Raw genomic sequence first — 72,089 nt, 5'->3', positions numbered from 1 at the left:
GGACCCCTGATACGTCTAGATACTACTCTGACAGGTGACACGTACATAAGCAACCTGTCTGATCAATTGCATACATTCAGGTCCATTGTGCATTCCGACTGCTTTGGAAAATTCCAGCAGGACAATGCGACACCCCACACGTCCAGAATATCTACAGAGTGGCACCAGGAACATCTTATGAGTTTAAACACTTCCACTGGCCACTAAACTCTACAGACATGAACATTATTGAACATATCTGAGATGCGTTCTAACGTGCTGTTCAGAAGAGATCTCCACCCCCGAATATATATGGACAGTCCTGCAGGATTAATGGTTTCAGTTCCTTCCAGCACTACTTCAGACATTAGTCGAGTCCATGCCACGCAGTGTTGTGGCACTTCTGCGTGCTCGCAGGGGCCCTACACGACGGTAGCAGCTGTACCAGTTTCTTTGGGTCTTCAGTGTAAAATAACGATGTCTGTAGATGTTTCATTTTACGACCATGCGTGAGCAGAGCCTATTAGACGGAGGGGATCCGACAGACGATCAGTTCCAGTCATTCCACCAGGAAGGAGGTACACGGCTCGTGTTGTCTGTAGTTCAACCATGCCTAGACGGTCAATACCGCGGTTCGATCGCTTTCGCATTGTTACTTTGTGCCAGGAAGGGCTCTCACCAAGGGAAGTGACCAGGCGTCTCGGAGTGAACCAATGTGATGTTGTTCGGACATGGAGGAGATACAGACAGGAACTGTCGTTGGCAAGCCTCGCTCAGGCCGCCCAAGGGTTACTACTGCAGTGGATGACCGCTACCTGCGGATTATGGCTCGGAGGAACCCTGAAAGCAACGCCTCCGCACTGAATAATGCTTTTCGTGCAGCCACAGGACGTCGTGTTACGACTCAAAATGTGCGCAGTAGCTTGCATGATGCGCAACTTCACTCCCGACGTGAATGGCGAGGTCCATCTTTGCAACCACGACACCATGCAGCGCAGTATGGGTACAATAACATGTGAATGGACCTCTCAGGATTGGCATCATGTTCTCTTCGCCGATGAGTGTCGCACATGCCTTCAACCGGACTGTCGTCAGAGACGTGTTAGGAGGCAATCTGGTCAGGCTGAACGCCTTAGACACACTGTCCAGCGAGTGCAGCAAGGTGGAGGTTCCCTGCTGTTTTGGGGTGGCATTACGTAGGGCCGACATACGCCACGGGTGGTCATGGAAGGCACCGTAACGGCTGTACGATATGTGAATGCCATCCTCCGGCCGATAGTGCAACTATGTCGGCAGCATGACAATTGGCGACCCCATCGTGCACACCTTGTGAGTGACTTCCTTCAGGATAACGACATCGCTCGACTAGTGTGGCCAGCATGTTCTCCAGACATGAACTGTATCGGACATGCCTGGGATAGATTGAAAAGTTCTGTTTGTGGACGACGTGACCCACTGAGGGATCTACGCCCAATCGCCGTTGAGGAGTGGGACAATCTAGACCAACAATGCCTTAAAGAACTTGTGGATAGTATGCCACGACGAATACAGGCATGCATCAGTGCAAGAGGACGTGCTTCTTGGTATTAGAGGTACTGGTGTGTACAGCAATCAGGACCATTAGCTCTGAAGGTCTCGCTGTATGGTGGTACAACATGCAATGTGTGGTTTTCACGAGCAATAAAAAGACCGGAAATGATGTTTATGTTGAACGCTATTCCACTTTTCTGGACAGGTTCCGGAACTCTCGAAACCGACGTGATGCAACACTTTTTTTGATGTGTATATAATGTCTTAATTTAACATCCTTAGAAATAACGTTTTTGTATTGTACGTGTTTTTCAATTTCATGATGGTGTTTTCATTTTTTAAGTTCTGATTTTAACTGCTTCTTTTTCACTTCTTATGTTTACATTGTTACCCAGATATTTAAGGTTGTCTGTAATTCTTGATGTTGCCATACTTAGTTTTTAAAACTCTTGGTGAGCTGTTTTCATTAATTATGTCTTTTAAAAAGATATTTGTAGGCCTGCCTTTTGAGCTGCCCCCTTCAGTAGTTCCAGTATTTTCATTGTACTCTCTAAGGTTCCATCTGTTATTACGAGATCGTCGGCAATGCCAAAATAATTGTTGCTTCTTTAGAGCACTTACGTTTATGTAGTTCTTACCTTTTCATTTTTCTTTCTTTATTTCTCACTCTCTTACAACTTATCCAGCGCGCAGTTGAATAATAGTGGTGATAAACCATCTCCTTGGCTGTATTCTGACAAAATTTGGAAGGTATTAGAAGCTGATCCAAGAAATTTAACTTGAGATACTGTGTTTGTAAGAATTTGTTTTATTTTCTGCTACTGGACTCGTATTTGGGAGGACGACGGTTCAATCCCGCGTATGGCCATCCTGATTTAGGTTTTCTGTGATTTCCCGAAATTGCTCCAGGCAAATGCCGGGATGGTTCCTTTGAAAGGGCACGGCCCACTTCCTTACCCGTTCTTCCCTAATCCGTTGAGACCGATGACATCGCTATTTCGTCTCTTCCCCCAAAAAAACCCAACCCATCCTATCTACTGCAAATTCATTAATAGGTTTGTGGACGGAATCTCGGTTTATCCTTCCATAAGGCTTTTTAAAATCAACAAACATTAGCATTATCTTTTTATTTGACATTTTATGCACCTAATTATTTGTTTAATGGTTAGAATTATACGAGTATTAAATCATTTTATACATTCTATTGTTGTTATTATTAACGTCGTATGAATCAGAGGCGCTTTCGAAGTACGGTAAAAATTGTGACCCGTACCATTCCCAGAAGAACATTCACTTACAGATTTAGTCCTCTCTAGACATCCGTGCCCAGCTGTTCAGTGTGTGTGTGTGTGTGTGTGTGTTTGTGTGTGTGTGTGTGTATGTGTGTTGATAATGTATGAGCGACAAGACAGTGAAGGCCGCAGCTAACTGTAAAGTGAGAGTGCAGTAGCGGAGACAGCAAATCGGACAGAAGTATCGCCCGCTCTTATAGGACACACAGGCTACAGAACTGCTCTCAGTCACGCGGCAGTCTACCGGAAAGACTGATCACTGACCGACCTCGCACCAGATGGGAGGTAATTTCCGTGGTCGTTGCGCGACCTGTTGCAAGGTGAGCGCCGCTCCGCTACCTGAAGGTCCCCCGTTCGGTTCCGCTCAGCCACTGCTCGGGAACCTCGTTTTTACCGCCCGGGCACTTCTGAAACAGAATCACTTCGTTCATCTTCATACACGGGCCGTCTGGCTTGTATGTACATTTACTCCGATGTGTGTAGGAAAAATAGTACACTGAAGCACAAAAGAAACTGGTATACGCATGCGTATTCAAATACAGATATAAGTGAACAGACAGAAGACGGCGCTGCGATCAGCAACGCCTATATAAGACAAGAAGTGTCTGGCGCAGTTGTTGAGTCGGTTACTGCTGCTACAGTGGCAGGTTATCAAATTTAAGTGAGTTTGAACGTGGCACGAGCGATAGGAAATAGCATCTCCAAAGTAATGGGAATTTTCCCGTACCGTGAATATTAGGAATTCGGTAAAACATCAAATCTCTGATATCGCTGCGGCCGGAAAAAGATCCTACAAGAACGGGACCAACGACGGCTGAAGAGAATCATCCAGTGTGATAGAAGTGCAATCCTTCCGCTGCAGATTTCAATGCTCAGCTGTCAACAAGCGTTAGCGTGCGAACCATTCAACAAAAGATCATCGATACGGGCTTTCGGAGCCCAAGGCCCACCCATGTACCCTTGATGACTGCACCACACAAAGCTTTACGCCTCACGTGGATGGATCCCGCATATCAGCAGGGGGCTGTTCAAGCTGGTGGAGGCTCTGTAATGGTGTGGGGCGCGTGTAGTTGGAGTGATACGGGACACCTGATACGTCTAGCTACGACTCTGACAGGTGACACATCCTGACTGATGCGCTGCATCCATTCATGTCCATTGTGCATTCCGACGGCCTTGGACAACTCCAGCAAGTCAATGCGACAACCCACACGTCCAGAATTGCTACAGAGTGGCTCCAGGTAAAATTCCGCTGGCCACCAAACTCCCCAGACATCAACATTATTGTGCATATCTGAGATGCCTTGCAACGTTCTGTTCAGAAGAGATCTCCCCCTCTCGTTCTCTTACGGATTTAAGGACAGTCCTGCAGGATTCGTGGTTTCAGTTCCCTCCAGATCTACTGCAGGCATTAGTCGAGCCCATGCCACGTCGTGTTGCGGCACTTCTGCGTGGTCGCGGGGGCCCTACACGACGTTTCACACCGTACGCCTCAACGGCCATCTGTCCAATGTTGCGGTGTCTCTATACAATATTAGGCAGGTATACCAGTTTCTTTGGCTCTTCAGTGTATGAGAACTCTTACTGGATTAGTTTATTTGTCACTTTGTGACACTACAATTCAAGTCAGTCTTGCTGCATGCCGAGAGGAATGCATGAGTGCTCACTGTAGAATAACAGAGAACGAGGCCCCAATTAATTAAGTTCAGATTTATATTCCTAAAGAATATTGATCCCCTCGTTACAGTTAACCTTCAGGTGAATTTCATTTCTTAACATGAATTTTATTTCGATGTATACGTCATTCCTGCCCCGCCCCCCTCCCAAAAAAAAAAAGTCACTCAGACCTGCCAAGCACAATAGCTATTTATTCTTATGTTATAAGCTTTACATTGCAGAAATGGCCAACAATTTGTAATTGAAATTCCCATTACCTGTTTATTTATTTATGAATGTATGTACCTGGCTTACATATGCCCAGACATCCTTCGTGAGTCGACATTACAACGTTATATCACATGAAAATAATTGTCATAATAATATGAATAATAGTAAAAGTGATAATATATTTATTCCTTCGAACCGGTCTTTTACAGAGCACCTTAAATCAATATGTCAATTGTTGTTGGCCGGCCGTTGTGGCCGAGCGGTTCTAGGCGCTTCAGTCCGGAACCGCGCTGCTGCTACGGTCGCAGGTTCGAATCTTGCCTGGGGCATGGATGTGTGTGATGTCCGTAGGTTAGTTAGGTTTAAGTAGTTCTAAGTCTAGGGGACTGATGATCTCAGATGTTAAGTCCCATAGTGCTTAGAGCCATTTGAACCATTTAATTGTTGTTGGGTGTATTCTTCTTCCTCATCGCCCACATTCGTTTCCTATCTTCTGGTCTCTGCTTCAGGAGGCCTTCGAAGTTTCTCTCTTTTTCGTCCCTGAAGAACAGTTTCTGAATCTTGTTCCTAAATAAATTCCTGTTATGTGTATCCAATGTCTTGATGTCCTCGAAGTCATTCAGAACACAGGATGATTCAGCTATGGATAACCATTTCGTTTTATGCAACCCGCTATGTTACATCTGCCCTTCAAAAACCACGCCGAGATTTTAATATTCTATCGCTCGCTGAGCGCAAACTATTAGTCCTATAGAAAAAAAATAACTGAACCTTTTTGAAGGAAATTTAATCTAGTTAAATATTGAACAGTGACACGTTTTCATAAGATGCCATAGTTTCCGAATTACTCAAGAAAAACCTACAAAAGTGACCTTCAAAAGCACTCCCACTGCCACATTCAGCCCCCACCGGTCAGGAGTTCTAGTATGTTGTGCTTGGCACTCCATCCTACCACCGCACAATATTTTTTGACTGTACGAACTATTCCCGATATTCGACCTACTTTTCTCTCTATTGACTGGGCTATTCCGCCACCAGCACAGTCGTCACTTTCCTTAACATTACTAACGTAAACGTCCTCTTGAGGACAATGAAAGAAAAACGAATTTTGTAAACGTTGCTCTAAAACTAATTGCATTAACAATTCGATCTAAACGTAACCCTTACGAGAACAGTAATTCAGTAGTCGGGAGGTCTGACGAATACATCGACGTAGTCGTTTATTTTATGCTGTTAAAATTAACAAAATTGTTAGATAAAATTTACACGAACGTCAATTCTATAATTTGTAAGTGCCCTACTAAGCAGGTGGTTTAATAAAACTACTCAATGAAATCCAGAAAGATCGAATGTGGGAAATAATTCGTGCAGTTGCAAGTTTTTGTGCAGTGGTAGGACGGACTGCCATGAACAACTTACTAGAAATGATGATCGGTGGGGCTGAGTGTGGGAATGGGAGTGTTTTTTAAAGTCACTTTTGTACGTTTTTCTCGAGTAACTAAAAAACTGCGGCCTTTTGCGAAAACATATCCCAGTACAACATTTAACTATCAAATTTCCCACAAAAACGACCTGTTCATTTTTTCTGTAGGGCTCATAGTTTTCGCTTAACGAGCGAGAGAACATGAAAATGTCCCGCGTGGTTTTTGAAGGCCGGATATAACATTGTTGGCTGCATAAAACGACATTTGTATGGGCGGCTGAATCACCTAGTATATTAATGAAGATATTTAATTTAAGAAATGTCAGTCATATTAAAATTGTGTTAAGCGATATCCTCATTAAGGTCTTGTCGAATATGAGTAATGACATGTAACAGAAATGTGTCGCAGCAGTACAGAAGGAATCAATGTGGAGAAGATGTTGACTGGTCAGAAGATATGAGAGACATAATAGCGAAAGATTAGGAGTTGAGATGGAAGAAGGAAAACAGAAATAGATTACATATGACAGAGGAACTGGTTCCCTGTTGGACAGAAGGAAAATAGGTTAGATACGTCGAAAGGGAAGATACGACAATGATAACACAGAAAGCTTCAATCTCCTATTGAATGTGAACTTAGTCCGCATTTGTAGTTTGGAACAAATTTTGTAGTTAGCCCAGTGAAAGTTATCGTCATTATGGGAAAAGTTGGACGTGTGTTAGATCTGCAACAAGATAATGTGTCCAATGTTACAAATAATGCGCAATTATTGAGCGAAATGGATAGTGACACTGACTTACTAAATATTAATTGTGATCGGGAGGGAGAAAATGTAAACAATGTAGTTTCCGGTGATATGCCAGGAAGTAGCCAGCAGACGAAAACAATAAAACCGATAGGTGCTACTAGTAGGGCTAGTGATAATTTTCCAATGATTAGAACAACTACCACACCGGTATGCTCACCAATACCGGATCCATTTGCTGAATTTTTACGGAAATTAGAGAAAAAGAACGAACAGCTAGTCAGTCAAATAAGGGAACAAAACGAAGAAAGAGAGAGATTGAGGGAAGAGAGGAATGAACAGCTAGTCAATCAGATAAGGGAACAAAACGATGAGAGAGAAAAGGTCTTAATAGAAAGTATGGGGTACAATGTTCGAAAAGATACATTCAGAAATGACAGAAATAAAGAAAGCCCATGCCGAACTGCCGAACATTCTAAGCAACATAGCACAAGATGTGCAAACGCTTCAGACGGCACACACAGTCATCCGGGACGAAGTAGAACAGCTTGCGAACCGAATGGACAATTTAGAAATGACACAAAAAGAAACCATAGAAACGTATTTAAATGATCAAGCCCAGAAAGTAGAAAATGCATGTCATCTTCAGGCCCCTGTGCATCAGAAATCAAAAGATATATAATATATTATAATTAGTGCACAAGTGTTGATGATATTGTAATCATACATTACGGTACCTTAAAATGGCTATTTGAAAACATTAAAGCACGTGTAGGAACTGATAACTGTAGTTATGCACATACTTCATGTACGAATAAAAGTTATTGTTTAGATATTAATACATATTGTTAAAACAAAATAGATATAATACACTGAAACAACGAGAGAGATGAAATATTACCTCAGACGTATGAACAAATGTAAGATACGTATTCATTCCTATTATAGACTGTAAGCCCAAATTAAAATTTAGGGCGCGAAACTGCTACGGTCATTAGCGTTATTTTTTTTAAGTAACATTTTTTAATATCTTTAACAGTTGTGCCTTAACTTACTGATGTACTGAAACCGGTCACGTAGTTAATATATTTTATAAAAAGTACGACTGTTGGTATTCTTTAGTTCTACACGTTTATGACCAGCTGCAATCCCACATCTAATGATGGGTTATCTACAACGTAACAGAGAATTGGCCTGATTACGACATTTTAAGTATGAAGTGGTTTTATCTGAGTGAAATTGGAACGCTACAAATCAGGCGATCAGTAGTGCCAGAGATGTAACTTTTCAACGTTGTTTCGTTGGTAAAATTGAGGCTAGCGCCCCCTAAACATAATTCTCATATGCAAATGACCTTCCATTTAATATGGAAAAAACAGAATTAGTTCTTTTTGTGGATGACACTAGCACTGTGATCAGTCCAGACGAAGATACATAAAAATGGTAACCAATGATGTTAAAAGATGTTCTGTATATATGGTCTCACTTTCAGTTTCAAAAACACGCAGCATAAACTGAGGGGACAAAACTCATGGAGCAGCAATAAGCTGGTGTTAGTACCGCCGCGTATACAAGGTTCATCGGCGGAACTGTAATTTTTACACTAATGATTCGTGTGGAGAGGTTTACGAGCAGATTATGGCCGCATGATGGGAATTAACAGACTTTGAACGCTGAATAGTTAGTGAAGCTAGGCGCGTAGGACATTCCATTTCGGAAATCGTTACGGAATTTGATATTCCGAGATCCATAGTGTCAAAAGTGTGATGTGAATACCACATTTCAGGCGTAACCTATTACCGCTGACTATGCTGTGACCGATGGTCTTCACTTAACGACCGAGAGCAGCGGCGTTTGCGTAGAGTTGTCAGTGCTAAGAGACAAGCAACACTGCGTGAAATAACAGCAGAAATCAATGCGGGACGTACGACGAATGTATCCGTTAGCACAGTGCGGCGTGATATGCGCTATGGCAGCAGACGACCGACGCGAATGCGATTACTAACATCACGACATCGCCTGCAGCTCCCCTCCTGGGATCCTGACCCTAGACGAATGGTCTAGGGACCCTAGACGAATGGAAAACCATGACCCGGTCAGATGTCCCGATTTCAGTTGGTAGCAGCTGATGGCAAGGTTCGAGTGTGGTGCTGACCTTGCGAAGCCGTGGTTCCAAGTCGTCGACAAAGCAGGGCTGTGTCCAAATGGAATGGACTGTGTCCTCTGGTCCAGCTGAAGCGATCATTGACTGGAAACGATTGTGTTCGGCTCGATCATAAAAAAAACTGTGATCTGTGTCATTTCCGTGTGAAACGTTGCATTCTGCCGAAAGTGGCATTTTAATGGAATGAAACAGCTAGATATCAGTACCACTGGAGGGAAGTTATACATAATTAATAATGACGTCAGTGTATCATTACATTTTCAATCAACAGTGGCAAATGCCCTCAACTGAAAGTAATAACAATAGCGCAAAACATATATATCAGACACATCAGAAAGTACTTGTATTAGTCCTCATAGTACAGATGCGAGATTTCGATGAAATGGTTACAACAAAGTGGAAGGGAACAATGTGCACACCTCACTAAAGCGTCGGTTTAGCATTCAAAATCACTTTCACATCCAAGTAGTCCATATCAAAAGGCAAAATGATGATGATGTGGGTATGTCAACGTCACAACCGCCTATCACCAAACATATTACAGCAGTGGCGTATACTTTGGTGTAGAAAACTGATTGTAATTCACAGTGCAGAGTTTGATGATGAAATAACGATCATGTATCTTCACTTGTGGTTTGGCGTATTTTAGTCTTTGCAGTCCTTTGACATAGTGCTTATATTAACAGTAAACATCAAGGAATTGCCAATAGTTCGTTGTTGCCGGTGGCAATATCTTCAGAACGACATCTTCGTTTGGTAAACATGAATTTCGAAGGGTACGATCAGTATGACCTGACCAGGAACCACACAGCAGAAGGCTCTTTTCACTTGTTACATGTTCGCCAATGACTAAAGTCAGAAAACGAATCAAGTGTTCTTTAGTCATTTTTGCTTTTTTGCCTGCCTCCACATGAATGCTTCTTGGGCAGGTTGTTACAACTTTCTTTGAAATATTTGATGACGAAAGTGCCTTGTGCCTCTTGAAAACAGATGTATAACTCCTTTACTAGTCTGCCTGTCACTGATAGAGCCATATCAGTTGCGTAGTTGTGGGCAGAGCCATGTAGAGGCTGCAACACACTACCCATAGTTTTTCCTCCCCTGAGAGACAGTGTTGATGATGGACGCTTCTAGTGCCCACACTTGCAGATGCCAGTAGTGGACTGTAGAGCCACACGACCTTGCTCTATCAAATTGCGGTATTACATGCCCTTTTTCAGTTGTAACTCCGGCAGACTGTTTCTTCTGAAACGAGCTCGTCCTCACCTTTTGCTAGAAACATAATTTAGAATTAATTTGGAATTTGATTTACTTTTAATACATTTATACAGCCTCATAGTTTGGTACAGGAATTGAAGCCACGATTGCAATAGTCTTCATACTCGTAAATGTTCTCTAGAACGCCTTCATCAGTATCTTCTAGTGTACTGGGTCTCTATTGTTTAGGTGGAGTTAGCTCGTACTGTCTTTGAGTGGGCTATTCATCTCGCTCTGGAGATGAACGTCGTGTACTGCTTGAAAAGCCATCTTCAGATTCAGTTACTTCCCGTCCTTCAAAATAAGTATATATATCCAGCGTAACGTCATGTATTTCTGTGCAATCCCCATTATACGTCTGAATTATTATGCTATATAGCATATCTGCGAACTCTACACGCTCGATCCCGATTTCATTTTCATATTCAACACGTCGCAATTTTGTCCCTAATGTCCGAACGACATTTGTAGGATTAATTCTCTTCTTGATATCACTGTACACAGTTTACATAGTAACCCGTGCAAACATTCCAAGAGAAACATTGGTGTTGCAGCTATACCATTCGCACAACTCGAGCACTTGCAGCTGCAACATGACACCGTCTCATGGTGATACGAGGCAAGCACAGAGTTTTGCACAGAAGCTACACAGACCATTGTCGTTTTTATAATCGAATATTAGGTTAGGCTTAGTTTCATGCGATTCCGAGCGTTTGAGGAAGAAAGTAATTATTATCACTAGTTCTATAAGTTATGTCCCAGTGCCAAAACAACGAGTCCTCTACCTTACTGGAAATTTGTGGTAACGTTTTATGGGACCAAACTGTTGAGGTCATCGGTCCCTAAGCTTACACACTGCTTAATCTAACTTAAAAACTTAAACTAACTTACGCTAAGGACCACACACACTCATGCCCGAGGGAAGACTCAAACCTCCGACGGGGGGAGCCGCGCGAACCGTGACAAGGCGCCTGAGACCGCACGGCTACCCCGCGCGGCCCTCTACCTAATTATCCCAGTTTATTGGTACGTATTTAGCGTGAAAGTTTGATAATATAATGGTGTAAGAATGTCAATTGATTTTAGCAGTACCGCTTGGGCGTGAAGAATAAAGATGTGGACTTGACTAGGTCCCTGCAGTTCCGATTTGCAGGGCAAAACAATTATCTAAATAATGATTTCAAAGATACCTTAAATTATTCTGTTTATGAATGGGATGCAAAGGAACTGTAAGGTTTTATTTGTTTATAGTGAGTGTGTTGAGAATTTTGTAAGGAAATGCGAATCGTGGACTAACACTTAAGAGCTGACTTGACTACAGTGGTAGCCACGTGACAGAGTTGACAGGGGAGCAAGCAGAGGTGGAAGAAGTGTCTTTTGGTCGCTGTTCATGGTAGGGTAAGGCCGTAAGATCTACTGCGGCTTGTGACACACGCATATAAGTAACAGCATTATGTGCAGCTAGTCTCGACTTAGTAACTTCTAGTGCAAAAGTTTGCAACTAAGGGAGTGTGTATTAACTCGGTACCATATAGACGTTTATGACTGAAGTGTGATATAATATAGTCTGGAACCGCGCAACCGCTCCGGTCGCAGGTTCGAATCCTGCCTCGGGCATGGATGTGTGTGATGTCCTTAGGTTACTTAGGTTTAAGTAGTTCTATGTTCTAGGGGACTGATGGCCTCAGCAGTTAAGTCCCATAGTGCTCAGAGCCATTTGAACCATTTTTGTGATATAAAGTATCAATTATTGAAAATTGAGTGAACTGGGAAAATGTCAGGAATTTGTTCAGTTTAAGGGTCTAATGCACTACAGAAAACCTTTGGCGTACATTAGTCGGCGCCTGCGTACGCAGTGCTCGTTCTCGTAGGACAGTTACTTCTGATTTCATACTTCATTCATAGCACTGTGTAGGGCAACTATTCAGACTAAATTTCTGTCTTCTGTGAACAAATTGACAGTGAAATCTAATAGTGTGGTTAGCCTACATTATTATCCTGAGGGATCAAAACATTTATTTCCTTTTTTATTTAATCACTTATATTATTCATGTGTTTCTGTACCATTCTGTTTTCGTAGACTTCCCAGATAATCGTCGGCCGCTGTGGTCGAGCGGTTCTAGGCGCTTCAGTCCAGAACCACGCGGCTGCTACGGTCGCAGGTTCGAACCCTTCCTCGGGCATGGAAGTGTGTGATGTCCTTAGGTTAGTTAGGTTTAAGTAGTTCTAAGTCTAGGGGACTGCTGACCTCAGATGTTAAGTCCCACAGTGCTTAGAGCCATTCGAACCATTTGAACCCAGATCATTAGATGCTTGCATAAAGACACAATGCAACAGCTTAGAGGTACTACACCAATACAAATGTAATATTTGTTGAGGAGATAATAACTAGAGTGTAAACTAAAAAAACTACACCAATACAAATGTAATATTTGTTGAGGAGATAATAACTAGAGTGTAAACTAAAAAATTTTTAGATCTCCACATTGATGAGAATTTAAACTTGAAAAAAAAGAAAAAAAAGAAGAAGAGACCAGACAAAACGCATTTCGGAACCCCTAAAACAACTTGAATCAGTCACATCTGCATTTCGAATAATAGCAAATCGTAAGTTAACAAATTTAGGGTATTTCAATCCAATAATATCACTTAGAATAGCTCTGTGGGTTAATTCATGTTTAAGAAATAAATTCTTCATTGTCCAAAAGCATGCTGTAAGAATGATACGAACTGTTCACCCACGATCATGTTTTAGGCATCTGTTTAAGATGTTAGGCGTTTTGACTACTTCGTCACAGTATACGTATTTATTCCCTCTTCAAGTTTGTTAAGCATTTTGACTACTGCTTCGCAGTATATTTATTCCCTCATGAAGTTTGTTGTCAATAATCCGCTACAATTCATAAGAATGACGTACATAATTGCAGTACCAGAGGAAAAATAAATTATATTCATTTACTCAACATTAAGGATGTCTTTAGCACAAGCCGATCGAGATGGTGCAGTGGTCAGCAACTGGACTCGCATTCGGGAGGACGACGGTTCAAATCTTAGTTCAGATTGAGGTTTTGCGTGTTTTTCCCAAATCGCTCTAGGCAAGTGCTGGGATTCTCCCTTTGAAAGAGCACGGTCGACTTCTTTCTACTTCCTTGAAACAATCCCAGCTTGGGCTTCATCTCTAACGAAGTGGATGTCGGCGAGACTTCAAACCCTAGTCTTCCTTTTTCTTTAGCACAAAAGGGGTGCACAAAGCTCCCACCAAAAGTTTTTATATAAAATGTCTGACAGGCAGCAAAATTAAATTTGAAAACAAACTGAGAAAGTTTCTCTTTGACGACTCTTTCTGTTTCGTAGCATAATTTCTATTTTTACAAAGTGGAAAAGGTACGTAGGAATTATTAACGAAAACTATATTTTTTAAAAAAAAACTTGTAAATGGTCAATATGTGACCATAATGAGATTTTCACTCTGCAACGGAGTGTGCGCTGATATGAAACTTCCTGAAAGATTAAAACTGTGTGCCAGGCCGAGACTCGAACTCGGGATCTTTGCCTTTCGCGCGCAAGTGCTCTACCAAGCACGACTCACGCCCCGTCCTCACAGTTTTACTTCTGCCAGTACCTCGTCTCCTACCTTCCAAACTTTTCATTCTGGAAACATCCCCCAAGGTTGTGGCTAAGCCATGTCTCCGCAATATCCTTTCTTTCAGGAGTGCTAGTTCTGCAAGGTTCGCAGGAGAGCTTCTGTAAAGTTTGGAAGGTAGGAGGCGAGGTACTGGCAGAAGTAAAGCTGTGAGGACGGGGCGTGAGTCGTACTTGGGTAGCTCAGTTGGTAGAGCACTTGCCCGCGAAAGGCAGGTCCCGAGTTCGAGTCTCGGTCTGGCACACAGTTTTAATCTGCCAGGAAGTTTAATATGTGACCATGTTTATTAATAAATACGTTATGTGGATGTAAAATTATTCGTTTTACGTCATCACGATTAATCATAAAAACGACTCATTTAACGTGAAACTAAGTAACAGTAATGAGGAGATTTCGAGCCTTGGGACTGTGCACAGATGCCTCTGCTACTGTCACAAACTTCAGTTGCGGGAAGGAAGAAATTAGCTAAGGTCATCCACCTGTGAATCCTACAAACTTAGTTTCTTTTTGGAGGGACGTACCTTAATAAATAAAAACGGAACCCTATCGCTTTGTTGTCCGTCTGTCTGTCCGACTGTTTAAGAAATCTTTTTCTCAGGCGTATCACGTTGAAATTTATGTCAGATACTAAGCTCTACGGCCCCCTAGCTGCGTAAAAAATTTAAGCTTCTAAGTCAGTACGGCTATTTATGTCATATATTTTGATACTCGCAAACTCACTCGTCCACTCCCATAGGGCACTTCCCGTTGACCTAGAATCATGAAATTTGGCATGAAGCATGATTTCACAGTACAAGTAAAGGAAAAAATCCGAAAACGGTTAGTTCCTAATTATATCACTCGAAAAAATATTTTTTGTCCTTTACTGTCAGACTGTCGCGAAATTGCACCATAAATTTAAGCTTAACACTTAAAATATTCTCGAAAATTTTGGACGTCCCGAGACCTATTTCATAGATTTCAATAACAGGTAAATATCGCCGAGATTGTTGATTCTGTGGATGGATGAGCTGTCTATGTTATACATATTTAAATTTGTTCGGAACCCTCAGCATTGCGAGTGATTTCAATTTCATAGAAAGTAGGTGCTGTGAGGTGTGATTATTACCGGAAAATTTGTTTGATAAGTCTCGGTCCCAAAATACTAACATGAATCATTTACAGAAGGAGAATGGAAAAACTGGTAGACGCCCTCCTCGGGGAATATCAGTTCGGATTCCGGAGAAATGTAAGAACACACGAGACAATACTGACCCTACGACTTATCTTAGCAGATGGGTTAAGGAAAGGCAAACACACGTTTATAGCATTTGTAGACTCAGAGAAATCTTTTGACTGTGTTCACTGGAATACTCTCTTTGAAATTCTGAGGTAGCAGGGGTACCATACAGGCAAGGGTACCATACAGGTAGCGAAATGCTTTTTACAATCTATGCAGAAATCGGATGGCAGTTATAAAGAGTCGATGGTAAACAGTGGTTGAGAAGGGAGTGAGACAGAGTTGTAGCCTATAGTCGGTGTTATTCAGCAAGCAGAAAAAGAAAGAAAATAAAAATTTGGAGTAGGAATTAAAGTTCACAGTGAAAAAATAAAAACGTTGATGTTTGTCGATGACATTGTAATTTTGGCAGAGACGGCAAAGGATTTGGAAGAGCAGTTGAGCTGAATGGATAGTGTCTTGAAAGGAGAATATAAGGTGAATATCAACAAAAGAAAAAAAAAAGATAATGGAATGTAGTCGAATTAAATCAGGTGAAGGCGAGGGAATTAGATTAGGATACGAAACACTTAAAGTAGCAGATGAAGTTCTTTATTTCGGCAGCAAAATAAATGACACAAGTTATGTAGGTTAACTGCCGCTTTAGCAACTGTAATGTAAGTTGCTGGAGACGGAAATTACCTATACTACTTGTACATGTGCAGTTGCGGGAAAAAAGAAGCCAACGTGTAAAATAACTGATGATGGCCGAAACAGAGCGGAAATAAAATGTAGACACACAATGGCAAGAAAAAAGTTTCTGAAGAAGAGAAATTTGTTAACAGTGTATATGGATTTAAGTGTTTAGATGTCTCTTCTGAAAGTATTTGTGTGGAGTGTAGTCATGAATGGAACTGAAACATGGACGGTAAATATTTTAGACAAAAAGAGAATTGAAGCTTTTGAAATGTGATGCTACAGAAATATGCTTAAGATCAGGTGAAAAGAAAATTTTTGGCACAACCTGACCAGAAGAAGGGATTGGTTGATAGGACACATTATGGGACATCAAGGGCTCACCAATTTAGTTTTGGAGGGAAGTTTGGAGGGTAAAAATCGTAGAGGGAGACCAGAGATGATCACATAAGCAGATTCAGAGGGATGTAAACTGCAGTGAAGAAGCTCACTCAGGATAGTGTAGCAAGGAGAGCTGCATCGAATCAGTCTCCGAAATGAAGACCACAACAACAATTACAATAAAAATAAAAAAAGTTGCAGTCATACGCAGTCTCCAATGTGATTGTCAAACAGCGGGAAAGACACAAAACAGAAAAGTCAAGTGCCTGCCTTTTCTTTTCTACGGTTACACTATCTGAATATTGCCTGAAGTACGATGACACAATTCTGCCGTGACTGAAGACAAAAAACATTTCTTATCACTCTGTTTGTCAGGTAATGTAACATCTGAGAAATCAGATACGGCCTAACTAAGTGTCATAAACTGTCTTATCTGTGTTCAGAAAATAGGACTCAGTATCTCCACGTGGCTTTTTGCGTTGTTTTTGTAACGCTATCTGGGGTCACAATATTCTGTATCTCGTCTAGACATTCTTTAAACGACCAACGACGTTCATTACTAATCGTCGGAAACACGACTTTTCATGCATCTTGTTAGAATGAATTCCACGTATGGAAGGTAGGGAATTTCAGATGCGCAATATGTCGACGTACACCAGTATATTTCTTTAATAAGCTGATTCCAGTTGTAAATTATTTTTTTCACAGCTTTCGTGGAACCATGTGAACTAAACGTACTAGGTCATGGAACAAGTCACTATACAACATTAAGACATTAAAAAACTCTCCAAACAAAAGTTTTTTGACAGTATTGATAAATCACTAACGTTTCTCGGAGAATTGGTCTTAATTACCGCGAGCAACTCTCGTACAAAACAAAAGGTGTTTGTCGCAATAACCGAGCAATGTGGCGCAAAGGTTAGCACACTGGACTCGCATTCGGGACTACGTTTCAAACCACCTCCAGCCATCTTGATTTAGGTTTCCCGTGATTTCCTTACATCGCTTCAAGCAAATGCCTGGATGGTTCCTTTGAAAGGGCACGATCAATTTCCTTCCCCCGTCCATCCCTAATTCGAGCATGTGCTCCGCCTCTAATGACGTCGTTGTCGAAGGGACGTTTAACACCAATCTCCTCCTCCTCCTCTTTGTAACAACGACGTTTTTAAGCTTAGATTTGAAAATAACTCGTTTAGAACTCAAATATTTTCAATTTTATTGTAAAATGGACTCTATTATGAATGCTACGCGCCTTTGCCTACAATGATTAAGAAAGTGTAGATCAATTTTCTATCGAGTGTTCACTGACAATGCAACAGTTCCTTATCGGTGAGACCAGATTGTTAATTACAAGTGCCATCACGAACACACGTACAGGGACAGCAGAATTACGATTGTGAGACTTTCGAACAGCAATCTACGCGAAGTTTGCAAACTGACACCAAAGATTGTTCTGACAATCCATTTCTGAGCTAATAATCCACTTCGTGAACGGAATTGCAGCATATGAGATAACAGTCACAGGAAGTAATATCTCGAGATTCAGTGTCAGAGTGTTTTTATATTGTAGGTAGCACTTGAATGCGATACTTCCAAAAGATTACTGCTTCTTCAACCTTAGCAATCTAATATTTTGACATTACTGTTTGTCTGAATTGCCTGCGCTGAGAGAACTTAGTTTTTACCAGAGTTCTACAGCAGAGACTGTATGCAGTCTTGTTTGTTGCAGTTAATCATGTGTTGTCTGTAGACCAGGAGGTCATTTTACCATCTTACGTTATTTGAGTAATAGATTAAGAAATCAAACGCTAAAACTAGTCGACAAATTTTACTGTTTGCGCAGCAAAATAACTCAAGCTGGCAACAACAAGAAGAACACATCCTCGAAAGAAAAATGACTCTTAATAGTTAAGCTGTTTTATGGATTGTTCCTGTTGTTCTGTTGTTAATGGCCCTTCCTTGTAATTTTCATAATTTGACATTTTGTCTTTAGATTTGACAGATTGACAGTTGAGGAAATTGCAAATAATGTCTTTCAGAAAATTATTAAGTGCTTCTCTGCAAACGGACTCTCACTAAATTTTGAGAAAACACAGTTCATACAATTCTGTACAGCAAATGGAATAACACCATTCATAAATACAGACTATGAACGGAAGTCTGTTGCTAAGATAGAAAACTCAAAATTTCTGGTTGTATGCACTGATGAGAAATTGAATTGGAAGAAACACATCGATGATCTGCTGAAACGGTTAGGTTCAGCTACTTATGCTGTTAGGGTTATTGCAAATTTTGGTGATAAACATATCAGTAAATTAGCCTACTATGCCTATTTTCATTCACTGCTTTCATATGGCACCATATTTTGGGGCAATTCGTCATTAAGAGAGAAAGCATTCATTGCACAAAAGCTTGTAATCAGAATAATAGCTGGAGCGCACCCAAGATCACCTTGCAGAGATTTATTTAAGGAACTCTGGATATTCACAGTACCTTCGCAATACATATATTCACTTATGAAATTTGTCATTAATAACCCATCCCAATTCAAAAATAACAGTGAAGTGCATAGCTACACTACTAGAGGGAAGGATGATATTCACTATTCTGGATTAAATCTCACTTTGGCACAGAGAGGGGTGACTTATGCTGCCACAAAAATCTTCGGTCATTTGCCAAATAGTATTAAAAGTCTGACAGATAGCCAACCAACTTTTAAAAGCAAATTAAAAGAATTTATGAATGACAACTAGTTCTGTTCAATAGCTGAATTCTTAGATATGAAGTAGTAACTGTAAAAAATAATAATTATTATTATTTTGTGTAAAGAAAACTTACGTTAAAGTGACACGTTCCACATCATTACGAAATGTCGTACTCATTATCAATGGAACAAGGATTAATATATGTATGTATATATATGAATGTATCTGACAGTCATCCAGAGATGCTGTATGTTTACAGTTGTTATGGTATATTGATGTCATCATTTCGGGCTGTATGTATGATCATTGCAGTCGATGTGTTTGTGGGTAGTTGTTTGTGTCTATCCGTCGTTTACGAAGTCAATAAAATTTTGTATGAAAAGTTTAATTCGTTTGTACATTTAAAATGTCTTCACGGCGTTGTATTTTGTGTATGTAGATTTCTATCCTTTCTAGCATGTTAATTGTTAAACCTTTAGGTAACATGTAGAACTTTCACTACATACTCCATTCGTTCTGCGTTGCGGCTATCATTCTTTAAGTGGTTGAAGAATCTAGATGGATTATTATCGCTAATTCTCGTGTGCTGTCCTTGTCTTATACTGAAGTTGTGCCCTGTCTGCAACTTAAAATTTATTCCAGTCCAGACATTTGATTTTATGTGTGCTTCGGTTTCAGCATATTGGTAATTTTGTTTTTCGTGAGTGAAATCTATGCCGCTTATTGCTGTTGCTTCTATGTGTGATTTGGATACTTCTGTTCTTCTTTAGCGCGTCTAATTTGTTTGATACACGTGCTTGTGTGCTTTTGGATGGCATGAATTAGCATGTGTAATATTTTCGGTTGTTGTGTACATTCTATGGCCGGCCGCGCTGGCCGTGCGGTTCTAGGCGCTCCAGACCGGAACCACGCGACTGCTACGGTCGCAGGTTCGAATCCTGCCTTTGGCATGGATGTGTGTGATGTCCTTAGGTTAGTTAGGTTTAAGTAGTTCTAAGTACGAGGAGACTGATGAACTCAGATGTTAAGTCCCGTATTGCTCAGAGCCATTTGTTCTGTACATTCTATGAATTTCGAATACGTGAATTATTGTTGTTAGTGATTATGTGGTCCAGGAACTTAATTGATTTTTACGTTTCTGGTCCCAAGGTGAAATGCATTTTACGATGTAGTTTATTTAGTGCTTGATGGAGATGTTGAACGTCAAGTTCATATTCAACTGTAAGGACAAACGAGTCATCCACGTATCTAAAATAATAGATCATTTACATATGTTAAGGAATTTGCGGGCGCAAAAAGTTTTTCTTCTAATGTATTCAAGAAAATACCTGTCAAGGTGCCGGCAACAGTGCAACCCATGGCTTTTTCATCTACTTGACAGTATGTATGTTCGTCAAATTGGAAATAATTTTGCGTTGTACTTAAGATGAGTGGTCTATTTTTTTTTTCTTTTATGCGAGCGATTGAATTTTTTCTTTATTGTGAAAGAGTATTCTGTATGTTTCTGTATTTGTATACAGACTGGTAGTATTATAGGATTTGTTACAATACAAAATTTATTTAAAATTCAACGATTATACATACTTCCAGTCACACAGAATAGCATGGGTTGCAGTATTTCCGGCACCTTATTAGATGCTTCACTCAGGAAAAACAAAATTAACAATATTCACAAACCTAGGAATATATAGAATCGAGTGTCTGGACTGTAATACATTTTACATAGTACAGACAGGACACAACTTTAGTAAATAATACATCTACTTTCTTCAATCACTTAAAGAATGATAACAACAACGCTGAATAAAAGGAGTCAGCAATGAAAATTTTACATATATTACCTAAAGGCAAACCTACGTTTCTAGCATTTGTAGACTTAGAGAAAGCTTTTGACATGTTGACTGGAATACTCTCTTTCAAATTCTGAAGGTGGCAGGGGTAAAATACAGGGAGTGAAAGGCTATTTACAATTTGCACAGAGAGCAGATGGCAGTTATAAGAGTCGAGGGGCATGAAAGGGAAGCAGTGGTTGGGAAGGGGGTGAGACAGGGTTGTAGCCTCTCCCCGATGCTATTAAATCTATATATTGAGCAAGCAGTAAAGGAAACAAAAGTAAAATTCGGAGTAGGTATTAAAATCCATGGAGAAGAAATAAAAACTTTGAGGTTCGCCGATGACATTGTAATTCTGTCAGAGACAGCAAAGGACTTGGAAGAGCAGTTGAACGGAATGGACAGTGTCTTGAAAGGGGGATATAAGATGAACATCAACAAAAGCAAAACTAGGATAATGAAATGTAATCGAATTAAGTCGGGTGATGCTGAGGGAATTAAATTGGGAAATGAGGCACTTAAAGTAGCAAAGGATTTTTGCTATTTGGGGAGCAAAATAACTGATGATGGTCGAAGTAGAGAGGATATAAAATGTAGACTGGCAATGACAAGGAAAGCATTTCTGAAGAAGAGAAATTTATTAACATCGAGTATTGATTTAAGTGTCAGGAAGTCGTTTCTGAAAGTATTTGTATGGAGTGTAGCCATGTATGGAAGTGAAACATGGACGATAAATAGTTTAGACAAGAAGAGAATAGAAGCTTTCGAAATGTGGTGCTACAGAAGAATGCTGAAGATTAGATGGGTAGGTCACGTAACTAATGAGAAGGTATTGAATAGAATTGGGGAGAAGAGGAGTTTGCGGCACAACGTGACTAGAAGAAGGGATCGGTTGGTAGGACATGTTCTGAGGCATCAAGGGATCACCAATTTAGTACTGGAGGGCAGCGTGGAGAGTAAAAATCGTAGAGGGAGACTAAAAGATGAATACACTAAACAGATTCAGAAGGATGTAGGCTGCAGTAGGTACTGGGAGATGAAGAAGCTTGCACGGGATAGAGTAGCATGGAGAGCTGCATCAAACCAGTCTCAGGACTGAAGACCACAACAACAATAACCTAAAGGTTTAACAATGAACGTACCTGAAGAGGAAGAAATCTACATACATGTAATACAATGCCCTGATGACATTTTAAATGAACAAACGAATTTAAAACATAAACATTTCCTATTAAATTTGATTGAATTCTTAACCAAACATAACATACAGACACAAACAACTGCCCACAGTCACCTCGATTACAACATCATACATACAGCCCAAAATGATAACATCAACACACAAGAGCAACTGCAACCATTCAGCATGTTTGGCCAACAGTGACAACTGTCGATGTGTCAGATCTGACGGTAAAACGTAGATTATAAAGACTACAAGAAAGGACCACTAGAAACAGGAGCGAATCACAAATTAGCTTATACCATAAGAGTCCTAAATCTGTACCATACAGAGTGACAGCGACCGCTGATGATGTACGGGTGCAAGTACAAAATTTGTGTATTCGAAAATATGATGAACCAAAACTATAATGAAACAAAAAAAATTTTATGAAACTTTCGCAGATGATCTGAAGATAGTAATCTAGCCGAAATTGATCCATCACAATAAATACAGCATTAAACTACTAAAGCAGCAATTTGGTTTTTATTACATAATGTCTCTAAACAATATCTTCTACACTGTGGGTCCATTGGACAATAAATTATACAAATTCAATTTTTAGGAAGTCTTTTCTGAAGGTATTTGTCTGGAATTTATAGAAGAGAAACGTGGAAGATAAACAGCGCAGACAAAAAGAGAACCCAAGCATTTGAAATGTGTTGCAACAGAAGAACGCTGAAGATTAGATGGGTAGATCGCATAACTAATTAGATTAGATTGGAGTTACTTTGATTTCAATTAATCCATTGTGAAGAGGTCCTTCAGGATGTAGAACATGTCAGAAAGACAATAATACATGACAAATATTCACAACTAAAACAAGTAAGATAATGTACCTTCCACAGATCCCAAGTGGAATGATCGACATTTTTTAGTGAACACTAGATGGAAGAATCATTTTACAACACTCATTTACTAAGATCGCATTAATGCACTGAATTTAAAATTAAAAAATGTTTTTTTTTATTTATAAGGTAATAAACATATAATAGAACTACTACAATACTTATTTACAATGAACACATTGCTGGACTCAAATGGTGCAGAAGCTAGATTGTACTTTATACACACACACACACACACACACACACACACACACACACACACACACACACACACAAAATTAGTTGGATCTACTGAGAAATTCATCAATGGAGTAGAAGGAGTTGGCCACCAATAAATCCTTTAGGCTTCTCTTAAACTGAATTTCATTGGTTGTTAAGCTTTTTATGGCTGCTGTCAAGTTATTGAAAGTGGGTATTCCTGAATAATGCAGACCTTTTTGTGTGGGAGTAAGTGACTTTAAATCCTTGTGAAGATTATTCTTATTTCTAGTATTGATTCCATAAACTGAGCTGTTGGTTTGAAAAAGTGATACGCTCTCCATGACAAATTTCATTAAGAAATAAATATATTTCGATGCAGTAGTTAGTATCCCTAGTTCCCTAAACAGGCCTCTGCAGGATGTTCTTGTGTTCACACCACATATAAGTCTTATTGCACGTTTTTGTGCCCGGAAGACTTTAGCTTAGCTTGATGAATTACCCCAAAAAATAATCCCATATGACATTATGGAATGAAAGTAAGCATAGTATGCCAGCTTTTTCATTTTTATGTCCCCTATGTCTGACAGAATTGGCATTGCAAATAGAGATTTGTTTAGATGCTTCATCAGTTCTGTGGTATGCTCCTCCCAGTTGAATTTATTATCCAATTGTAATCCCAAGAATTTAACACTGCCCACTTCTTCTCAAAACTGTAGAGGGAGGTCAAGGGTTGAGTACTGCAAGCAGGTTCAAATGGAGATTGGTTGCAGCAGTTATACAGACACAAGAGGCTTGCATAGGACGGACTACCGCGGAGGGCTGCATCAAGGCAGTCGTTGGACTGAAGAGCGCAGCAACAACACCGTATTTGCTAAATCATTTAGATTATGTTCCACATGTTCTACATTGATACTAGTCTTACGTACAAAAAATATATTGAAGTGTTCTCTCTTGTTTGGTGGGAGATCACTGGTACACAATAATATCAACATAGGTGGACCTAGACTAGACCCCTGTTGTGTCCCACACTTTACAGAACTACATTCAGATTCAGATTTCTACCGTTGCCACTGGAAGACAACCTCTTAAACCCTATATGAGAGACTAATAAAATATACACCAGAACTGTTAAATCAACAGTGACGTAGGTAAAATTCACGTTCTGCATCTGAATAATCTACAAGAGTCAAGAACTGGTAGTTGCTGTCGCCATTTATTAATGACCTGATTTCCATAAATTAAGAAAAAAATTTAAAAAAAGAGCGATACGTTAGCAGATCATAAAGAAAAGGGACGACAGCTGGAGAGTTACCTTTCTTGAACGGCTTCGATGCTTCACTTACAATTTACGTACGTCAGCTGGACAGAAATCGATATAACACAGCACAGCTTTGTAGATCTCAATTGATTCGTATATCCTATGACAGAGTTCGAAATTATGTTGCTTCGAAATCGATAGCGCGTAAAACTAATATCAATAAATATAAATGAAGGGGGAAAAGTTACCTTTCTATAGTATTTAACATGTGACGTCCTGCCAGCATGGGAGAAAGAGTGAGAATGCCGTCCTCACGGCGTCGAGTTGGCATTTAATAGGATATTTAACTACTTGTGGTCCGTCGTCATAGCGAGGGGTGGCAGAAGACGTGTGGCACGTAAGCGACTGGTACTCCATAACAGGCATTACGTATCACAAACAATACGAGCTGTTTCGATATTGTACTTGAAAGGAGGAACATCGAGATATACTTGACAAGGTGATTAGCGTATTTCAGCAGAAGCATAGATAAAAATTTTGCAAGTCAAAAAACCAAGACCACTTAGGACATGAGATCGTTACATCTCAGCTGTTTCTAAGATATGGACAAATGTCACAGCATAATATTCTAACTCAAATTTCACAGCAAATTTCGATTCATTCAGTTGCATTAAATGATTTCTTTGATCATGTATCCTCTCTCTCCGCTTTGGAAGTTACAATCCGGGTTCCCGGGTTCGATTCCCGGCGGGGTCAGGGATTTTCTCTGCCTCGTGATGGCTGGGTGTTGTGTGCTGTCCTTAGGTTAGTTAGGTTTAAGTAGTTCTAAGTTCTAGGGGACTGATGACCATAGATGTTAAGTCCCATAGTGCTCAGAGCCATTTGAACCATTTTTGAAGTTACAATGTTGTAAACATGTGAATGTAGGGTGCTACACAATGGGAAACTTAATGAATATATCCAAACAAATGCTGGGGTGAGGCAAGGATGTATTCTGTCACCTACCTTGTTCTTGTTGCTACTGGACAGCGTAATGAAAAGAGTTGCAGATGGTAGGAGAAGAGGTATTCAGTGTGGAATGGAAGACAGGCTTGAAGACCTTGACTTTGCTGACGATATCTGTCTGCTCTCGCATAGATTGCCTGACATGGAAGAAAAGTTGAAAAGACTGAAAGATGAAGCAGAAATTGCAGGAGTTAGAATAAATGTTCAGAAAACTAAGGAAATGAGAATGCGATCTGAAAAACAAGCTAAGCTAACACTGTATGGAAAGGACTTGGAACAAGTAGACTCCTTTGTATATCTAGTAAGTACCGTCTGTAAAGATGGAGGGACCGAGGAGGATGTAAAGAGTCGGATACGGAAGGCAAATGGAGCCTTGGTACAACTGTACCCTGTCTGGCGTAATAAGAACATCTCGAGACGAACCAAGTTGCGCTTGATCAATAGCTCGTAAAGTCAGTCCTCCTGTATAGTTGTGAAACATGGAAGGTAACAAACATGATTGTAAACCAGCTGCAAGTCTTCATAAACCGGTGTCTTTGGCAAATTATAAATTTGAGGTGGCCAGAAGTTATATCAAATAATGAATTGTGGGAGATGACAAACCAGCGACCAGTCCGTGAACAAATAAAGGAAAGGAAATGGAGGTGGATAGGTCACACAATACGCAAACAACAAGGAGCTTTTGGAAAGGCAGCACTGGATTGGAACCCACAAGGAACACGTAGACGTGGCCGCCCGAAAAAGACTGTAAGTAGGCTGTTTATGTTTTCTTTATGTAAGTAGGCTGTTTAGGTTCTTATATTGGTAACGCCACCGCCACGTAGCGCTCTCTGTATGAAAATCACTGGCTGTGCTGTGTGCAGTCTGTGGCTAGTTTGCATTGTTGTCTGCCATTGTAGTGTTGGGCAGCGGCAGCTGGATGTGAACAGCGCGTAGCGTTGCGCAGTTAGAGGTGAGCCGCCAGCAGTGGTGGATGTGTGGAAGGAAATGGCGGAGTTTTGAAATTACATATATTATGACTATTAAGGTAAATACATTGTTTGTTCTCTATTAATATCTTTCATTTGCTAACTATCCCTATCAGTAGTTAGTGCCCTCTGTAGTTTGAATCTTTTATTTAGCTGGCAGTAGTGGCGCTCGCTGTATTGCAGTAGTTCGAGTAATGAAGATTTTTGTGAGGTAAGTGATTTCTGAAAGGAATAGTTTAATGTTACGCAGGGCCATTCTTTTGCAGGGATCTTTGATAGTCAGATTGCGTTGAGCTAAAAAATATTTTGTGTCAGTTTAAGCACAGTCTTGTATAATTTTTCTAAGGGGACGTTTCAAGACATTGAAAAGAACGGTGGAAGAAGAAGCTCTGAAAGCTGGTAAAACATGGAGTGAAGTGAAATGTTTGGCTGTCGACAGAACCAGATGGAAGGTCTTTACTGCTGCCCTATGATCCAACAGGAACAGGAGCTGGTCCCGGCGGAGGTTCGAGTCCTCCTTCGGGCATGGCTGTGTGTGTTTGTCCTTAGGATAATTTAGATTCAGTAGTGTGCAAGCTTAGGGACTGATGACCTTAGCAGTTAAGTCCCATACGATTTCACATACATTTGAACATTTCTGATTTTTTGAACAACAGGAAATAAGCCAAGTTAAGTCAAGTGAAACAGGAAATTTCATCCGGGATAATCTGGAAGCAAAGAAATTTTTTTCGTTAATAAGGTTCAAAAGACACTGAAGACAGTTTTTTTTCCTCGCACCATTTCAGTGGTATGCGACCACGAACAATAACTTCCCCCACATATCTACAAGTATATTACTTCTGAGCTAACTGCCTTGCCGCAGTGGTAACACCGGTTCCCGTCAGATCATCGAAGTTAAGCGCTGTCGGGCTGGGCTAGCACTTGGATGGGTGATCATCCGGTCTGCCGAGCGCTGTTGGCAAGTGGGGTGCACTCGGCCATTGTGAGGCAAACTGAGGAGCTACTTGATTGAGAATTAGCGGCTCCGGTCTCAGAAACTGACATACGGCTGGGGGAGCGGTGTGCTGACCACATGCCCCTCCATGTCCGCATCCAGTGGCGCCTGTGGTCTGAGGATGACACGGCGGCCGGTCGGTACCTTTGGGGCTTCATGGCCTATTCGGGAGTAGTTTTTTTTTGTTTATATTACTTTTCAGCCGCCTGGGTCACAGACATGTGTTAGGCTGCGTTCAAACTGGCAGAGTGTGGAACCACTGACAACGGTCGCAGGCCGACAACTCCTTCATCACTTTTTGGCGACATTGAGGAGGTTAGGTTAGGCTAGGTTAGAGTCTACTCTGCGACTCAAGGATATTAGAACTCACACTGCACCACACAATTAAAGGATCACTTTTACGAAACCCCGTAACTGTTTGCCAATGTGGCTCAAACGTTGTTACAGACTTCCTCTGTAATGGTGGAAAAGCGTGGCGCCCTGAGACGTAACCCTCTAGCTCCGCGACGCTTCAAACAGCAAGGTGTTCACACAGGCGGAAAAAAGGCCAGAGCTCAGAAGTTCATGTCAGCCATATGGTGAGTTAACGGTGCCACATTGGCAGCAGATTTGATCACAATTGTGCCCGATGCCATCGTGGACGTGTCACACAATAGGAAGTTCGTAACACCCCTCTTACACATGTTTCACCCCATTTTTTGTCGCTTACGCGTTGGAAGTGAGAGCCACGACACCCAGCGCTGAAATCACGCGGTTTCTTCTGGGCGGCCGAAGAAAACATTTCAGACCCACCGCCGTTCAGAATAGCCACGAAAAGGCCTCAGGTGGTCGGCCAAAGGGCCTCAATGAAACTTCCCTTCTCCTTGAGGCGTTGATTTCCAAACATTCACTGTCGAAAACGACAGTTCGCAGTGCGATGAGCAACAGGACGACATTCTTGACAACCTATGGCACACATCCTCCATACTTCAACAACTCTCCTCCAAGGATATCGTGGGTTGCAACTCCACTGAACGTGGTCGCACGCCTTTGGAGTGTAGTACGACAGCGACCTTTGCTCTGGTGTTGTACAGGGTGGAACCACTAGGGACTCTCCAGAACCATCCGAAGCAGCAGAGGGTACTTAGGCTTTTTCAGCCCTCCTGTTTCACACCCTCCCCAGGATTATGACATTGGAACATGCGAAGGAAAACGGCAAACAGTCCCTCTAAGACCCCCCCCCCAGTCCGGCAACACGTTTGCTGCTAACGCTCGCCTTTGTTGAGCGCTTTAAGAATGTACTTATATAAAGACAATCCTTGACGGAGTCCTAAGGGCCTACAGGCAGGATACACTGCTGCTCTAGCGCCTGCCAGGAGGCATGCCGGGTATGAGGGCTGTCAAGCGGTTGTCGAATGATTTTGAACGGTTCCTCGTTCTACCCTGTACATCAGAGCAAAACTTGCATTCCAAGGGGGTGCGATCATGGTCAATGGGGTTCCTGACCCACATTGTCCTTAGAGAACGGTTGAATCGTCCTAGCGGCGTCAGCAGTGTCAGAGGTTGTCAATAACATCGTCCTGTTGCTCATCTCATTTCGAAGTGTCGTTCTCGACCAAGAAATGTGTGCGAATCTACGCCTCAAGGGAAGGCATAGTTTCATCGACGCCCTTTTTGGCGATTCTGAGAAAGGTGTTTCTGAAATGTTTTCCTGGCCACCCGTAAGAAAGTCAGGTGATTTCAACGCTGCGCATCGCAGTTCTGACCTCCACCGTGGAGGCGTACAAAGAATGGGTGGTGCCCAGTAAGACGGGGTTTGACGAGCTTCCCATCGTGCGCCTCGTCCTCTATAGCATTGGGCAGAATTGTGGTGAAATTTGGTGCCAATGTGACGTCATTAACCGGATATACATCTCATATGAGCCTATGAGACCCGGTATTTTTTGTATGTTTGAAGCGTTTCCAAACCTGTGGGGGACGTCGCAGGGCGTCATGCCTGTGGACCATTGCAGAGGATGGTTGCAGATATCTTTGAGCCAAGTTTCAAACTTATATGTTGCAATGGGAGAGAGTTGCGGCGTTTCGCAAAAGTAATTCTTTCGTTGTGTTACGCATTGTACAGGTTGTGTCAAAAAGAATCAACCGATTTTTAAAAGTATCCTAACTATTATGTTACTTAGATGTGTGCGTGAACAACGTAGTGTTGGAAAGAGCAAACTCTCCAGTTTTACATGGTTCCCGCTAAGTAACAGCAGTGTGCGCCCACTACATGTCTAGTAAAAATGGTGTCGGGACAACAGAAAGCGTTTTGTGTTCTACGTTTTGCGCAGTGCGTATCAGTAACAACCGTTCAGCGTGACTTTGGTACTAGGCATGGCGTGGATTCTCCTACAGTTTAGAGCATTAGACGATGGTATGAACAATTCCGAGAAACATGTTGTTTGTGTAAAGACAAATCGCCTGGCCGACGACGAGTGTCTGAAGAGACGTCGAACACGTCCGCCATAGTTTCACAAAGAGTTCGCGTAAATCCGTTCGCCGTGCAGTTCGACAGCTCAACATGCCCTCGACGCTCCTCCGGCGTGTGTTGCGACGGCGTTTACTCACGAACCATACAAAATTCAGCGACTACAAGCTTTTTGTGAAGGTGACAAACAACAACGTGTGGAGTTCTGTAATTTAGTTCCCGGCAAAATGGAGGATGACAGTTTTCTTCCACGCTTAGTGTTTAGTGACGCAATATTCCATTTAAAAGGAAAGGTGAACCGTCATAATGCGAAACTGTGGGGTACGTAACAACCACATGAAGTTGTACAACATGAGAAGGACTCTCATGTTTTGTGCAGTTTCACGGCAAAAGGTGTATGGCCCATTTTTCTTTGCCGAGAACACTGTTACAGGAAGCACATATCTCGATATGCTTGAGAACTTTCTTTTCCCACCGATGGAGATTGATTCGAACAACTTCATTTATCAACAGAATGAGGCACCGCCACCTTGGCATCTGGAAGCGCGGGAATTTTTAAATCAAAGGATTACTGAATGGTGGATCAGTCACACTGGACCAAATGATTCAGCCTTACATTATTGGCCTCCAAGGTCACTGGACCTGACTGTATGTGATTATTTCTTGTGGGGGTTTATAAAAGACTATGTGTGTCTGCGTTACCAGGACAATGAATGAACTGAGACATCGCATAACAGCAGTTCTGGAAGCTGTAACTCAAGACGTTCTCGCTGGGGTGCGGGAACAATCTGAATACCGCATTGACATACACTGTGAGTCTTAAGGGAGGTATGTTGAGCATCTTTGAAAAGGTATGAGAAAACTTTTTGAGTTTCCCGTTCATCAACAAACAAAATTCATTGTATATGTTTATTAGTTTCAGAAATATAGACGTGAAAATCGGATGATTCTTTTTGATACACCCTGTATATTAACCTCTTCGGGCGGGATGCTTAGAAATGAGTGCTGTATTCAGACTTTTGCTATTAAAAAGATGTCAGACCTGTGAGTAAGATACAGCTGTGTCGAATAGACCCTGGCGATTACTGTACACTCTTCCCTCAGTTACTGAAATAAACAGACAAATTTTACGAATATATGAGATGAAGAGAGTAAGATTGTACAAGGTGTCTGAAAAAGGTGATAGTGGTTCCACAAGCGATTATGTCGAGACAGGGAACAAACGGTCGGAAATGCATATTTTTGGGTTATGGGCATACAGATTGTACATCGCATAACAACATTGTAGGACCCACTATCACCTGTTTCAAATTGATCCAGAAGGTTTGAGATGCCCACGAATTGATTCGTAGAGACATTGAAAATCAAGATTACAAACACTCTGCATAACTTCAAATAAATTCAGAAAAACAGACATAGGTCAATTAACTTTAAGTGACAGTCATTCAGCATATATATGAAAGACAAACATAAATTTTAGAATAAGATACTCCGATCACCTAAAGTGCTGAAAAGTATGAACACGTGCACACCTTTGCAGACTACTTCATATAACAGAATTACCCTTTGATTGACATAAAAATGCCAAAAAGCAGTTATAATAATTGATAGACAGCCTCGTAATGCCCACGTACCACAATCCAAAAAAGGTCCACAGCAGTAACTTCAAGCAAAACATACGCCACCCTTCTCCTTTGAAAAAATAATTCTTTTGGAATTATAAATTAGGCCTAAAATTTACAATAAAGGTTTTGCCTAGATGTGGTTACCAATAATGTTGCGATTTCAGTCCATAGACTGTGAGCTGTATCTAGCTTATTGTACTTTTCACCCACAGGATGTCAAAATCTCCTTCTTTCTTGGACTAAACTTACCAGTTTCTCACAGTTCATATTTGATTAGAGAACTTCGGCCGATATGACCGAAAAAAAGTAAACCGTTTTGAATTTCGCCGATTGTCGACCGAAGTCAGCACGTTCTGGCGATGAGATCGGCTGCATTGAGAACGCGGGCGTTTTGGCGTGAAAACATCGGCAGCTTTTGACCGACGTCGGCCGTTGGCGAGATCCATCGATGTCAGAGCCACTGTGACATTAGTGTTAGAACGCCGCTTCCGGGATTCGGAGAAGTGCTCCAGCTCCAGTACGAATGCACTCGCCTGATTAACAACGAGGGCCAGCGTGGTTGCACTTTTTACGCTATATCCCACGTGGAAACAGATGAATACCGGGCTAGTAATCAAGTCCTGCTCCATTACACGACTCGCAGATAATCCAAAAACGTTCTCATACTTTCACATGTGACAACAGTAGACGCCCATGGGGTGCACAAAGTCCGTCCAGGAATTGGGGAGGGGGGGGGGGGGAAGGGAGGAGAGAAGTTTGGCACGGGAAGGGTATCCGTCCATCCCCTACCACTGACATTGCCAAATCCAGAATAACATACCGACCCCGTGTAGACACGAGTTCAGACTAGGAAAAAGAAGAAGAAATATGTATTTAATATATTATTGTTACGTTTGTCGCCGTATTTATAGGCTTGCATTTAATGACGGATTAAAGCTTCTATACATTAGATTCTGTGCATTCTATTTCTTGTGCGCCATTGTCATGCATAGAATGTAATTAATCTGCGTCTCCTTCTGGGAAAGAGGTAGATAAATGAAGGAAGACACAGATGAATTTATCTGTTATCTACGTGGTCTCAGGTTGAAGTTACATAGTCACCTCATTTACATGGTGCTTCCATATCCGGATTTCGTAAAGCGATTTCCCAATACCGCTTCTGGGTGCTCACGTAAAAACTTCAATATCGATTCCGTAAATCCGCTTCTGGTTGACGGTTTTCCTATTCCGCAGTCGATTTTCGCTCCCTTGTAAAAGCAACAGGTTTTGAAATGTGCTTGAGCTGTCAGGTTTCGCCTTATGTTTAAAGATTTTTAACGGGGCCAGCAAATCCGCTTCAGTCCTTAACATGTAAACACGACAGCGAAAAACGATTTCCGAAACCCGATTTTCATCTTCCGGAAGATGTGTCACATGTAAGTGTAGTGAGTGACATTCTCTTCAATATTTATTACCAATTTAATTCCTGGCTACGATGGAGACGAAAAATATATATTACAACTGTTCTCCGTCTATTGTTTCATTTTCTTCTGTGTTAGTAAATTTGACTGTGGACTTGTTCGATTGTATCCTTAATAAACAAATTTATTTCCCACGTTGGCTGTTATATAATCACCGTTATTTTATATTACACGATCAGCAGATTTCGGCTGTTTGTCGTTTTCAAATGCTGCTCCTATCGTCGTAATATTACACCGTCATCCAGCGTGGGTGTATACAGATGTGTGGTCGTCATTTAGATATTTAAACTCTGTCGTAGTAAACACAAGGGCGAAAAGCCTTCTATTCTCGTCAACTATTTGAAACAACATTACTGCTGTACGCTAACCCAGGTCTAGGTGTTCCATTGGGTTTAGGTCGAGAGTATGGGCAGGCCAGTCCATTTCAGGAACATTATTGTCCAAAAACCATGGCCTAACAGATGCTGCTCTATGACAGTGTGCATTGTCACGATAGTACTAACAATAGTTGTTCCCGAAATATTCCACTACTGTACGCAGGTCACAGTGCTGTAAAATGTGTCCATTTCCTTCCGTTCTAACATTTTATTTATATCTTGGAAAGCCTATAATCTCATCATGAATATGGCACTCACTTCCTAAGGGCGAATACTAATGGTTTACGTTTCATGTGTCAACCAACACACGGAACGAATGGCTTACAGATTTGGTTGGCTATTTAGTTTCGCATATGACCGGTAGATGGCAGGGGCATGCGAATGGAGCAGTACGGTGGCGGGCAGTCGTCGAGACGAATATTGCACCTACAACTTTCCGTGCAAGACGCCCGTAATTTTTAAAATTGATATCGAACTATAATGTTCAAAGAATAAATCTCGTAAAGTTTACCCTTTTAGAAAACAAACTACGAAATATCACTGATAATACTTAAATGTTTGGCGATTCGTCCACCGAAACTCAAGAGAAAATAAAATAAAAAAAAAAAAAAAAACAACGAGTTAGGATATTATTTTGGGAATTCAGTGTAATTGATTTCCAGTTTCTATAAGCAGTTACTAGAAAGATGATTTGCCTAAACAACGCCTTGGCCAAGTTGACTCACAGTATGACAGGAAATTACTAGTAGGCTACTTCTGAAAAACTGTAGTGCAATAATCTGACAGCAAATAATTAAATATAACTGAATACGAAAGCATATGCAGATTAATTAACAAATTTCTGTAAAAGAACTGTAATATTTCTAGTGTTAAATACCTTAAAACATGGATCATATGCGTAAGAGCTTTGCACCAACTGCTCGAAAGTAACTTGCCCCTAATTCAGCGTAAATCCTCTCTAATTTATTTTATGAGCATAACATGGAGTCATAGGGGCAAGGATGTACGTGGCATAATTTACTAGGTACTAAAAAAGTAAGTTATAATGCGCCTAGTATATCTACAGATATGACTTGTTCCTGTATCAAAATCACAAGTGTCACTAATTTATAACGCTTCCATTTTAAATACTTGAAAATGGCCTAAGGCCGAAATTATACAATCGAACATGAAATAAAGATAATTGCAGCTGAAGGCATCAGGAATTCAGTCAAAAAATTCATCGAAGCTGGAGATCTTGTCGCACTGAAAATTATAGAATATTTCTTTGATGAATGGTCTGTTGTTTCGAACCTCATTATACAGTTACATACAAAAAAACTTTTTTCATATATTTTGACTTTTAATTTGGAAAGAAAATAGTAACACAGAACATAATTACAACGTTCCATAGCATCTACTACGAAATATTTCAAAATTTGATTCCTGTCAAATGAGAGCGTATCTTCCTCGTAAAATACCGAAAGGAAGCAGGTAGCCATAACAATGTAATCGAATACTGTATGTGCAAATTTTTATCTGCTTTTTTATACAGAGAAGTCTACGTGTCATAGAAGTTCGCAACCTCTAACAAAACACAAACGCAAAAAACATCTCTTGCATAATGAATATTTTCGACCCCTATTCAGAGTGATATTTTTGGATGACGCCTTGCTTGATAAATCAGATCTTCGATATATTTCAGAGGAATTATTTTCTCTTTTGAATGAGTTCCGTGTAATTTCTAAGACTGTCTGTGAGCTAGCAGTCGAGTTTAAACAAAGCGTCGGCAGATGTCTCTGCATACATCGACTACGCTGTGGTGACCTCTATCAACATTTACCTCAAACCATGAGTTTCTCCCGTTCTTGCTCGATGCGAGTTTTGTTACTGTTGACAGCAGAAAATAGATTACATAAATATGTACCACATTTAGGAATCATTTAAAATGATTTGGCTGCTAAACACAGGTGTGTGTAAAGAGTCATTGGATTGTGCCACAAAACAAAACTTCTCGGGTTAGTTCAAGTTGACTGTTGGCCTATTTTATGAGCTGAATGCATTTGTATGAATGCATGATGGTGTTCTCATGGACATGTCGGCAAGAACAGACACCAGGCATTCATATTATTGATTCGCCTAGAAGGGCAATGGATCCACCTTCTTCAGTGCTGATGCACATTTGCGTCCGACCTGCGCGAATTTCTGAGTAGCGAGGATGGAGGAAATAGACAGGAACTGCGGATAAGCGGCGCTTTAGGAATGTGGGAGAAGCCAAGAGGCGTGGCGAGATAGTCCGAGCAGTTGCGATAACTATGTATCCCGGATGGCGCAGTGGTTAATGCACCTGCCTCGTAAGCATGAAATCCCGGTCCGGTACACTTTTTCGCTCGTCACCGCTGATACCGCTTAATGTCCCGATGCAGCTGACATAAGTAGTCCCTTCCCTTCCCTTCCATTTCCTCCCCCCCCCCCTCCCTCTCTTCCACCACCTTCAATTTACATGGGATGTGATTCCTCTTATTTAACAGGGTTATAACCACATCGAGATCGCAATTCACCGTATTGTCCCCCAAAATGCAGCCGGCTGCGGAGGTCTAGCGGTTCTAGGCGCTCAGTCCGGAGCCGCGCGACTGCTACGGTCGCAGGTTCGAATCCTGCCTCAGGCATGGATGAGTGTGGTGTCCTTAGGTTAGTTAGGTTTAAATAGTTCTAAATTCTAGGGGACTGATGACCATAGATGTTAAGTCCCATAGTGCTCAGAGCCATTTGAACCATTTTGAACCCAAAATCCACAACGTATCACCACCATCGCCTCCTTGCTACAACTAGCCTCGATTGAAACTAGTGCTACTCAAATACTTATAGCGTATCATCGTCTCCCCCAGACGACTTCCTCTCCCTCCTCGAGCTTTTGGATTACTTGAGAGTATCTCACCTGCTCTATCACACTGTCCTCAAATGACACAGGATACAAAAGCACACCACCGGCAATTACAAATATACAAGGTGCATTCAAGTTCTAGGCCTCCGATCTTTTTTCTCCGGACTGGAAAAAGATAGAAACATGCGCATTGTTTTAAAATGAGGCCGCGTTCATTGTCAATACGTCCCAGAGATGGGAGCACCGTACGGCAGATGGAATTTTACCGCCTGCGCCGAGAATGAGAACTGTTTTCAATACTTAAAATAGCGACGTTTTCCTTACTTGAACAGCGTGCAATCATTCGGTTTCTGAATTTGCGTGGTGTGAAACCAATTGAAATTCATCGACAGTTGAAGGAGACATGTGGTGTTGGAGTTATGGATGTGTCGAAAATGCGTTCGTGGGTGCGACAGTTTAATGAAGGCAGAACATCGTGTGACACCAAACCGAAACAACCTCGGGTTCGCACAAGCCGGTCTGACGACATGATCGAGAAAGTGGAGAGAATTGTTTTGGGGGATCGCTGAATGACTGTTGAACAGATCGCCTCCGGAGTTGGCATTTCTGTGGGTTCTGTGCACACAATCTTGCATGACGACCTGAAAATGGGAAAAGTGTCATCCAGGTGGGAGCCACGAATGCTGATGGACGACCACATGGCTGCCCGTGTGGCATGTTGCCAAGCAATGTTGACGTGCAACGACAGCATGAATGGGACTTTCTTTTCGTCGGTTGTGACAATGGATGATACGTGGATGCCATTTTTCAATCCAGAAACAAAGCGCCAGTCAGCTCAATGGAAGCACACAGATTCACCGCCACCAAAAAAAAATTCGGGTAACCGCCAGTGCTGAAAAAATGATGGTGTCCATGTTCTGGGACAGCGAGGGCGTAATCCTTACCCATTGCGTTCCAAAGGGCATTACGGTAACAGGTGCATCCTACGAAAATGTTTTAAAGAACAAATTCCTTCCTGCACTGCAACAAAAACGTCCGGGAAGGGCTGTGCGTGTGCTGTTTCGCCAAGACGACGCACCCGCACATCGAGCTAACGTTACGCAACAGTTTCTTCGTGATAACAACTTTGAAGTGATTCCTCATGCTCCCTACTCACCTGACCTGGCTCCTAGTGACTTTTGGCTTTTTCCAACAATGAAAGACACTCTCCGTGGCCGCACATTCACCAGCCGTGCTGCTATTGCTTCAGCGATTTTCCTGTGGTCGAAACAGACTCCTAAAGAAGCCTTCGCCACTGCCATGGAATCATGGCGTCAGCGTTGTGAATAATATGTACGTCGGCAGGGCGATTACGTCGAGAAGTAACGCCAGTTTCATCGATTTCGGATGAGTAGTTAATTAGAAAAAAAATCGGAGGCCTTAGAACTTGAATGCCCCTCGTATGTGTTGCCGATCGCAGCGCCATATTCTGCCTGTTTACATATCTCTGCATCTGAATACGCTTGCCTATACCAGTTTCTTTCTGGCAGTGGTACGGTCCTAGACAGTGTATAACACATCACGATTTGTAGCTAAAATCATGTGCTGTCGATCACATTGTCGAGCATTTCATCAACTTATCTAGCGCTATACATGAGCACATACACCTATTCCTAACTGACTACACCGAAACAGGGATCGAAAGGCCCAACGGTTCCGACCGACCGCCGGTAGGCGGATGAGCATGAGGAGGGCTACGTGATCAGCACACCGCTCTCCCAGCCGTTGTCGGTTTCGTGACCGGAGCCGCTACTGCTCACTGACGTAGCTCCTCAATTGGCCTCACAAGGGCTGAGAGCAGCCCACTTGCCAACAGCGCGCGGCACACCTGGGCGGTCATCCAGCGACGTGCGAGCCAAGCCCTACAGCGCCTCGAAGATCTGACGGGAGGCGGTGTTACCACTCCGGTAAGGCCGTTGGCATACTTATATTAGGCTTTCATATACTTGTCTAGAGCATATTGACTCAGAATTGTATTAAATACGGTTCTCATCTCGCAGTACTGTTCTAGGTTTAAGGGAATTCAAAATCGCCTCGCAGATATTCCTAATTTGAATCCCCTTACACCACACTATCAGCTCGCATGGTATTTGGTTGACAGGTCCCTCACTCAACTATGTGCCATTACTCGAGTTATGTGCTCTACTGAGAGAAAAAAAGAAGTTGCTAAACCATCACGTATAATATTTGCACGATATGATGACACTCGTTGTAGAGCCTAATCTTTCAGATCATTTTCTCTTCGATACAATTACTTGACATTTAGTTTAATAATACCAAATGAGTGTGACCGAAAGTTTCACTATTCCACCCCCCATGAACCATGGACCTTGCCGTTGGACCGAGCGGGGTGGCGCAGTGGTTAGACACTGGACTCGCATTCGGGAGGAAGACGGTTCAATCCCGCGTCCGGCCATCCTGATTTAGGTTTCCCGTGATTTCCCTAAATCACTCCAGGCAAATGCCGAGTTGCTTCCTCTGAAAGGGCACGGCCTACTTCCTTCCCAATCCTTCCCTAATCGGATGAGACCGATTACCACGCTGTCTGGTCTCCTTCCTCAAACCAACCAACCAACCTTGCCGTTGGTGGGGAGGCTTGCGTGCCTCAGCGATACAGATAGCCGTACTGTAGGTAGAACCACAACGGAGGGATATCTGTTGAGAGGCCAGACAAATGAGTGGTTCCTGAAGAGGGGCAGCAGCCTTTTCAGTAGTTGCAATGGCAACAGTTTGGATGATTGACTGATCTGGCCTTGTAACAATAACCAAAACGGCCTTGCTGTGCTGGTACTGCGAACGGCTGAAAGCAAGGGGAAACTACGGCCGTTATTTTTCCCGAGGGCATGCAGCTTTACTGTATGGTTAAATGGTGATGGCGTCCTCTTGGATAAAATATTCCGGAGATACGACGCTGCGGTATAAGGCAAGTGTCTGGCGCAGTTGTTAGACCGGTCATAGCTGCTGGAATGACAGTGAGTTTGAACGAGATGTTATAGTCGGCGCACAAGCCATGGGACACAACATCTCCAAGGTAGTGATGAAATGGGGATTTTCCCGTACGACCATTTCACGAGTGTACCAAGCCGTCAAATCACCGACATCGCTGCTGCCGGAAAAGATCCTGCAAGAACTAGACCAAAGACGACTGAAGAGAATCGTTGAACGTGATACAAGTGCAACCCCCGCAAATTGTTGCAGAATTCAGTGCTGGACCATCAAAAAGTGTCAGCGTGGGAACCATTCAAAGAAACATCATGCACATGGGCTTTCGGAGCCGAAGGCCCACTCGTGTATCCTTGCTGACTGCACAACGCTAAGCTTCACGCCCCAGTTGGGCCCGTCAACACCAACATTGGACTGTTATTGACTGGAAATCTGTTGCCTGGTCGGACGAGCCTCATTTTCTATCGAGCAGATGGACGTGTTCGGGTATCGAGATAACCTCATGAATCCATGGATCCTGCGTGTCAGCAGGGGACTGTTCAAGATAGTGGGTAAGGATCCTGCCTGATCTCCTGCGTCTCTTTATGTCCATTATGCATTCCGATGGAGTTGGACAATTCCAGCAGAACAATGCTTCACCCCACACGCCCAGAATTGCTACAGAGTGGCTCCAGGAACACTTTCCTAGTTTCCACTGGCCACCAAACTCCTCAGACATGAACATTATTGAGCATATCTGGGATGCCTTGCAACATGCTGTTCAGAAGAGATCTTCACCCCCTCGTGCTCTTACGGATTTATGGTCAGCCCTGCAGGATTCAAGGTGTCAGCACTACTTCAAACATTCGTCGAGTTCATGCCATGTCGTGTTGCAGCACTTCTGCCTGGTCGCGGGGGCCCTTCACGATATTAGGCAGGTGTACCAGTTTCTTTCGCTCTTCAGTGTATTTTACCTATTCATATTAGACATAGTGAGTTGCTTTCATTTTAGTGTTCATGTGCACTTCGGTTCCTCTTCAGGCTTTAACGCACAAAGTCCTCAAGGACAGATGCAAATTTGTGATGATCTGTTGCTTCCAGAATGACGAGGTCGCCAATGGAAGGCCACGAAAATATTCCCTAGACAATAACGCTGTCTCCATGGTTGCTTCCAGGCGTTTCACACCGTACGCCTCAACGGCCATCAGTCCGATGTTGCATAAAACGAGATTAATCTGAAAAGGCCACCTGTCACCATTCATCTGACGTCAAGTTGCAGTATTGGCACCCAAAAGGAGGAGGCAACTGATAATATGTCACAGTTATACATTTTACTACATATACACTACTGGTCATTAAAATTGCTACACCACGAAGATGACGTGCTACAGACGCGAAATTTAACCGACAGGAAGAAGATGCTGTGATAAGCAAATGATACGCTTTTCAGAGCATTCACACAATGTTGGCGCCGGTGGCGACACCTACAACGTGCTGACATGAAGAAAGTTTCCAACCGATTTCTCATACACAAACAGCAGTTGACCGGCATTGCCTGGTGAAACATTGTTGTGATGCCTCGTGTAAGGAGGAGAAATGAGCACCATCACGTTTCCGACTTTGATAAAAGTCGGATTGTAGCCTATCGCAATTGCGGTTTATCGTATCGCGACATTGCTGTTAGCGTTGGTCGAGATCCAATAAATGTTAGCAGAATATGGAATCGGTGGGTTCGGGAGGGTAATACGGAACGCCGTGCTGGGTCCCAACTGTCTCGTATCACTAGCAGTCGAGATGACAGGCATCTTATACGCATGGCTGTGACGGATCGTGCAGCCACGTCTCGATCCCTGAGTCAACATATGGGCACGTTTGCAAGACAACAACCATCTGGACGAACAGTTCGTGACGTTTGCCGCAGCATGGACTATCAGCTCGGAGACCATGGCTGCGGTTACCATTGACGCTGCATCACAGACAGGAGCGCCTGCGATGGTGTACTCAACGACAAACCTGGGTGCACGAATGGCAAAACTTCATTTTTTTCGGATGAATCCAGGTTCTGCTTACAGAATCATGGTGGTCGCATCCGTGTTTGACGGCATCGCGGTGAGCGCACATTGGAAGCGTGTATTCGTCATCGCCATACTGGCGTATCACCCGGCGTGATGGTACATTCCATTGGTTACACGTCTCGGTCACCTCTTATTCGCATTGACGGCACTTTGAACAGTGGACGTTACATTTCAGATGTGTTACGATCCGTGGCTCTACCCTTCATTCGATCCCTGCGAAACACTACATTTCAGCAGGATAATGCACGACCGCATGTTGCAGGTCCTGTACGGGCCTTTCTGGATACAGAAAATGTTCGACTGCTGCCCTGGTCAGCACATTCTCCAGATCTCTCACCAATTGAAAACGTCTGGTCAATGGTGGCCGAGCAACTGGCTCGTCACAATACGCCAGTCACTACTCTTGATGAACTGTGATATCGTGTTGAAGCTGCATGGGCAGCTGTACCTGTACACGCCATCCAAGCTCTGTTTGACTCAATGCCCAGGCGTATCAAGCCGTTATTACGGCCAGTGGTGGTTGTTCTGGCTACTGATTTCTCAGGACTATGCTCCCAAATTCCGTGAAAATGTAATCACATGTCAGTTCTAGTATAATATATTTGTCCAATGAATACCCGTTTATCATCTGAATTTCTTCTTGGTGTAGCAATTTTAATGGCCAGTAGTGTAACTTTTCCTGTTACACACTGGACCTGATATTGCTCACTTGCACAAAATATTAGTTATTCGTATCTGCATGATAAACTTAAGTGTAGTAGAAACTGAGGAAGAATCGGTCCAGGTATTTACATATTTGACAGAGATCTGCAACGGCTGTACTTAAAATGATTAGTAGCTCTGATGAAAGGAGTTTGGTTTACCAACAGAAGCGTTTTAGGCGAGTTGTTGGACTTTTTTTTCTGGTAACCAAACTGAACGGAGGAAAGCATCTTTTCGATTTTGGGTATACTGTAGCCGATAGATCCCTTTATTAATGAAGTAGGAAAATTCTGTATTGTTCATGGTATGGTTGAAATTAAATTTCATGATAGCTCCATATTCAAATCTCTGCTGAACATAAAGTGTTAGGAGCAGCCAAACATATTGTTGTTGTTGTGGTCTTCAGTCCTGAGACTGGTTTGATGCAACTCTCCATGCTACTCTATCCTGTGCAAGCTTCTTCATCTCCCAGTACCTACTGCAACCTACATCGTTCTGAATCTGCTTAGTGTATTCATCTCTTCGTATCCCTCTACACTGCCCTCCAATACTAAATTGATGATCCCTTGATGCCTCAGAACATGTCCTACCAACCGATCCCTTCTTCTGGTCAAGTTGTGCCACAAACTTCTCTTCTCCCCAATCCTATTCAATACCTCCTCATTAGTTATATGATCTACCCATCTAATCTTCAGCATTCTTCTTTAGCACCACATTTCGAAAGCTTCTATTCTCTTCTTGTCCAAACTATTTACCGTCCATGTTTCACTTCCATACATGGCTACACTCCATACAAATACTTTCAGAAATGACTTCCTGACACTTAAATCTATACTCGATGTTAACAAATTTCGCTTCTTCAGAAACGCTTTCCTTGCCATTGCCAGTCTACATTTTATATCCTCTCTACTTCGACCATCATCAGTTATTTTGCTCCCCAAATAGCAAAACTCCTTTACTACTTTAAGTGTCTCATTTCCTAATATAATTCCCTCAGCATCACCCGACTTAATTCGACTATATTCCATTATCCTCGTTTTGCTTTTGTTGATGTTCATCTCATATTCTCCTTTCAAGACACTGTCCATTCCATTCAACTGCTCTTCCAAGTCCTTTGCTGTCTCTGACAGAATTACAATGTCATCGGCGAACCTCAAAGTTTTTATTTCTTCTCCATGAATTTTAATGCCTACTCTGAAGTTTTCTTTTGTTTCCTTTACTGCTTGCTCAATATACAGATTGAGTAGCATCGGGGAGAGGCTACAACCCTGTCTCATTCCCTTCCCAACCACTGCTTCCCTTTCATGTCCCTCGATTCTTATAACTGCCATCTGCTTTCTGTACAAATAGTAAATAGCCTTTCGCTCCCTGTATTTTACCCCTGCCACCTTTAGAATTTGAAAGAGAGTATTCCAGTCAACATTGTCAAAAGCTTTCTCTAAGTCTACAAATGCTAGAAACGTAGGTTTGCCTTTCCTTAATCTTTCTTCTAAGATAAGTCGTAAGGTCAGTATTGCCTCACGTGTTCCAGTATTTCTACGGAATCCAAACTGATCTTCCCCGAGGTCGGCTTCTACTAGTTTTTCCATTCGTCTGTAAAGAATTTGTGTTAGTATTTTGCAGATGTGGCTTATTAAACTGATTGTTCGGTAATTTTCACATCTGTCAACACCTGCTTTCTTTGGGATTGGAATTATTATATTCTTCTTAAAGTCTGAGGGTATTTCGCCTGTTTCATACATCTTGCTCACCAGATGGTACAGTTTTGTCAGGACTGGCTCTCCCAAGGCCGTCAGTAGTTCCAATGGAATGTTGTCTACTCCGGGGGCCTTGTTTCGACTCAGGTCTTCCAGTGCTCTGTCAAACTCTTCACGCAGTATCGTATCTCCCATTTCATCTTCATCTACATTCTCTTCCATTTCCATAATATTGTCCTCAAGTACATCGCCCTTGTATAGACGCTCTATATACTCCTTCCACCTTTCTGCTTTCCCTTCTTTGCTTAGAAATGGGTTTCCATCCAAGCTCTTGATGTTCATACAAGTGGTTCTCTTATCTCCAAAGGTCTCTTTAATTTTCCTGTAGGCAGTATCTATCTTACCCCTAATGAGATAAGCCTCTACATCCTTACATTTGTCCTCTAGGCATCCCTGCTTAGCCATTTTGCACTTCCTGTCGATCTCATTTTTGAAACGTTTGTATTCCTGTTTGCCTGCTTCATTTACTGCATTTTTATATTTTCTCCTTTCATCAATTAAATTCAATATTTCTTCTGTTACCCAAGGATTTCTACTATCCCTCGTCTTTTTACCTACTTGATCCTCTGCTGCCTTCACTACTTCATCCCTCAAAGCTACCCATTCTTCTTCTACTGTATTTCTTTCCCCCATTCCTGTCAATTGTTCCCTTATGCTCTCCCTGAAACTCTGTACAACCTCTGGTTCTTTCAGTATATCCAGGCCCCGTCTCCTTAAATTCTCACCTTTTTGTACTTTCTTCAGTTTTAATCTACAGTTCATAACCAATAGACTGTGGTCATAGTCCACATCTGCCCCTGGAAATGTCTTACAATTTAACACCTGGTTCCTAAATCTCTGTCTTACCATTATATAATCTATCTGATACCTTTTAGTATCTCCAGGGTTCTTCCATGTATACAACCTTCTTCATGATTCTTAAACGAAGTGTTAGCTATGATTAAGTTGTGCTCTGTGCAAAATTCTACCAGGCGGCTTCCTCTTTCATTTCTTAGCCCCAATCCATATTCACCTACTACGTTTCTTTCTCTCCCTTTTCCTACACTCGAATTCCAGTCACCCACGACCATTAAATTTTTGTCTCCCTTCACTATCTGAGTAATTTCTTTTATTTCATCATACATTTCTTCAGTTTCTTCGTCATCTGCAGAGCTAGTTGGCATATAAATTTGTACTACTGTAGTAGGCGTGGGCTTCGTATCTATCTTGGCCACAATAAAGCGTTCACTATGCTGTTTGTAATAGCTTACCCGCATTCCTATTTTCCTATTCATTATTAAACCTACTCCTGCATTATCCCTATTTGATTTTGTGTTTATAACCCTGTAGTCACCTGACCAGAAGTCTTGTTCCTCCTGCCAACGAACTTCACTAATTCCCACTATATCTAACTTTAACCTATCCATTTCCCTTTTTAAATTTTCTAACCTACCTGCCCGATTAAGGGATCTGACATTCCACGCTCCGATCCGTAGAACGCCAGCTTTCTTTCTCCTGATAACGACATCCTCTTGAGTAGTCCCCGCCCGGAGATCCGAATGGGGGACTATTTTACCTCCGGAATAGTTTACCCAAGAGGACGCCATCATCATTTAATCATACAGTAAAGCTGCATGCCCTCGGGAAAAATTACGGCCGTAGTTTCCCCTTGCTTTCAGCTGTTCGCAGTACCAGCACAGCAAGGCCGTTTTGGTTATTGTTACAAGGCCAGATCAGTCAATCATCCAGACTGTTGCCCTTGCAACTACTGAAAAGGCTGCTGCCCCTCTTCAGGAACCACACATTTGTCTGTCCTCTCAATAGATACCCCTCCGTTGTGGTTGTACCTACGGTACGGCTATCTGTATCGCTGAGGCACGCAAGCCTCCCAACCAACGGCAAGGTCCGTGGTTCATGGGGGGTGGAATAATGAAACTTTCGGTCACACTCATTTGGCGTTATTAAACTAAATGTCAAGTAATTATATCGAAGAGAAAATGATCTGAAAGATTAGGCTCTACAACGAGTATCATCATATCGTGCAAATATTATACGTGATGGTTTAGCAACTTCATTTTTTCTCTCAGTAGAGCACATAACTCGAGTAATGGCTCATAGTTGAGTGAGGGACCTGTCAACCAAATACCATGCGAGCTGCTAGTGTGGTGTAAGGGGATTCAAATTGGGAATATCTGCGAGGCGATTTTGAATTCCCTTAAACCTAGAACAGTACTGCGAGATGAGAACCGTATTTAATATAGTTCTGAGTCAATATGCTCTAGACAAGTATATGAAAGCCTAATATAAGTATGCCAACGGCCTTACCGGAGTGGTAACACCGCTTCCCGTCAGATCTTCGAGGCGCTGTAGGGCTTGGCTCGCACGTCGCTGGATGACCGCCCAGGTGTGCCGCGCGCTGTTGGCAAGTGGGCTGCTCTCAGCCCTTGTGAGGCCAATTGAGGAGCTACGTCAGTGAGCAGTAGCGGCTCCGGTCACGAAACCGACAACGGCTGGGAGAGCGGTGTGCTGATCACGTAGCCCTCCTCATGCTCATCCGCCTACCGGCGGTCGGTCGGAACCGTTGGGCCTTTCGATCCCTGTTTCGGTGTAGTCAGTTAGGAATAGGTGTATGTGCTCATGTATAGCGCTAGATAAGTTGATGAAATGCTCGACAATGTGATCGACAGCACATGATTTTAGCTACAAATCGTGATGTGTTATACACTGTCTAGGACCGTACCACTGCCAGAAAGAAACTGGTATAGGCAAGCGTATTCAGATGCAGAGATATGTAAACAGGCAGAATATGGCGCTGCGATCGGCAACACATACGAGGGGCATTCAAGTTCTAAGGCCTCCGATTTTTTTTCTAATTAACTACTCACCCGAAATCGATGAAACTGGCGTTACTTCTCGACGTAATCGCCCTGCCGACGTACATATTATTCACAACGCTGACGCCATGATTCCATGGCAGCGGCGAAGGCTTTTTTAGGAGTCTGTTTTGACCACAGGAAAATCGCTGAGGCATTAGCAGCACGGCTGGTGAATGTGCGGCCACGGAGAGTGTCTTTCATTGTTGGAAAAAGCCAAATGTCACTAGGAGCCAGGTCAGGTGAGTAGGGAGCATGAGGAATCACTTCAAAGTTGTTATCACGAAGAAACTGTTGCGTAACGTTAGCTCGATGTGCGGGTGCGTCGTCTTGGTGAAACAGCACACGCACAGCCCTTCCCGGACGTTTTTGTTGCAGTGCAGGAAGGAATTTGTTCTTTAAAACATTTTCGTAGGATGCACCTGTTACCGTAATGCCCTTTGGAACGCAATGGGTAAGGATTACGCCCTCGCTGTCCCAGAACATGGACACCATCATTTTTTCAGCACTGGCGGTTACCCGAAATTTTTTTTGGTGGCGGTGAATCTGTGTGCTTCCATTGAGCTGACTGGCGCTTTGTTTCTGGATTGAAAAATGGTATCCACGTATCATCCATTGTCACAACCGACGAAAAGAAAGTCCCATTCATGCTGTCGATGCACGTCAACATTGCTTGGCAACATGCCACACGGGAAGCCATGTGGTCATCGATCAGCATTCGTGGCACCCACCTGGATGACACTTTTCGCATTTTCAGGTCGTTATGCAAGATTGTGTGCACAGAACCCACAGAAATGCCAACTCTGGAGGCGATCTGTTCAACAGTCATTCGGTAATCCCCCAAAACAATTCTCTCCACTTTCTCGATCATGTCGTCAGACCAGCTTGTGCGAACCCGAGGTTGTTTCGGTTTGTTGTCACACGATGTTCTGCCTTCATTAAACTGTCGCACCCACGAACGCACTTTCGACACATCCATAACTCCATCACCACATGTCTCCTTCAACTGTCGATGAATTTCAATTGGTTTCACACCACGCAAATTCAGAAAACGAATGATTGCATGCTGTTCAAGTAAGGAAAACGTCGTCATTTTAAGCATTTAAAACAGTTCTCATTCTCGGCGCTGGCGGTAAAATTCCATCTGCCATACGGTGCTGCCATCTCTGGGACGTATTGACAATGAACGCGGCCTCATTTTAAAACAATGCGCATGTTTCTATCTCTTTCCAGTCCGGAGGAAAAAAATCGGAGGCCTTAGAACTTGAATGCACCTCGTACATAAGGCGACAAGTGTCTGGCGCAGTTGTTACATTGGTTACTGCTGCTACATTTGCAAGTTATCAAGATTTAAGTGAATTTGAATGTGGTGTTATAGTCAGCACACGAGCGATGAGACACAGCATCTCCGAGATAGCAATGAAGTGGAGATTTTCCCGTTTGGCCATTTCACGGGTGTAAAACATCAAATCTCCGACATCGCTGTGGCCTGCAAGAACGAGACTAGCGACGACTGAAGAGAACCGTTCAGCCTGACAGAAATGCAACCCTCCCGCAAATTGCTGCAGATTTCAATGCTGGGCTATCAACACGTGTCAGCGTGCGGACCATTCAATGAAATCATAGATCTGGGCTTTCGGAGCCGAAGGCCCACTCGCGTGACTGCACGACACAAAGCTTTATGTCTCCTCTGGCCTGACGACACGGACATTGGACTGTTGACGACTGGAAACATGTTGCCTGATTGGACGAGTCTCGTTTTAAATTGTATCGAACGGGTGGACGTGTATGGGTATGGAGACAGCTTCATGAATCCATGGAAACTGCATGTCAACAGGAGACTTTTCAAGTTGATGGAGGCTCTGTAATGGTGTGGGGCGTGCGCAATTGGACTGATATGGGACTCCTGATACGTCTAGGTACAACTCTGATAGCTTCCTGTCTGATCACTGCATCCATTCATGTTCACTGTGCATTGCGACGTACTTGGGCAATTCCAGCAGGACAATGCGACACACCACACCTCCAGAATTGCTACAGAGTGGCTCCAGGAACACTCTTCTGAATTTAAACACTTACACTGCCCACCAAACTCCTCAGACATGAACATTATCGAGTATATCTGTGATGCCTTGCAACGTGCTGTTCAGAAGAGATCTCCATCCCCTCATACTCTTACGGATTTATGGACAGCCCGCAGGATCATGTCAGTTCCCTCCAGCACTACTTCAGACATTAATCGAGTCCATGCCACGCCATGTTGCGGCACTTCTGGGTACTCGCAGAAGCCGTATACGATATAAGGCAGGTGTATCAATTTCTTTGGCTCTTGAGTGTACGTGATTGTTTCTGAATTCCGAATTGAAATGTAACCACGTTACATAGCGGTACAAGACGCCATCTTATTTTCCTATGATCCCGTTCCACCATATCTCGTATAATCTCTAAAAATAAACTGAGGATGCCTTGCTTCATTGAAACTAATCTTGATGCATTACGTCCACCGTCTGCCAGTCTTCAGTATCACATTAAAAATATCAGAGTTCTTTGGCAGCCACAGAATGCAATGATCTGTCAACATTGTCCTGCATTTCGCATTCACGGCGTCCACGCTTTTTTCTGATCCGTCGCCTGATGCCATTTCAGAAGCTCACCGTGAGGTGTAAATTCTGTGCAGTAAACACCTATCCGCTAACTTCTTTTGGTGCGCAGTAAAGCATAGTGAACGTAAGCGAACTAACGTCAGCGAATGAAAATCCTCTCTGGTGTAATATTCGGCGAATGTAATCTTTCGCGTTCGGTTCGCATTCGTCTAGTGCTCGCTCGTGTTCCGCTGTTATCGGTCTTTCAGCGATTCATCAAAAGAAGTTCGCTTCCTTTTCACTTGGCGCGAAAACTGCTCAGGGAGAAATCGTCTGGTTAACGAGCGATCTACACGGCCCATTCACATTAATGTGATCGCTGCCTATGTTCGACGTCAACGTACAATAGCCACTCACAGACGGTAGGTGGCAACACTAGCAGTGGAGCAGACGCCGAAAACAGCGCAGTCGTTGTCGTAAAGCGGAAACGGAGCGATTTCTCTGACGTCCAAAAAGGAATCATCATTACCCGCCAGGTTAGCCGAGCGGGCTAATGCTCTGCTTCCTGGACTCGGGTAGGCGCACCGGCCCTGGATCGAATCCGCCCGGCGGATTACCGTCGTCGGTCGGGGTGCCAGGCCAGCCTGAATGGGGTTTTTAGGCGGTTTTCCACATTCTGCTAGGTGAATACCGGAATGGTCCCCACGTTCCGCCTCAGTTACACGACTCATAGACATCTGAACACGTTCCCACTATTCCATGAATTACACTCGACGCAGACAGTTGGGGTACACGAATTCCGTCCCGGGAGGTACGGGGTGGCGGTAGGAAGGGCAGCCGGCCACCCCTTTCCACTAGCCTTGCCAAATCCGTTCCTAACAATGTCGACCCTGCGTCAGCGTGGGACATGGCAACAGTGCAAGAAAGAAAGAAAAAGGAATCATCATAGGCTTTCGGACCAGGGTGGAAGCATTTCCGAAGCGTCTAATTTGTAGACTGTTCGCGTGCCACCATGGTTAAAGTATACCGTCAATGGAAAAATGGTGATATCCAAAACCGGCGCCGGGGCAACTGTGGTGCATCACACGGGTGAAGGACGGCTGAGGAGATGTGTACAGACGAATAGACGTGCAACTTTTGAACAACCAACATCCCAGTTGAACCAAGGGACTACCAGCAATGTCTCCTCAACTACCGTTCAGCGAAAGTTCTTGCGTGTTGGCCTCCGCAGTAGGCGCCTGGTTCATGCGCTCACGCTGCTCATGGAGGCGAAAGCTGGAGCTGGCACGCCAATACCGCAGCTGGGCGTCAAATGAATGGCGACAGGTGGCCTTTTCAGATGATTCACGTTTTATGCTACATCAGACAGATGGTCGTTGAGGCTTACGGTTTGAAACATCTGAAAGCAACAGTGGAAAGAGCGTTATTGTCTGGAGAATGTTTTCGTGGCATTCCCTTGGCGATCTCGTCATTCTCGAAGGAGCAACGGATTAATACGAGTATGTATCTATCCTTGCGGACTATGTACACCCCAACAGCACGATGGCATCTACCAGCAGGACAGTTCAGTGTATCACACAGTTCATAGAGTACGTGCGTGGCTCGAAGAGCAACAGGATGAGTTTACCCCACTCCCCTGGCCACCAAATTCCCCGTATCGAAACCCAATCGATAATGTGTGGGACCACTTCGACCGGCTCTTCGCGACATGGATCGTAACCGATGAACCTCGCGCAGCTGGCCACGGCTGGAGTGGCCTTCCAGAACCTCGCTGACTCTCTTCCTACACGTCTTGCGGCAGTCTGCGTTACAAAATGAGATTATTCAGACTTTTGACAGGTGATCACATTAATGTGACTGGACAGTGTAATATTGTTATTGGCATGAGTTGCGTGAGTGGTTAAACGATCGGAAGAGAATGTAATATCGGTGACAGAACGAATGATACAGATATAGTAGGTGCTTGCGGCATCCAGGAGATCTACAGTAGAAAAGAAATACATTTGACAGAAAATTACCAAAGGACTCCAAGGTCCAACTGGAGACTTGAGAAAGACGATAAATTCATTAGGTGGGAACAGGGTGAATAAGCACGAGCTTTGCGTTTCTTGTGGTTAAAAAGAAATGGCACAGTAAATTTCCTTTAAAGTAAACAGGTACGAATGTGTATCTATTAAGTTCATTAAAATTAAAAATATAGGAAATGCATTATCATTTTCGTTGACTGCGTCCGTGTTAACTGTAATTATATGGCTTATATGAAGGGATTGTTTCAATAGTGGTACAAGTCCATTACCTCCACCTTTCTGCCTATAATGCTTCTGCAATTATTGATCCAAAGAAACAGAAAGAAAGGTTCATCTCTAGCAAGAATCCATATGCTTGGATATTTTTGGTTCTCAACTGCAGATTTTTCAGCGCTCATTTAACTTTAGGACTCTGTATCTCACAATGAACAAAAATGGACTTGTACCCCACTACTGAAATAAGCCCTTCATATGTAAACATTATTGTAGAAGTTTTTGATGTGATAACTAAATGAAAATCGTTTGCCTGTGACCTTGTTACCATACCTCCAACAAAGCATAGAAGATGTTTTCTAGGTAATTTACAAAAGAGCAGATGAAAACAAGAGTTTTCTAGATAGATGCAGATAAGAAACTCTTTCTTTGGAGTTATGAAAGTAATTTATTTATTTATTTTTCAGAGTGTTACAGTGACGAGTTATAGTTTTTTGAGTAGAACATCATGTTGCTGAGGTATTTAAATCAGCTATGTACAAATCAAATTTCTATCGATTTTAACTACGGGGGGGGGGAGGGGGCGGAAATATTCGAAATTTTAGATGTAGATGCTACATCGCTGGTGTCACATAGTGACAAGTTTCATCAGTGCCTGGAGGTATTTAATATTTAATATTTTGGAAGACGAATGGCGGAGTAGCCACTAACAAGTTCCAGTAACATCAAGTTAAAAACCTGCGTAATACCGACTTTTAAATCATATTCTCGAAATATTTTTTCCTTTACCTGGGTGTTAGAGGAGGATGCGGCCTTGTCTTGCCGCCGGGAATGGGCACCCTTGACACCTACTACATCATGAAGAAGACGTAGCATCCACCCCTAAAACTTTCAAGATTTCCAACTCCTTAATTAAAACTGATGGAAGTTTGATTTAATTTGATTTGTAAGTGGTTTAAATTTATCAGCTCCACAGAGCAAATAATGCTTTTATTTAAAAGCTCTTTAGAACAACTAAATGAGCTAAATTATGTTCCTAGCTCTGCAAAAAGAGTAGCGTTTCTCAAATTAAGCTATCTAAGTAGCTATTCTTTTCTCTTATTTTTTTAAATTATACAGAAAAATGCCTTATCTGAAATTTTATTGCCTGCATCTCGTGGTCGTGCGGTAGCGTTCTCGCTTCCCACGCCCGGGTTCCCGGGTTCGATTCCCGGCGGGGTCGGGGATTTTCTCTGCCTCGTGATGGCTGGGTGTTGTGTGCTGTCCTTAGGTTTGTTAGGTTTAATTAGTTCTAAGTTCTAGGGGACTGATGACCATAGATGTTAAGTCCCATAGTGCTCAGAGCCATTTGAACCATTTTTGAAATTTTATAGGGTAGACTATTTCACAGGCTGTGGGTATTTTTAACATTTCAGTAATCATACTTTATTGACATTATCTTCCTCGTGAGTGCTTTAAGAAAGGCGGTAGTGTTTAGAATATGTCATGGCAGATGTCAGGAATTACATTAGATAAAGTAGCTATTGAAATTCGAAATAACTATCGCAAATGTCTCCAGTTGCTGATAACCAACGAGAAAATGTTATGTTTCTTGTCGATAGTTAGTGTTCTTCTTTTAAATTTCCTCCTCAATTGTAATGAGAAGCGAGCTAGAAGTGTCAACCAACATACGTTCAAAGTTTGGAATAATGCTAAGTAATGCTGGAACTGCAATTTAGTTTTCAGTGCAGTATCTTTACAGGTTTCATGCTTACCCCACGGTATTTTTCGTGCAAAAGAATCCTACTTCGATATCGAAGTTTTGCATCGTGTGTGCAACTTACTTGTCAAATCTGCGTGACACCAAAGAAACAGTAACTCAACGTTCGTGTCGTTGGCACGCAATGTTCTTTGTGTCCAGTGTAAACTCTTTTTCACAGCTGCATTTGAATGGAGACTTGTCTGAAAATTTTCGTTCGCTTTCATTCGCTCCAGTGTAAATGAGGTTTAACTTATCTTCACCTCTTTCCTTCTACTATTTCAGTCTCTCTGGTTTTGGTTTGTTTTCGTTCGACGCTCACTCTCTGGCGTGCCTGCTTGGCGCTGCTGCGCAGTTGCTGGCGGCGCCTCAGGCGGTGCAACCTTGACCTCAGAGAGCCATCTCTGGCGAACCAGCTTGCAAATCTACGACGTCCGTTCTTGTCACGGTGAGGCGTCAGTCGGTTGGAGCCCTGAGCGCAATGATTTGCCGCCGTCGTATTTGCGTTTCCCGTGCTTTTACTGCAGAAGTGACGGTGCTTCCAGACATTACTGCGACGAAGCTATTTCACGACGGTGTGCCAGATGTGCGCAACAAATGAAGCTCTGCGGGCGACTACTACATTTCCACTCGCAGAAGACTTCGTGGTGCTGTAACAGGGGGCTGTGGAGTGAAGCATGCGTGTGAAGTCCATTCTGCGATCGAATTACGTGGTCGGCATTTGTCGTCAAATTTATGTAGTATTTAACATGTGGATATTGCAACTCATCTGAGATAATATTTTTAATAAGATAGACCAACTTTTCTTAGGGTCATGGTCATTCCAATAAGTTTCCAGTGGAGTATGTACAACTACCATACGTCCACCAAACATGCTGTAGTTTGCCAGGTACAAGTACATTATAAATTTTTTTTACGTATTTGTGGCTCCCTCGTATTTCCTATTACAGACATTTTCACCGTCTCATTACAATAAACTTGCACATCTGGTTGAGTGTGATCTTTCCGTCTATCTCCGATAATTGTTCTCACACGGAGAGGTTGCTGCTTTAATAAAATTACCTTACCAGTTCAGAGTATGTTATATCACGTATTTCAGTGTCAGCTGCTAAGGAACATGTTCTATTAGATTTTCCTCATCATTCCTGTAACGGAATTTAGTTCTCTATTGCTCCTTATACCATCCTCATAACAAGTATATTGTACACCTCTGAGAACATAAGCTTAATACATTATTCTTTAAATATTTACAAGAGAATTCAAATGTGTTACTCATTTTCGTCACAGTTCACATTGTAATTAAAAGTGTGCCAACATTTCACTAAGAGTAGATTCCATGTGAGAAGAATTCTTCAGATTCACCGCATACCCACTCATGAATCACCACATCATCATCACTTTGAACCTTCTCTGTGCCCATATGCATTCTTCAGGAGCCCAGAATCACTTGGTGCTATATCATACAAAGTTCAGGGTAGGGGACAGAGACATTTGAACGAAAAATACATTTTTGGACAAGATTTTGGATGTGCCTGGACCAACACCATAACGACACAACATGATCAATAGCATACTGCGGCATTTTAATCGCATTGGAGTCCAAAAATGGTTAGAAATAAAATCATTAGTCTCTGCTTACTTTACATCATTTCGATGTATAGTGTTTGTGGGTTAAACCTTTGCTGTCCCGAAAGGACGAGTTCATTGGACCTACAGATGAAAGTAGCGCACACAGCAGACATTATATTATTTAGACCTTACTTGAAATCAAGTTCTCTTCACAAAAACTTTTGAATGACTTTCTAAGATTAAAGCATAATTAAACTTGAAGTAATTAACTGAACGACTTAATACAATTTTAGTTATTTATGTGTTTTGCATCGAGGCAAACTCACAATTCCAATATTGTTGTTTTTCTATGCAAACGCGGACCAAATGGAAGAGTTCCAACCCAAAGTTATTGTACAATTACCATAGTTATAACTGTGCCCCTTGTATAAGGGAAATAAGAAGTCAGAGGAACTACAGTGAAAGAAACCGAGTACTAGATGCGGAAATACGCAATAATCTTTACTTTCTTTAAAACAACCACTTTCAAAAAATAATCAAGTTTCAGCGATGCTGATGAATGATACTTCTCGCTAAAACCGTATTTAAGTTTTAGCGCGTGCCCCTAGTGTATCTGATCAAAAATTCTGCTACGCAATTCCCTATTTTCCCTGTTCTGGAGTGCCTTTGTATTTTCCACCCAATTACACGCGTCTAATACAGATGAAAATTCTCAGTATCTTACCTTTGTGTCAGTTCGATGGCTGCTTGCCGTCTAAGCCTGTAGTCATTCACCGCTTCTCCAGCGCATTCTGTCACCATCCTTGCACACACTCAGTAACTAGAGTAAGCTGTCAGCCTTCCAAGTCTCTCTGTGCTCCCCTAACAGTTTCCGCCCCTCTTGAACAATTATGTGGTTCCCCCTTCCTACCGTAAAATCATCCAACTTTTTGTCTCGGAATTGTTAATAATAATTAATCTACTGGGACTGGTACACATGTTATCCTTCTCTGCAAAACTTCGAAGACATCAATTTTGGACTAAGCCTTAGCGAATCCTTTTTTGGGTCCTCTCGACCGTAGGATTTTCGCACTGATGAGAATATTCACATGCAAAGGTGCGCCGTCCGGGCTGCTATGGTGTTTTATCCCAGCTACTGGTTACCATGTTAGAACATAGAAGCCCCCAGTCTAGCAGAGTCGCTATATTAAGGCAGCTAAAACATCCGCAAGCTCTCTGATCTATCTTATATCCGGATTCCCATAAACAAGGTGCCAATACCCTGGAGCTAGGTCCCCTCCCAGCTCTCAGGGAAAGGAAAAACTATAGTGTAGTGTATTTCTTTCAAGAAAATAATTCAAAAGTCGATATTACGCAGGCTTTCAACAGGGATAGAACTGGAACTTTTTATGGCTAGCTGCAAGCCGCCATTCCTCTTCCAAAATATTTAAAATGCTCCACACTTCTCAGGTCTTGCCCCCCTCACTATCGTATAGGCGCCCATGCTTGTGAACCCTCAAAACAGATATCACCTGCATAAAATAGCTATACCGCCTCGTTACCATTTTCCTTCGATTGTTTTTTGCAGAATTTCCGAGATACTAGTTTTCTCGTTTCTTCTTCTTCTTCTTCGCGGATGGATCACTTAGGACCACGCGTAATCAACATTTGTTGGCCTTCCCTTTCGCCCAGTATTCCTTCATAAACAACGAATGGGCTAGCTTTCGTTGCGTAGACCATGCATGTCGGTTAGTTTTTCTCTCTTCTTCCTCAAAACCCCGTGTGTTTGTGATTTTTCTGATTTCATTTCTATCATGTAGATTTGGAGACCATAATTCTCTCAGGTCTTTTTCCGTCTGTTTGTACTAGTTCGGTCTTGTAGTTTTGTTCTTTAAAAATGTATGGATTTTGTGCGTTAACCTGTTTGAGTCCATTCTTTCTAAGTGCCCCATGAATAGGATTCTTCTCATGCGCATTGTGTCTGTTATTTTGGAGATATTTTTATATATTTCTGCATTGGGTTTTGGATAATGTACCCCATCTTTAGTTCTTGGTCCTAGGATTTTCCTCATTATCTTACGTTCTTTCACTTCTAATTCCTCTTTTAGTGTTCTGTGTTGAAGGTTTAGTGTCTCAGATGCGTAGAGAGCTTCGGGTCTAATTACTGTTGTATAGTGTCGTATTTTGCAGTTCCACGAGAGACTCTTTTTGTTGTAAATGTTTTTTGTTAACTGAAACGACGTCTCCATTTTCTGGACTCTTGATCTGACAGATTTCTTTTCATTACAATTTTCTGCTATCCATTCACCTAAATATTTAAATTCTTTTACTCGAGAGATGTAGTTATTAGCAATTTTGAGATCAGAAGGTGCATCTTTGACGTCAGTCATAAATTTTGTTTTTTCAAATGAAATTTGTAATCCTATTTTAGCTGCCTGTTCTTGTAATAATTCTAGCTGTTTCTGTGCATCGGTAATGTCTTGTGCGATCAGTGCCATGTCATCAGCAAATGCTAAACAGTGTAATTCTATGCCCTTATGTCTTGGTCCCAGTCTGTGTGCTGATGCACCTGCTTTTTTCCATTCTCTAACAACTTTTTCAAGAGCACAATTGAAGAGCACTGGGGACAGTACATCCCCTTGTCGTACTCCTGTGTCTATTTCAAATTCTGTGCTCAATTCTCCCATAAATTTTACTTTGGATTTGGTCTCCGTGAGTGTTTCTTTTATGATGTTTGTTGTCTTTTGATCTAGTCCAAATTCTGCTAATACTTCAAAAAGGGGTTCTCGGTCTATACTGTCATATGCTTTTTTAAAGTCGACAAACGTGATGACATAATTTTTGTTTGAAGTACTATGTAAATATTTCATTGAGTTTTTCAAGTTAAGGATTTGTTCTACGCAAGATCGACCTTTCCTGAACCCACCTTGGTATTCGCCTAGTTTTGAATCCAGCTGAGGTTCTGCGCGGTTTAGTAGGGCTTTCTCGTTTACTATATATAAAAATTCAGTTATTTCATTGCCTGCAAAAGTGAAGGGTATGATTTCACGAGCCAAACAGACTGGTTCAGTCAGAAAGTTTCATACAGTGTAATTTCCACTTAAGATTGAATGATGCGTTATACAATGCTGTCACATAATCGAAATGGAATCGTTCATAACGGTCATCGGTTGTTCTTGAAACAGAAATTATTCGTCTATACATATATGTAGACTTGAATTTCTTAATTCTTTCATTTTATGGGACAGGCCTGGAGGCGAGCTTGGATTCCAGGGTTCTTTAAAAAGTCAGTTATACATTTTGTGCCACGCCAATATCATCGCACAACAAACAATAGCGGCCCATTCTCAGAGGAGAGCACATGTTCTGGGTTTCTCGCAGAGACAGTTTTTCTGCGGAACGAATAACAGGCTCAAATCAGTGTAGATTAATGTCCACAATCCTTCAAGTATTCCCCATCTGTGAAGACTTGCTGTGGGAAGAAGTAGTGTAAACTTTTTGTTGGTTCCAATTTGCGCTGCTTGCACCACGGAAGTCCTTGCTTTGCATTCGCCTGCTTTGCAGTAGGCTTGTCAGAACCATTTATGCTAAGAGTGTTCCGTTTGTGTAGTCCCTGTCGAAGTGTTTTAGTTGACACTGTGCGCCTTGCAGCTACTTTCGTTGCTTGTTATTTTCACTAGTATTGACAACGCCCCATAATAAGGTTTCTTCCCGTTCCGTTCTCGTACTGAGCGCAGCAAGAATGATACGTTAAATGCCTCTGTGTCTGCTGTAGTGAGTCTAACCTTTTCTCATGATCCGTATGTGAGCGATAAGTAGAGAGTCGCAGCATATTCCTAGGATCATCATTTAAAGCCAGCTCTTGAAACTTTGTAAATAGGCTCTCTCGCGATAATTTACGTCTGTCTTTAAGAGCCTTCCAGTTCAGTTCCTTCATTATCTCTGTGACGCTCTCCCACGAGTCAAACAAACCTGCGACCTTTCATGCTGCACTTCTCTGTAAACGTTCAATATTCCCTGTTAGCCCTCTTTGGTTTGGGTCTCATACACTCGAGCTGTATACCAGAATGGGTCGCATAATTTATATGAAAGCATCCGCTTTGTAGACTGATTGCATTTTCCTAGTATTCTTCCAACATATCGAGATCTGCCACCTACTTTCCTCACATTGAGTCTGTGTGATCATTCCATTTCATATCCCTAAATAGTGTTACGCCCAGGTTTTTGTAGTTGACCGATTGCAACTGTGTCTCACTGAAATTATAGCCATAGACTACTACGGATTTTTCGTTTTGTGAAGTGCACAGTTTTACATTTCTGAACATTTAAAGCAAGTGGGAAATTCTGCACCACTTTGAAATCTTATCGACATCTGATTGAATATTTATACAGTTACTTTCAGACAATACTTCACTATAGATAAATGCATCATCTGCAGAAAAATTTGAGGCTCGTTTACTATTTCTATAAGGTCTTTAACATACAAAATGGACAGCAATGATCCCAACACAATTCCATGGGTGGCAAGTGGTAGGAAGGAACAGGGTTCACGGAAATAGAACAGTGACTGTTTCATCATTGGCAAAAACAATAGATTTGCCTTGCTACCTCAGTTAACTAAGAACGAGACTCAAATAGATGTGAGTATAGTTAATAATCAACAAATTTTCACTAGGAAACCAACTTTTTCAAAAGAAATAGAAAGCAGGAGGGAAGTTCTGTTGTTAGATAGTAGCCATGGAAGAGGTGTGGGTCAGATCTTGCAGGAAAAATTAGGTGACAGGCATCAGGTCACAAGCTTTTTCAAACTCAGTGCATGTCTTAGCCAAATGCTAGTGGACATAGGATCATTGTGCAAAGGTTTTACAAAGCAGGATTATATTGTGACAGTGGGTGTGGCAGGAAACAGTATTGATAGGAATCAGGGCTACAATACTGAGTGTGATCTGGTAAAAATAGCATCTGCAACGAACCATACAAATGTTGGATGGTTCCTTCTTGCATGTGGTATGATTGGCCCCAAATGAACGGCTTTGACAGGAGGGTCAATTTGGAGTCAGATCAGTTGCTTCAGGTGGCTACTTTGTTAGACATGAGTTTGTTTCCTGTTGATACTATTGGTAGGTGGGACTTCACAAGGCATGGCCCGTACCTCAGTAGGAAAGGGAAGCGTAAATTGACCGGAATGAAAGCAAAATCTTTAAGGTGGTCACTGAACCTCACGGGAGTACCTGCTTTTTACGCTGAGATCAATGTCCAATGATTCAATATTGAATGAAATTGAGCTTAATGAGAAGCTGGGTCAGGCAGGTACTAGAGATGTTAAAATATCACAAAATTCTTACAAAAGTACAGTGAAAAATAATGCTAGTATATCACAAAATTCTGATAAAAGTACAGTGACAAATAAAATCAGAATGTTGCATCAGGGGATTAAAAAGCAAAGTAGGTGAGCTTCTTGTTTGTTTAGAAGATTTAGAAACTGATGATGGAATAGATTTACTACGCCTGTCTGAACAACATATATCACAAATATGGAAAATGCAAATGTAGGTGGATATAAAATTTCAGCACATGTAAGTAGAGACACATGGAGAGAGGAGGAGTTGTCATACAAGTTAAAATTTACCATAGTCTGAAAAATTTAGAAACTAAAAAAAATTGTGTAGGGCAACATACAGAAGCATCTGCCCGCAAGATTAAACTAAGTAATGGTACTTTTATAATTGAAGCTGTGTATAGGTCCCCATTGGGAAATATTTATGAAAGATTTGGTTTCTTTGTTGTGCTATCTGTCAGCGAGAGAGAAGTAAATTGTTGTTTTTGGGGATTTCAATGTAGATTTTCTAGAAGAGTGTGATAAAAAGAATGGCCATGAAGTATTACATGGTTTTTTTCAGATTGACATCAGTTATTGATTTACTTACTCGGGCAGTACAGGAAAGCTGCACAGTGATAGGTAATTTTTTTATAAACCAAGATAAATTTAATCAAACAAAAGCTTTTCCTGTTAAGAATGGTCTTTCTGGCCGTGACGCACAGCTGGTTACAGTATATAATGTATATATTAATATACATTAATGCAAAACATTCCCCAAACTAGTGCATTCAATTGACGATTTAGCAATTGCTAATTTTAGGGAAAGCTTGCAGCAGTTACACTGGGAAGAGGTGTACAGGAAAGCTGATGCTGCTTGAAAATTTAACCCGTTGCATGATATATTTGTAACTATATTTGAAACCAGTTTCCCTAAGAAACCGTCTAAAAAGCTGTGGCTTACTGAAGGGATAGAAATATCTTGTAAATACACAAGGGAAATGTATCTTACAACTGAAAGGACTAATGATCCAAAAACAGCTAAAAATTATAAAAGCTACTGCACTGTATTAAGGAAAATTATTAAAAAGTCCAGAAGTATGTGCATTATGTCTGAGATTAGCGCCTCTGATAATAAAATTAAAAGAATTTGGAAAATTGTGAAAAGGGAAATAGGGCAACTGAGAGCACAGGAAGACTGTATTTCTATCAAACTCAATGAAAAGTTTGTTAACTAAAAGTCAGAAGTGGAAAAATTATTATTACTCATTTTTCAAGTGTTGTTGCTAAAATGGGAAACAGTTATTCATTAAAAATGCAAGGCTGTAGTAATGAAGTAATACCTATGCAATTCGACAAAATTGAAATTTAACCCACTTCTCCTACTGAAATTAGGAAAATAATAAATTCACTCAAAAGTAAAAGCTGATATGGCATAGTAGGCTAATTTACCGACCCGTCGAAACGTCATGAAATTACGGGAGCTGAAGCAAAAATATTCCACGATGCCCCACAACTAACTCCGCGTTTTTTCAACCGAAACTGGCAGAGGAAAAAAACTGTTGCATTACCTATTGAACCTCCCTCGTACGTCAACGTATTCCTACACTGCTGCTCATTAAGATGTAACGCCAGGAAGGATAGCAAAAACTGAAATTTTATGTATAGAAAGCAAACGTGATTAAATTTGTAGTTGATTTGGAGGTATGGAGGCTGCGAAATTTTGTATACAGAGCTGCCATCACCGGCAGCAACAGTGGCTTTATCCCGGTTGTACATCAAGTTGAGTTGTGCTTGGACGACAGGTACGAGTACTCTATTCTACGCTGTTTGAACTCTTTGTCGGAGTTCATAGTAGATGTTGCAGCTGATTGGCGGTGGAGCGTCAGAGTCTCTTGGTAAGCGGTGACCAGATCTATTCAAGGAATAAAATATCTGGATAAAGTAGTGGACAGGGCAACAGTCGAATACCTGTATCGAGGTATGTCAGGAAGCATGGGGTCTTGCGTTACCTTGTTGAAAAATAAAGTTAAAAGAGAACTGGATGCAGAGTACAGATACTGCCCTTAACATGCCAGAAATGTAATGTGTGCTATGCAAAACAGAGGTGATCGTGTCGCCTACCCAGTGGCACGCCATACTATCATGCCAGGTGCTGGGCCAGCAACATGATGACGATGACTGCTATATAGCAACGTTTGTTTCCCATGTATCCTCCTCACATGGATACGTCCGTCATGTTCCCGTATGTTGTGTCCAGTGTTGTGGGGCACATCACTCTTGGTGCCTTCTCCCCATCTTCAAGAGAAGGCACCAGGATGATCACCACTTTTATTCGTGACTCTCGAGGCGCCATCACGTTATCCTTGTGGCTTCTTGTCTTGCATGAATCAGGTCCATTTCCTTTCTCAAGGTATGTGATGTGATTATACAACCATGCACACCAAAGTGAACAAAATGTGTGTCCTCTCGGACGCTAGTCTTGTGTTATCGTTGAGATCCTACGTGACATTGCGTATGGCCTTCATTAACTCATTGATTCCATTTATTCGCACAATATCCGTGTGATCCCCACAATTCTGAGGAGTAACATCGCGGAACGGTAAACCAAATTCTCGATAGGGCTATAATTATCGTCTGGCAGCGTTAAAACGGAACCGATTTACGCTGGAAAAATGTTGGTTCCGCTTGTGACCATCATGTGCAAATCTGGCGCTGGATGCTGTATGACGGTATGAGAGCCACGCTGTCATTTTGCAAGCCTTAAGTGTGTGTGTACAGTATAGCTATCGAGAAGAGGGATAGTGCACTGTTAGTGAAACGTTTATGTGAACAGCAGCAATTAAAGTGCTACATTGAGAGAGTATCACGGACTGAAAGGTCGGAGGAAAGGCCCGATATCAGTAAATGGTTTATAGAAGACCATAATAAATTCCGAAAATATGGATGAGCTTGGTGTGGCACCTGGAGGAGGAAGCGTCTATCCCAGTGGAAGTTACTGACGAGGTTGCTGTTGTTGTAAAGGACCATGCAGCACATGCCCCGGGCAGGGCTAGTGCTTGTGCAGTATCACGAGAATTCTCCATCCCATAGTCAACAATACGGAAAGTGTTATGGTCGGCCGGCCGCGGTGGTCTAGCGGTTCTGGCGCTGCAGTCCGGAACCGCGGGACTGCTACGGTCGCAGGTTCGAATCCAGCCTCGGGCATGGGTGTGTGTGATGTCCTTAGGTTAGTTAGGTTTAAGTAGTTCTAAGTTCTAGGAGACTTATGACCTAAGATGTTGAGTCCCATAGTGCTCAGAGCCATTTGAACCATTTGTTATGGTAGATTTCACACTGGTGCTTGCACTAGCTGCAGAGAGTGCAACAACTGAAACCTCATGACCCCCAGAAATTTTCTGAATTTGCTCTTTCGTTTCTGGCACGAGTCGAACATGTGGCCAGGCAATATTTCGTGGAGTGAAGAGGGAAATTTACACTGTAGGGCGCAATGTATACACAGAACTGCCGAATATGGTGTAATGTTAAACCATATGTGCACAAAGAGCCTTTGCACTCGCTGTATGTGACTGTGCGATGTGGATTCCCAAGCACCCAGAGGATCTGTCAGATGTATCGTGATAACTGAACATTATCGAGACCTCTTTGTAGAGCGTGTTATCACTGCTTTTGAGGAGCGTAACTGTGTGGAAACCACCTTTTTCATGCAAGATGGGCCAACATCTCACGTTGCTCACCAAGTGAAAGATTTGTGTAATACAACGTTTCACAAATGTGTTACTTCCTGAGGTTTTCCTGGTGCATGGCGTAGATCACCTGATCTGAATCCATGTGAATTTTGGCACTGGTGGCCGGCCGGTGTGGCCGTGCGGTTAAAGGCGCTTCAGTCTGGAACCGCGTGACTGCTACGGTCGCAGGTTCGAATCCTGCCTCGGGCATGGATGTGTGTGATGTCCTTAGATTAGTTAGGTTTAATTAGTTCTAAGTTCTAGGCGACTTATGACCTCAGAAGTTAAGTCGCATAGTGCTCAGAGCCATTTGGCACTGTTGATATTTAACAGAACGTGTTTACCAGGAACAGGTTCGAGTTCTACTTGACCATCATACTCGCTGTTCAGCTTCGAGCGGAACTGCTGCGAGCAACTACTGATCATGTCGTTTTACGGATGCAGTATCTAGTCAGCGTCTCTGGTGCTCATATTGGACAAATTGTGTAAGCGGTGATTAATAATAAAATCAACATTATGCCTTTATCACTTGTTTGACGTGTTCTGCCTACATCCCATTCCTAATCTTTTACATATGGAAATATTTCTATACGATTTTCTTGCGTTTGCAGTGGCAGATTTGCACCTGGTGGCAAAAATTGGAACTAATTTTTTTTTCCAGCGTTAATCTGTTCCGCATTAACGTATTAAAATATCTACCAAGTTTTGCTGCCATGCGATAATTGAAGCCCGCACTGGATCTCTTTGAGTAATTGCACTTTAATTATAACTACCTGGTGCTGTACGTGGTTCAATTGAAATGCTAATAGTTTGCACATCCAACAGTTTCCGCTTTGCTAGTTTGTTTAGTTTTAATGACCAACAGTGTATCTTTTACTTTAACCCCTGGAAGCCGATCTCGTCCTTAGTCCTGAGAAACTGCGCACAGAAGCTGAGTCGTCGTCTCCGGTATGCGGAAAACGTCTAGCAACCCAAATTGCGCCTCTGGCGGGGAGCGCGGTATGCCTACGTTCACCACAAGCCACGCGGTCCCAGCCGCACACACAGCAGCCTTATCTATATTGCTCGCTCTAAATTCCCGCGCCGCAAAGAATGCGCCCGAGGCTCTGCGTAATCTGCACTAAATCTCCCGGGTGATTACCATCTGCATCGCCCTCTCAGCCACTCCAGTCGTAAACATCCGGCAGCACCTGCTGCGTAACTATGCCGTAATTGACTGTCGGCCTCTCGTATCCCAACAAATGTAGGCTGCTGGCTCAGCAAGTAAAGAAATCTTATCTATGGCGCATGCCTGCGAAATAAACCACTCATAGCGTTGGTGGTATCAATATTATATCCAGTCACTAAACTGATCCTGGAAAACGTTGTTCAGCTGCATGTATTGCCCTCCAAGGACGGGAAACATACATTATGTACGAGAACTGACAGGGAACATTAAGAATGAGAGACCAAGAACTCGTATTAAAAGGGGCGTAAGACAACCATGCAGTCACCCTTTCCTGCTTTTGAATACTCTTCAGTCTATAGATCGACGAACCAAAGTTTTTATTTTACTAGTTTCTCTCTTTTCCAAGAGCTCTTTATGTTTACACCACAATCTGCGATAGCTGTGCTCCAAGCAGCCAGCAAGCTACACTTCTGAATGCGACGTCGGATGAGAGCCAATAGTATCGTTTATATTGATTCGTTATATAGTTTTTACATTAGGGAAAGTATTCAATGCCATAAAACTTGACAATGTCTGAAAAATAACACCACATTTGTCTTTCTTTAGTTTCCTGAGGACCAAGGGAAGTGTGAAACGGTACCGTTTATTTACGATTCTCTTGTGACGTGCAGATGTCTACTGAAGAAAGTCGTTTTCTCTTGAGGTTAGAAACTAATGTCTGCTAGCGAAAGAGCGAGTTATTGGTACAGCTGCCAGTCCATCTCCCTCTCCCCCCACGTGGGGTGAGGGAGCATGAAATAACAACAAAGAAAAAAAATTCTCTTGAGAACAAAAAATTGCTAGTAAACAGCAGAAGACCTGACCATTTGCAGAAAGACGTCGTATATATACCCAACAACGCTAAGTTTTGTTCGCTACAACTTCAGCCAAATCAGTGAATGTGCAACGCAGGAAGCTTGTGTCGAACGTAATACATTATTTAACATACCAAAGAATCCATCACAGCTGCAAGAGAAGGGAAACACACATCCTCCCCGCCCCATATATATATATATATATAAAATTTTCCTCTAATGTGACTGAAGAGCGGCAAATTGTATCTCCTGTCAGCCCACCCTCCTGCCCTTATGGGGCGGGGAGGATGAAATAACAATAAAGAAAAAGACTGAAAGCAACAGAATATAAATACATCTGTCATGTATATAAACTGGACATGGCGTTTGACAAAAATAAATGTTTTTGGCAATAAAAGAACAGATCACAGTTGTATAAGTAAGAATATAAAAGGATGATTCGGTAATTAATTAAAATACAGACACAGATGAATGGAAAATGAGTGCCGCACATCAAGATACAAAAACAGAGAGAGTTGCATAAACAAAATTGGAAAGGCCGATGTTTGACTTATTAAAAGAGATACAACGATGAGTGAAGAGATGAGTGGGTATAGACTGCTAGTGAGAAGGGTATCAGGGGAATGTAGCATTTAAAGGTAGTGTGTTGGTGGGGTTTGTGTGGTGGGTGTTTGGAGAAGAGATGGGGGAAGATTAGAATGGGGTATGGTTCCGAACCATCCGAACCAAGACTTAGAAAGTGACTGGAGAGGACTGGAGGCGATAGAAGCCCTGATGAGGAGTGGTTGGCAGGGATCTCCTAGACTTGGTAGGATAGGTATACATCAGGATGAATTACCTGGTTGGGTAAGGGAATGTGATTAAATTTTCGTTGGGGTATGGAGGGTGTGGCGGCGTAGTGTTGGGGGAATATGGTGGCAGAGGTGCGGCTAAGTACGAGGATCAGTGAGCAGAGGGGGAAACTAGAGGTGGGTAGTGTCGAATTTGCAGGTACATGATTACAGGATATTCGGAGACGGAAGAGTTGGCTGATTAGCAGACGAAGCTTCCATGTAAGTCGGTGAATTAGTGTTAGCCCAAGGTATTTTAGTGTGTGAGTTAACTGGATAAGACTGTGGTAAATGGTAAGGTAAAAGTCGTGGAAATCGAAGCTGTGGTGGTCTGGTCTACAATTACTGCCTGGGTTTGGGTATGGCTGATTTTGAGGGGTCAGTGGTTGCCTCAGGAGGTGAAGTGGTCGAGCTGGAGCTGGAGGGATCGTTGGTATTTCTGGATGGTAGGGTAGAGGACGAGGAAAGTAGTGACATCGACATACTGTGGGAGATGAACGACAGTATTTGCATTGTAGAGGACATACAGGTGATGTGATAGGACTGAACCTTGGGGCACACCTGCAGTAAGATGGAAGTTGGTGTTGTTGTGATGACGTAAGACAGGTGGATAGAGAGAAAGAACGCGATGTGACGAACGGAATTTATGGGTAGTCCATAGGTCTTGAGCTAGAAGAGGGACCTGGAATGCCATACACGGTCATATGCTTTTTAGAGATCAAGGGAGACATCATCGGCGGATTTGCAGTTATTGATTTGGTGGGATAGGAGATGAGTAAGGTACAAGAGTTGGTTATTGGAGGAAAAATTGGAACAGTAACCACATTAATGGAAGGGAATAATGTTGTTGTAGGTGTTTATTGCGGTTTCGGGATAGGATGACTCAAAGACCCTGCTAAACATGGAGGTGAGGCTGAAGGGACGATAGGAGGGGGTGTCAGTGTCACGTTTGTTAGGTTTGAGGAAGAGGAGGGTCCGAGAAGTTTTCCGTGGCTCAGGATAGAAACTCATGTGTAGGATTACAATGTAAAAAGTGGCTAGGATTTGCAGGAAGGTGAGGGTCCAGTCTTTCAGGCGTCTGTAGGTGATGCAGTTGTAACTGGTGGCCCTGTTGCTTTTGTGATGGATTACCTGTTGGACGTCTTGTGTTGTTATTGTAATATTGAGTTCTGTCTGTGGGTGATGTCGAGGCAGTGGAAGGTAGGAGCGAGGGATGGGAGAGAGCTATCGATACCCTCGTAGACTGTCGGGAATAAGGAGTACCATAATCGAACTGGGGATCATCTGGGATGGTAAAGAAGTTAAAGAGGTAGGATGCGAAGTGACTGGCTTTGCTGGGAGAGTGGTTATCGCGCACAAGCAGATAGGAGGGACCAGGGTTGTTGCCAGTAAGGAGGTGAAATGCCTTCCAGTACTCGGAAGACTTTATGCGCAGTGTGGCATTGAGGTGTGCGCATGTTTGGCGCTAAACGCGTCATTTTTTTTAATTAAAAATATTTCGTACATTTTGTTGTAGTTGTCGATGGCGTGTAAGTGTGTCTCGGTCATGGGCTTGCAGGAAGGATCGATGCGACGGGATTCATGGAAGAGTAGGAGTACACGTGGAGGGAGTGTGGGACGGTGTGGTTAGATCAATTTAGTTGGAATGTGCTGAACTATGGCGTTTGACAAGGTCTGTTCTAGGAAGGTGCAGCATGGTGGATATCATGGGGATTTTGGAAGGATAAGGGATGGCTTTCGAGTGCAGTAGCAATAATTTCGCTGTAGGCATCCCAATTGGTACAAGAGCGGTCCTGGATGTTTTTGGGAGAGGCAGTAGGAGTGTAGGAGTGAGTGTGGGTGTATTGGTAGGGTGTGTGGTGTAGGAGATCGTGAGTAGGTCGCTTCTGGTGCTCGAGGACTGCCGCAGTAATGCACCCAAGGATAACAGCAGGAGAGGGAGAGTGACTATGTTGCCTAGGAGGGAGTCAGTAAACCGAAGCCACCGCTGGAGTTCAGCATTGGTCTATGCGGAGTAAGCTACAGTTATACACGTAATCGAAAGGATTTCTTCATGTATAAGTCGTAGCTCATGTCACTGAATGAGTGAATTCGGCTTTATTATATTTCTTCACGATAGTTCCTCTCTCTTCGTTATTTGTTAATCCATGGAACGCAAAAATATAATAACTGCTACGTTAATGAAGTGGAAAAATAATAAAAAAGGAGCATTGTCCTTGTAATGCATGTGACTTCTTTCACATCTTGGAGTGCTAGTGTCTCTCTAGCTGTCAAACGGTAACAACTTCGCGACTCTATGTACTAGATACTGGTGTACTCTAAGATTATTAGACACCTACACTTTTATTCATTGGTCACATTTCATTCTTTCATCATCATTATATCTGTACATATTTCCCACCTAATACGCACAGAACGGCTGTGAAAACTGTCAAAACATCTTGACACATTTGTTTTCGTATTTCATGTCTGTAACAAAAGTATGCTTTTCTGTGCAGATATTCACTAAACAGTGGCTTCATAAGCCTAAATCAGAGGTGAAAATAAATAATTAACGACCTAAGTGAATAAAAAATGCCGCGTTCGTTTAATAAGTATTCGGCTGTGGTACCGTCCATGAAGAAGATTAAAATTCAGCGTATGGTGATGACATTGCTATCCGCAGCTAAAGCGATGAAAAATTGCAAGACTTGCAGAAAGAACAGAATATGGATTGAGAGTAAACTGAAGACAGACGAACGTAATGAGGGAAAGCAGAAATGAGATTAGCGATAAATTTAACATCGAAATTGGGGACCACGTGGAATTCGTCTTTGAAGCGAAATAACGCCTGACGGTCGAAGCAAGCAGGATATAAGGAGTAGACCAGCTCATGCAAAGAGGCTATTCGTCAACAGAAGAAATTTCTGAGAAGCTACGGGGGAAACAAGGATATCGAAGCGTCTGTGAATACCGAAGCGATGATGTGGCGCAGCGAAATTGAAAATAAAGTGCACTGGTAGGTTAAAAAATAAAGTTATCCGCAGAATCGAACCATAAAGAAATATTTAGAAATCACTGGCTAGAAGAAGGGACAAGATTACGGAAAGTAGGTTGAGACTTGAGACTTGTGTGGTACTAGAGGGAGACGTAGAGAGTGAAAACAGTAGTGATTGGCACAGTAGAGGAAGCAGAGATGGACGACATCAAACTAGTCACAAGTCCGATGACCCCCTCACCACTTGACGCCCTCGCCCATCCCCCGTTTCCCACCTCCCCCCTCCCCCCACACACATACAAAAAAGTAGGAGGAAGGAAAACTGCGTTTAATGTTTAACGTTCCGTCGACATCGAGGTCATTAGAGACAGAGCACAAACTCGGACCGTGTCAAGGAGGAAAGGAAATTAGCCGCGCCCTGTCAAAGGAACCACCCCGGAATTTACCAAGAACTATTTGGGGAAATCACGGAAAACCTAAATCTGGATGGCCGGACGCGGGTTTGAACCATCGTCCTCCCGAGTGCGAGTCCGGTGTGCCAACCACTGCGCCACCACGCTCGTTATGCCAAATGCAAGTTTCCTGTTGGTGAATCAGAATTTTGTGTTATACGCAAACAAATCGGAAGATAAATGAATAAGTAAACAAGTAAAAACTTAAAATATAATAAAATACAAACCGCAGAGCTGTTTCGCTGTCAACAAATAGGCAGCATGCTAGAATAGCTAAGGGTCAGCAAATTCTGTTAATCAATACAACAACCGAAGTTGCAAATTTCACTTTTTTCATTCACTCGATGATTAGTTTCGGGCTCGTACTTATTTTCAAATCAGCGTAGGATAGTCAAAAATATTGGGTCCCGGTCCGAAACTAGTCATCGAGCGAATAAACAAAGTGTAATTTGCCACTTTGGCTGGTTTTTCGTTGTACTGAGTAGCCAGGTAATAGAATCGTCTTCATGTAATGTGATAACTGACGCGAAATTTCACTACCTGCTGTAGCCAATACCAGTAGAATAACTGGCGCGCAGTGCAAATGTCAACTTTGCACCCCCCCCCCCCCCCGCTTCATCTAATTTTTTAATCCGTATCGCTATAAAGCGAACGATTCGTTTTATGAGATGAACACTATTTACAACAAAGTAAAAGGTACACATTTAAACAATTATTTTTTGATGGTACCATTCAAAATATAGGACAATAAAGAGTCGAAAATCGCATTAGATGCAGTGATAACACGATTCCTTCTTCATCGTTTCATTACCGATCGATGCAAAACCAACCCAAAATGTGCATTTTATACTTTTGATGCGTTGGCTAATTTGGTGCTATGAGAGAGGGTCTATGTAGTAGCCGCGAATTAAGGGAAATGAAGATCTTATGGATAGATCCACCTCAGCCAATCCACATCTCCGAAAAATTCTCTTACATCTATCTTCTTTCTACTTCACTAGCTCCAAATCGTTTCCCTTCTTCTCCTTCTTCTTCTTCCACCTACAACCCAGCCCTTCCATTTCCCGTTTTCTTTTGCCCTCTCTTAATTTATTTCACCCGTCGAAGAACAGCACCCCTCGGAAGTGGCTGCCATTCCCCAGTTATGTCACTGAGTGCAGAGCAATTTATTTTTATTTCCGTCATGAAACCAATTAGCTGCAGAATAAATTTTCCTTCGTTCCGTCAGTGATTGGTTCAGCCTGTACACAGCACCCACAAAGAATTTAAATGAAGCAGTTAAACGTTTTCCTGTTTAACTGGTTTGAAGGATCTTCGACGTCACGCAGGCTTCACCTTCCTCTGATTTGTTAAATTTTCACCATTTTCATCAATACACTACAACAAAATCAAAATTGTGTTATTTGCAAGAACGAAATTGAAACAGTTTATCCAAGAAATTCTATTTTTCCTATACAGCTTAGCAGCCGATTGTGTCGCACAGGTTGAGAATTTCGAGATGGCAGAGTTAAAGGAGAAACGTGTCTACATTAAATTTTGCGTGAAACTCAAGGAAACCTTTACAGAGACATACCAAATGATGCAGGAAGCCTATGGTGATGAGTGCTTAAGCCGTACTCGGTGTTATGAATGGTTCACAGATTTAAAAATGCCCGCACGGAAGGTAAAGATGACGATCGATTCAGGACGCCCTTTGACGTCTGCCGAAGATTCTCATGTCAGGAACGTCAACGTAATTGTGCCTGCCAATCCAAGATTGACTGGCCGAGAGATTGCAGAAGAATGTATTATCTCTGTTGGATCATATCATGAAATCCTGACTCAGCATCTTGGAATGCATTGTGTTGCCGGCCGTAGTGGCCGCGCGGTTCTAGGCGCGGTCTGGAACCGCGCGACCGCTACGGTCGCAGGTTCGAATCCTGCCTCGGGCGTGGATGTGTGTGATGTTCTTAGGTTAGTTAGGTTTAAGTAGTTCTAAGTTCTAGGGGACAGCAGTTAAGTCCCATAGTGCTCAGAGCCATTTGAACAATTTTTGCATTGTGTTACCGTCAAGTTCCACTCACGGCTCATGAGCCAAGACCAGAAAGACCTTCGCCTCGCAATCTGTGAAGAGCTTTTGGATCGTGCAATTGAGAACGAGATGTTCCTGAAGAGAATCTTAACTGTTGGTGACACGTGGGTCTACGGTTATGATGTTGAGACCATGGTTCTGTCTTCAAAATGGATCGGGAAAGATTCTCCAAGACCAAAAAAAGCTTATCAGGTCAGGTCAAATGTTAAAGACATGCTGATAGTTTTCTTTGACTTTGAA

At 42.3% G+C, this 72,089-nt stretch overlaps 1 pseudogene; it reads left to right on the top strand.

The window, feature by feature from the left end:
- Window positions 1-27,075: 27,075 nt before the first annotated feature.
- LOC126099737 (5S ribosomal RNA) lies at window positions 27,076-27,193 on the top strand (annotated as a pseudogene).
- The last annotated feature ends 44,896 nt before the right edge of the window (window positions 27,194-72,089 follow it).

The sequence above is a fragment of the Schistocerca cancellata genome, chromosome 1 (assembly GCF_023864275.1).
Source record: "Schistocerca cancellata isolate TAMUIC-IGC-003103 chromosome 1, iqSchCanc2.1, whole genome shotgun sequence".
Classification (NCBI taxonomy): Eukaryota; Metazoa; Arthropoda; class Insecta; order Orthoptera; family Acrididae; genus Schistocerca; species Schistocerca cancellata.
This window is presented reverse-complemented; position numbering and strand designations above follow the sequence as displayed.